The 72,089-nt window shown below is 40.2% G+C and overlaps 1 protein-coding gene across 4 annotated transcripts; it reads right to left on the bottom strand.

The window, feature by feature from the left end:
- Nucleotides 1-20,139: 20,139 nt before the first annotated feature.
- Nucleotides 20,140-58,362, bottom strand: LOC139361494 (lysine-specific demethylase PHF2-like). Of its 4 annotated transcripts, none has more exons than XR_011619042.1 (4): nt 57,797-58,362; nt 56,611-56,750; nt 54,641-54,933; nt 20,140-20,256 (listed from the first exon to the last, which is right to left on the bottom strand). XR_011619042.1 is itself a non-coding variant. In XM_071090081.1 (3 exons), exons 1-3 carry the CDS (start codon nt 58,110-58,112, stop codon nt 54,787-54,789), a joined length of 603 nt encoding a protein of 200 aa, XP_070946182.1. In that variant the 5' UTR covers nt 58,113-58,362; the 3' UTR covers nt 54,574-54,786. The 4 variants fall into 4 exon arrangements, 2 of the variants coding, with proteins under 2 accessions (XP_070946182.1, XP_070946183.1); XR_011619043.1 differs by having other exon boundaries at nt 56,611-56,649; XM_071090081.1 differs by lacking the exon at nt 20,140-20,256 and having other exon boundaries at nt 54,574-54,933.
- Between the last annotated feature and the right edge of the window lie 13,727 nt (nt 58,363-72,089).

The following is a 72,089-nucleotide window of genomic DNA, read 5'->3' as shown; positions in this document are numbered from 1 at the left end:
TAATTAAAGATTCAGGCTACAATACAGTTCTTCATAAAACATTAAAATATTTTGATTGTCGATATTTTTCTGTTGCTTTGTCTCATGAAAACACGATTTGCCTTTGTGAAACCTGAAGTTTCCTATTCTATCAATGAGAAGGTATATCAAGTGGATAGTCCATCCAGTGTATCCAACATCAGCTACAAAATGTCTCCCTTTTCCCTAATTTTGCCTTTTTTTCCCTTTGTCATTCTTGAGTCTCTGTTAGTGCACCAAGGAAGTGAAGATGTGTACTTAAAGAAATGCCAACATCTGCTGAAGATTAGATTCCATATTTTGTATTTTAGTTGATGTAATGATGACTTTAGTTGATGTAATGATTCTAATGAACGGGAAAGATTTTGTTTCCCATTTTAAAAGACACCATTAAATCATGCTGAATATTTTAAAATTTATTATGGATGTGTATTCAAGGGGTTGCCATTTACCTGCTTCAGTCTTCCCTCTAAACCAATCCTAAGAAATACCTAGGCTGAATTCATATCACATGAAAATTCATCACATGATGTCCTACTTAGGTCAAAAAGTATAAAAACTGACATTATGGAGAAAGATTTCATTGTAACCAGGACAGAAAGACACTAAGGCACACAGTGCTCAGAGCGGCGTGCTGACAAGATCTCTGGTGTGAGGCCATTGCCTGGACACCTGCTGGGCTTTGTCCTGGACACCATTCATTCACTTGAGCATGTTTGGTACCCAGGGTTCCTTCAGGTACATCGGTATTCAGTGGTGTGCCCAGAAGTCACATGACTCTCATGTTGGGGGTGCAAAGTCAGACTTGACTTGCTTTGGGAAGTTTTTCGGCTGCAGGCTGTGTCAGGAAGCTTCATGGAAGGGAAAAATCAACAGCATCAGCTAGGATGGAAGTACGTAAACTGATGATGACCTTGCACACGTGGCTTCATTAGCAATGCATCTGCCAGTCTCCAAAACAGTGCAGATTCAATGCAATCCAGGAGGAAATTGACTCACGTGAGCAGGGAAAATGCAACTAACAATTCATGGTGCTTTTTGGTTGTGGAGACCTTTCTCTGTGCTACTGTTTTCCAAAGGAAGGCTGTGTCTTCAGAAACAAATAAACTGATCAAGATATACTTTCAAATGTTTCATGTAGAATTGTTTCTAATCTTCTAGCTACAGGATACTTTGTGACCCAGAGAATGCGCCACTCTCCTGCCTGTGCGTGGGGCTCATCCACTCCCAAGCCATTCAGGGTCTCTCAGTGCTATAATTCAGAGGATCTTTGAGAGAGCACAAGAGAGACTGTTGATATGAATGATTTGCTCTGTTGGCTACAACTGTCTTACATGTGTCATTCAATACCTTTATATATTACACTTCCGGACATTCCAGGTCTCATGCAAATCTCGCAGAGGAAATTTTCCAAGGGTTTTAGACCCTCCTCTCCCATTTGGGAGGTTTTGTTGATTTCTAACTTCAGAATGAGGTGTTGGGACATGCCATGTTCTGGTTTCCATGGCCATGACAGAGTTGGACGACAGGGATGACCACAGAGGCACAGTCCTGAAAGCACTGCACAATAAGAATGCAGAGCATCTACTCAGGGTAGAGGATGGCTACAGAAACACGCTCAATTTGTCATGGCGGGTACAGTGGGCATGGGAAGTGGGCACAGGAAGCACAGCTGGTGTCTTCAGGGGCACCCCCAACCTCTGCCATGATACCAAAGGAAGATGTAACTGACCACAGGGAGGAGGATGCCACATGGTCCTGCTCTGTCCTCTTCAATCTGCTTGGTGCTTTTGCTGTTGCAGAGCTCCTGTGAGGCAGGGTGCTGTGCAGCAGCAGCACTGAGGATGGCGTCCACAGTAACAGCCTCTCAGATGTGTGTGACACACACGTGCAAAGTCAATGGCAGGCCCGGTGCTATTACATGAGCAACTACTTTTTACAATTATTTTAAAACAATATACGGCAACATTGGGAAGCTGCTTTCCTTTAAAATGGTTCAATGTTTTTAGTTTGGACAAGACTTGACTACATTAATTTTCACATGATTGTGCTCAGGCACAAGCTCATGCATGAGGCATGACCAAAAATAGTTCTGGAAAGATAAGGCTAGTCTACAAGCCAAGGGCACGCACATGACAGGGGGCACCTTTCGATGGTGGGGACACAGGAGGAGCATGCTGAGAAACCCTGTGAGCCGACCTTCCCGCCGCCAAGGTTGCAGCCTCCACCACTGCAGCTCTGACTCACAGTTTATATTGCTGAAGTCGAATAAAATATAGAGATAAATCTCTAAACGTAACACTGATTATTTAGGAGGCAAGAATGGCAATGTGGGGCATACTCACAGATCAGATGGTCTTCAGTATGTTCCAAGAACAAAGATAAAGTTGAGAGTTTTTATTTTAAAATTCATGTAGAACCAAAAAGAGCCCACATAGCTAATGGGCAATTCTAAGCAGAAAGAACAAAGCTGGAGGCATCACGCTACCTGACTTCAAACTGTATTACAGGGCTACAGTAATCAAAACGGCATGGTACTGGAACAAAAAGAGGCACATAGACCAATGGAACAGAATAGAGAACTCAGAAATGAGGCCGTATACCTACGAGCATCTGATCTTTGACAAACCTGACAAAAACAAGCATTGGGAAAGGATTCTCTGTTCAATAAATGGTGCTGGGATACTGGACCCCTTCCTCTCTCCATATACAAAAATCAACTCAAGATGGATTAAAGCAGAGGTCCCCAATCCCTGGGCAATGGACTGGTACCAGTCTGTGTCTTGTTAGGAACCAGGCCGCACAGCAGGAGGTGAGTGGCTGGTGAGCAAGCATTACCACCTGAGTTCCACTTCCTGTCAGATCAGCAGCGGCATTAGATTCTCATAAGGGTGCAAACACTGTTGTGAACTGCACGTGTGAGGGATCTAGGTTGTGAACTCCTTTTGAGAATCTAACTAATACCCGATGACCTGAAGTGGAACAGTTTCATCCCGAAACCATCCCACTGCCGACTGCTTTCTGTGGGAACATTGTCTTCCACAGAATCAGTCCCTGGTACCAAAAAGGTTGTGGACTGCTGGATTAAAGATTTAAATGTAAAACCCAAAACTGTAAAAACCCTGGAAGACAACCTAGGAAATACCATCTTGGACATAGAAACGGACAAAGACTTCATGAGGAAGACACCAAAAGCAATTGCAACAAAAGCAAAAATTGACAGATGGAATCTAATTAAACTTAAGAGCTTCTGCAGAGCAAAAGAAACTGTCAACAAAGTAAACAGAAAACCTACAGAATGGGAGAAAATATTTGCAAACTATGCATCTGACAAAGGCCTAATATTCAGCATCTCTAAGGAATTTAAAGAAATGTACAAGAAAAAAACAACCCCATTAAAAAGTGGGCAAAGACATGAAGAGACACTTTTCAAAAGAAGACAAACATGTGGCCAATAAGCATATGAAAAAAAACCTCAGTATCACTGATCATTAGAGAAACACAAATCAAAACCATAGTGCGATACCTTCTCACACCAGTCAGAATGTCAGAATGCCAATTATTAAAAAGTCACAAAATAACAGATGCTGGAGAAAAGGGAACACTTGTACACTGTTGGTGGGAGTGTAAATTAGTTCAACCATTGTGGAAAGCAGTGTGGCAATTCCTCAAAGAGCTAAAAACAGAACTACCATTTGACTCGGCAATCCCATTTGGGATTTACATACCCAGAGGAATATACATTGTACTGTAAAAACACATGCACACAAATATTCATTGCAGCACTATTCACAATAGCAAAGACATGGAATCAACTTAAATGACCATCAATGACAGATTAAAGAACATGTGGCATATAAACACCATGGAATACTATGCAGACATAAAAAATGAGATTATGTCTTTTTCAGGAACATGGATGGAGCGGGAGGCCATTATCCTTAGCAAACCAAGGCAGAAACAGAAAACGAGATACCACATATTCTCACTTATAAGTGGGAGCTAAATGATGACAACACATGGACACATAGAGGGGAACAGACACTGGGGCTTACTTGAGGGTGGAGGGTTGGAGGAGGGAGAAGGGCAAAAAAGATAACTAATGGGTACTGGGTTTAATACCTGGGTGATGAAAAAATCTGTACAACCAACGCCCATGACAGAGTTCACCTATGTAAACTGATAACAAACCTGCACATGCACCTTCAAACCTAAAATAAAAGTTTTTTTTTTTTTTAAAGAAAGGTGACAGTTTTATTAGAGAAATGTTAGGTACAGCTTGGAAAGAAAGTATATTGGCTCTGGCGAAGCTTCTGAGAGCTGGTGAGCTCTGACTGGTGAGTGACAGCCGGAGGAAAGGTTGGTCTTCGAGTCAGGGCAGTGTGTTTGAGGAAATACGAGCTTAAACTGGTCCTTGGGTTGCAGCAGGCCTTTTCAGCAACTAGCCTTGTGGAAAAATCAATTCTCAGAAGAGGTCCTCTTGGTATGACCAGTGCTCTCGTCCTGCAAGCCTGTCCCCATGCCATGAGCACCCAGTAGACAGTCTCTCAGGGCCCGGGACCATGGGGCTTCTGCGTCACCGTGGGCAGCAAGGACTTCAAGCATCCTCTCCATTTCCGGGTCACCCCCGGAAGCAAGGCTGCCGTAGCTAATTTGTGTATCGGAGATGTAATCACAGCCATGGCCCAGGGAAATACCAGCCATAGGGCACTCTGGGACACTCAGAACAAAATCAAACAAAATCAAAATTTGCTCTAGGGACCCTCACAGTCCTGTTGCTTTGTGATAGCTTTATGCCTAGCAATAGAAAGGCTTTCTTTGCACCCTCTTTGCACTTCTTTTCTTTGAATATTTGGTGAAAGAATCATTCCAATGACTGCTTTGTAGTCAGTGTGATGTTTGAAAGGGTGCTGTAGATCCAGGAAACCCTGATAGTGAGGCTGTGGCAGTGTACTTAATTTGCATTCAACTTTCTTTTCATTCCATTCCTTTGAGAGAAACAGTCTAAAATGGATCTGTGATATTAAAGCCTGTGGATGGGCCATCAGGTGCAACTGAGGCATATGCAGCGGACTGTGCCCACAGGAAATGTTTCCTAGGAACTTGCACTGTATTCCCTGTTTGATGTTCTAATTATATGCTAAATTGTGTGCCTCTGAGCAGCAGGAACCCTTGGAAGGTCAAGCACCTTCTCTGGGGCAGCAGCACCTCTGCCTGAAGACCCAGAGGCAGAATCTGAGGGCAGAGGCAGCAGCAGGAGCAGGATTGAGGCCGAGGCTGCTTACCTAACCCCATCATGACAGTAGGAAGAAAACGCCCTAGGAATCTCTCAAACCCACTGTTCATTATGACTCTCCCTCCGAAGCTCAGGCATTCCACCCTCCTCGGCCTCCCAAAGTGCTGGGATTACAGGCCTGAGTCACCATGCCTGGCCTAAATACATAATTTTAGAAATATGTGAGACCTTGAGATGAGCAGAGACTGCAACATCCTTCATTTCTGAATGCATTTGTTGAGTCTATAGGAATAATTGGGTGGAAAAGTAAGACCATTATAAGCAAAGCAGCATTAATGCCAAAGGGAGAGGCAAGTTGAGATTTTTACCAGTGCAAATTGGCTGACAGGGCTGCTAATGAAATTCTCCACATAAGGAATCTGGGTGACTAAGCAGTGGTTCTGAAAAACTGATGGCAGGCAGGTTGAAAATAAAGAGACGTTGCTTAAGCCCTGATGGAGGGTGGGGCCTGATCCCATTTTGGAAGCTTCTAGGGACAGAACCCAAGTCATCTAAACTACTGATTAAATTGAGGACATAACCCTCTAGCTCCATAACAAAGGAACAAAGCACGTTCTTTCTGTAAGAACTTACCAGCTTGGGTGTCTGCTGCTATTTTGTATTTAAATTGTGGCACACAATAGAAAACTAGAAGACATGAAAAGTTTTAAGACAATGTGATTCCTGATAAAAAAAATTAAAAAGCCTAATTCTGTGAAGAAAGTTAATGGTAGCTTGAGGATAGCATTGAATCTATAAATTGGCCATTTTCACGATATTGATTCTTCCTATCCAGGAGCATGGAATGTTCTTCCATTTGTTTGTGTCTTCTCTTATTCCCTTGAGCAGTGGTTTGTAGTTCTCCTTGAAGAGGTCCTTTGCATTCCTTGTAAGTTGTATTCCTCGGTATTTTATTCTGTTTGTAGTAATTGTGAATGGGAGTTCACTCATGATTTGACTCTCTGTCTATTACTGGTGTATAGGAATGCTTGTGATTTTTGCACATTGATTTTTTATCCTGAGACTTTGCTGAAGTTCCTTATTGGCTCAAGGAGATTTGGGGCCGAGATGATGGGGTTTTCTAAACACACAAGCATGTCATCTGCAAAGAGACAATTTGACTTGCTCTCTTTCTATTTGAATACCTTTATTTCTTTCTCTTGCCTGACTGCCCTGACCAGAACTTCCAATATTATGTTGAATAGGAGTGGTGAGAGAGGGCTACTGCTGTCAAAACACTTTCAAGGCAATACAATTAGATGAAAGTATTTTTAAAAAAGTTAAAAAGTCAAAAGAAGTAGAACTATAGATGATACAAATACAGAAATCAGTAGATGAAAAAAATTAAAGTAATTTAGAAGAAAAAATGGATGAATTGGTATACAAATGAAGAATTTCAGCAGAGAAAAGGAAAACAAAAAGAAAATTCTAGGACTGAGAATTGTAATGTTGGACGTGAACAATTAATCTGATTATCTTAAAGTAGAATGGACACAGAAAAAAAAAGTTATTGACTTCAAATAAAGTCATTTGAAATTCTCTAAACTGAAGCACAGAGAGGAAAAAGAAATAATAATTTTTAAATTGATAATCAGAGCCCTGTAGGAGAATTTTCAAATGGTATCATATTGGTATAGTACATCAAAATTGGAAAATAAAATGGGGAAATAATACCACTTACAATAGTGGTTAAAAAAACACAAAACCATAAAATACTGAATAATAATCGTAAAGAACCACGTGTAAGACCTGTACATTGAAAATTATTGAAATAAAAAACTAAATAGAGAAATAATGTCGTAAATTAGAAGTCAAAATGTTAAGAGGCCATTTGTCCTGATATGTATATACTCATAGCCATCATAGTCATATCATTTCAAATTCTAGCATGTTTTTAAATTCTAGAACTGAAAATGTTTATTCCGTATTTTATTAAAAAATGCAGAAGAGTCAAGGCAATTCTTAAAAAAAAAAAAGGAGGACTTACCATATTTCCAGGCAGAATAAAACTACATTAATTAAGCCAATGAGTGTTAGTACACAGACAAATATATCAATAGGCCTAAAGAGTGTATACAATGACTTGATTTTGACAAATGCACCAATGCAGTTCAATAGGATAACGGAGCGCTCTCTCTCTTTCTCTCTCTCTTGCTCTCTCTCTCTCCCTCTGGTTTTGCTCTATTGCCCAAGCTGGAGTATAGGGACATGATCATAGCTTAATATAACCTTAAACTCCTGGGCTTAAGTGATTCTCCCTCCTTAGGCTCCTGAGTAGCTAGAACTAGTTTTTGTAGAGATAGTGTCTCACTATGTTGCCCAAGCAGTGTTCTTCAATTTAAAATACAAATATTTCTGGGGAAAAATATATCAAAATGTAAAAAACGGTTTAAAAAATCAGTTAACATTGACCATCTACATTATTTCTTATACTAAAATTAATTCAACGTAAACATAAATGTCAAAAACTAAAAACTTTAAAGCTTTTAGAAGGAAACATGCACAAATTTCCTGGTGTAGCAAGTGTTTGTTTAGGGCAAATAAGGCCTATCCATTTTAAAAAGTTGAAAAATTAGGTTTGAAATTAAGATATTTTGCTCACACAAAGATAAACTTAAGGAAATAAAAAGATGATCCACAGATTCAGAAAAAATATTCATAAAGCATATAGCTGACAAAGAATGTGTATCCAGAACATATAAGCCCCACAAATCAACAATAACAAAATAATAAGCAACACACTTTTAAAAAATGACCAAAAGATTTGGACAGACACTTAGAAAATCAAATATCCATATAGCAATAAGCATATTAAAAGGTTCTCAATTGTCATGGCTAATGCAAATTGCATGTACAATCAGATTTTAAAATAAAAACAACTACATATACCAAACAGGCTCATATATGAAAAACCTGAAAAGCAAGGAATGATGAGAATGTAGAGCAACTGGAACTCTTAGGGTGAGAATCTAAAATTGTACTACCTCCTTGCAAAACTGCCAAGTAATCTCCAATAAAGTTAAAATACTTTGACCATATGAACCAGCAATTTCACTCCATGTATGATTGTGTATGTCTGCAATCAGCCATCAGGTAGCTAGCTGGTTTCCTTAGGAAATGGTGCCATTTAGGGCTCTATTTGTGTGTCTGTTATTAGCAGGTTTTGTACTCAATGATGGGGATCATTTGTTGAGCTCTGTATAACCTCCACACATGTCATTAGGGCCTTGTTGTACATGGCTCCATTGAGCAAAGAGAAGAGTGGTGGGGGAAAGAGATTGATTGACATCAGAGAGAGGATCTTGTCTGTTTAATTCTTAAGGTCCTAGGTTGTGGATACCCTCTGGTGGACGTTCATGTGGCACATGATCATCTTTATATGCTGCACCAAGGTATTCATCACCTTACTTCAGTCTCAGCCTTTGTTGTTGCCAGTTTGTCAGTGTTGTTCTTTCTCCATCCCTGAATAAGCAGCCAGCATATAGCATTGGCTATAAGCTGGTGTCAGTCTTTATCATTGGTCGTCTCTAAATCATGTAAAGTAAGCAACCAACCCACTGGGAGGATAGCCATTCACTGCTGTCTTTATCTTTCCTTTATTTTAACTCATGGCAGAACATTGTGCAGATTTATTTACCAGCCAGGTTGGTCTTGTTTCATTTTTCATTAACTGGTTTTAGAATACTTTCCACAAGGCTGTAAGTGGTGGAGTAAGAGGCAGTCATGGGAGTGGGCCCTGAAATCCAAAGCACTTTGTGCCGTTTACCCATGCACTCGGCACCTGCCAGTGCTGGATTCCATGCTATTCCCATCTTACAATGCAACAGCTGCTGAAAATGTTCCAATTTTATGATTTGGTAAATTACATAATACCAAGTACATAACAGGTAGTTTCTATTGTGTAGATACTTGGTGTCACATGGTTATGTATTCATAGAGCCCAGTAGCAAACCGGGGACTGCTTTTCAGACGGCATATAGTTGTCAGGGAAAGAGGGAAAGAGAACATGGCTTAACTCCAAAGCTCTCAGGGCCTGCACTGCAGTTCTTATATTGGGGCTTGCTAAAAGCTTTATTCAGCATCTCTCTACTACAGATCTTTCCAAAACAGTTACGATTGTGGGTCCTAAGTTTAAAGGGACAGGGCAGCTTGCACTGCAGCCTAAACTTGCTGCAGAGACTTTTTGCTCCCAAGTCCTGCTCAAAACCATGAGGTGTTCAATTAACTTAGTAAACACCTTGGCACAGTAAGGCTGAATAAGTTATAATTACCCCCAAATCTAGAGCATCACCACCTTTAATTTTTTTTAATTGATTGGCAGGGGTAAATATAGTGGTTGAATTTTACTTTATAAAAGAGATCCCAACATACCACGGATCAGAGGGTCCAGAAATTTCACCAATGTAGCAGGCCTCTGAGTTTCATGGGTATTATCACCCTCTCTTGGGTACACATGTATTTCTTCCTACTCACTAGGCACAATGAAGAAAATATCATCAATAAAATGAACTAGCAAAATACTTTGTAGGCCATCAGGAAAATTAAGCTCCCTTTAGAATATATTATGGACAGAGAACGGGAGGGCTGATGAGTGACAAGGGCATAATGGTATACTGTTTTTCCTAATATAGAAAGACAAATTGCTTCTAACTAATTTTGCTGGTAGCAATAATGAAAAAAATTGTCAAGTCATTATCCGTATACTAGGTGCCAAGGGCTGTGATGCTTTGCTCTCTAAAAAACACTACATCTAAAAAGATGCAATTAGAATTGCATGAGTGTAACTGGCCAATAATTTTTATGTTTTTATAAGTTGTACAATCTTTACTTGTTGTGATGTCAAGGATATGCTAACCCAATTCAATGAATTGGAAAGTACTGGCTCTTTTACAAATTCTATGTAAAAGTTGGTGAATCCTTAGAATTACTTTTTGAGTGTTTGCTGGAATGTATAAGCAAAGCCATTTGGACCAATTATATCTTGTATATAACTGTATTTTATTATCATTGAATTTCTTTAATATTAAGAAGTCCATTCAGTTCATCTTTTGAGTTTTTCTCTGAAGAAATTTTATGTAAGCTAATCTTATTTTCATAAAACTCATCATGTTATTCCTATTACATTTCATTCTCTCTACCATGCAATATGTCCCTTTTTTACATTCCAGATATTATTTGTAACTTTTATCTCGATCGACATTTCCAGAAAATTATCTGCTTTTCAGTATTTTCAAACAACCAAATTAGCCTTTAATTTTTTTTCTGAAAATTTCCAACTTTATGTGACATTGCAGTTATCTTTGTAATTTACTTAAAATTGTTGTCAACTGTTTTATCTATGTATGAAGTTAATGTATATTCCTCAGTTGGTGGCTACAATGCTGATTAAAAATTGTACTTACAATTTTATCTTTTATCTAAGTGACCATTTACTAAAGAGATATGTTAAAAATCCAGTATGTCAGTGAATTCTTATGGTACTTCATTTTTTTATTGCATATTTGAGGCTTTATTAATATATTCTAGTTAATAATTTTTATAGTGTTTTATAACTTTTTATTCTTATGTAATCCCACCCTCCCCTTTTTTAGCCTAGAATCAAACCATACAAAGGTGGAATATGGTTTCTTCGGACATGGAAAGATTCAAACCATTAGGATGTTCTTCAGCAAAATAATGGGGTAATCCATGAGAAAGAAAGCCATGGAATCTAAAAAGCAATGGAACAACCCAATTAAACAATGAAGGCAAGTCCCAGAATGAGATCTCTGTAATATAATAAATCTAAACTATAACCAGTTTGGACTGAGAAAGACAATGAAAGACTGGAAGTTTGGTAGCTGGAGAACAAGAAAAAAGGCTTTATAGCATATAATCTATATTTATGAAGTTAAACATTAATATAATGAAAACAAGTAATAATATATAGGGGAAAAATCAACTAGACACTCAAAAAGGGGGAAAACTGGATGAGAAAAATGGTTCCCAGATAGGAAATAAAATGAAAAAGAGCACACTTTTAAGCACTACGTAAAAGACAGCGTCTTTCAGACTGGATGCCTAGTGAAGGAAATTTATATTCCAATATGCTACTTGGATTAGTAGAGTGCTATATTTATTTGGTCATTAAAAATGCCTGTGGCATAAGGGTGACGGGAAAAGAGACAAATGTTAATATTATTATTGTAAAAAATAAGCAGTCAAAAGATTATTGAATATATGGATGTTTGTATATATTTTTGAATTTAAATTATAAATGATAGGATATTTAAAATTATGTAAATATAAAAAATTAGAAAGAAAAAACTATTTGCAATCTCAATGCTCATGATTCATATTGAAATCAATTACTATTTTTTAAAGTTAATAAATCAATAAATACAGGTAGAAGTATATTTTCTGCAATTATGACAATACACATTTACCTATGTAAAACTGATGAAATTACTCAAGATATTCCATGTGTTTGTGGTCAGCTACTACATCTCACATTGAAGATAAGACTTGGACATTTGTACTCTACAAATAAAACTGTGAGTCACTTTGAAACTTCACCGCATCACCTGTGTTTTCTTTCTAAGACACATACACTTGTTAGAAACTTCACTCATCAAAGAAAGACTTGAGTGGGCTAACTGAATGCTGGTTGTGAGGGAACCAGTATGGTCATACCACTGTGAAAAAGAGTAGTTAGTTTGTTGTCAACTCCAGCCTAGAGTGTTTGATTGATATCTGGGTGACATATACCAACTCTTGGACCAAGATGGACAATAAATTAAAAACAAAACAAATAACCTCAACATTTAGAAACTGAATCTTTAACCAAACAAAAGATAAGTAGGAAGCTAGTGAGTATGTTCTGGGATCACTGCCTGAGTCCAGAGGGTTTTTGACCAACTGTCTATCAGACAGTCACTGCTTGCCTGTGTATTCTTCTGGCATGAAAGTATAGCACCAATTGAGACATGCTAGCTTTTTATCTCTTAATCTGTAAGCCCATGGTTTGCTAGTGAGTAGAATGGTGATAGGGTCTGAAGACGGTTTTCAGCTAACCTGGAAAAGCTAATTATTTATGGTAATGTAAACCTATCAACCATTGAGTGAGTAGAGCTGTGACAGCCTACAACCAGGTGAAGTAATTTTTACTGTCTTGGTGACCATCAGCATGACACAACATTAGATGGAAACCGTATTACTATTAAATTAAGGCATCCAAATTTATTTTTAGAGCATGGTTTTCTCTTAAGTACGTTATTATAAGTCACTTTACAGCATCTAGCAATCCACTATCCTGCCCTATTGCTCCTGTATTTCACAAGTGAATGTCTTCCTTAAAATAGCCATAATACTTTCTTTGCTCCCAGCCCCCAGGGAACAGCGTGTTTTAATTAACATATACGTTACACAAATATCTGCTCATCTTAGTTTTCTGCATAAAAGGGACAGAAATTTGTTCCACCAAAGAAGTAAAGTCAACACGTTCAGAGGGTGTGTTGCAGGTATATTAGCATTTCAGAGGCACAAGTGTCATGACTGGCTTAACTAAACAAAGCTATAATGTACATTTCAGAAAACTGCCAGGGAGAAAAATCAATTCTGTATTTGAGTTGAATTCAAATTGATCCAGCACTATGTATCTGCATTCTGCATATCCCTGCTGGGATTTCTACAAACTATTTGCAATGAAAGGCTTATTTAACTTTGTTTAGAGAGAGTCATATATTTGCCATTTTTCTTCAACTGAAAGGTCTGTTCTTAGAAACTTACGGAAATAAGTTGTATCCTCAAAAGTGACTACTGTTGACCTATTTTTCAATTTTTATATAGGTATAATTATTAAAATTTTAAGATTTGATTATAAATTTATTCATTGTAGGAGATGGACTAAGTAAATTGGTACTGGCATATATAATCTAATGTCAGATTAAGCAATGGTAGTGAATATTATGCCATGTATATATTTAGTGTTTCTATAATTGATAAAAGATTGGTTTGTAAGGTAAATCTGATAAGTAAAGGAATTTGTATGACATTTAGTACTTATTATTTTTTTAATCTTTTCCAAATCTTAGGATGAGGCAAGATGGTGTTGTGTTGTCATTGTATTTGAAATAACAATGCATATGAAAAGTCAATAAATTAAAATTTTATACTTAAAGTCATTTTCAGTTTAAATAATTGAATCAACAAAATATAGTTTTTTGAGTAAAAAATAAATTTATAGAATTTGACCTTTGTTTTAAGCTACTGTTTATTTGCTGCTCCAGTTTCAGTGTAAAACATTCCTATTCATTATTTAAAATATAAAGTGTGATAAATTCATCTTACAAAATTAAAAAAAGTTCAAGCAGTTACTCCACATTATCAAACTAACTATGTAGACCATCAAGGCTGTAGCATCACAGAGCTCCTGTTGGAATCATTCACATAGAGGAAACTGAGAATGGAAACCCCTGTTGTGCAATAAGGAACATAAATGGAGGTTCATGGTTCTGGGAAAGCCCTGCAGCCTTCATGAGGACTGTGAATGCTTTTCTTTTCCTTCGTGTCAATTACACAAAAAGGAGGACTTGAAACTTCACCTGCTTTCTAATGTGCTCAGAACTTTCCCCCTTCTCTCTCTAATTGACAGCACTTTGAGCAGCCTGAGTAAGTACTTCATACTGAGTATCTACCAAAGGTGATTCGCCTTATTGTCCGACCTGTCTAGTTATCCTGTCCAAAGTAAGATACAGTACAGAGCCATTAAAAGGAACTACCCTCTTATTCTGTTAAAATGAAAGATGGGAACAATAACAAAGAATTCTTCAATGGCCCTGCATGGAACATGACCATATGTCCACATTTGCCATTATGACCAGATCTGTAAGATCTTAGTTTGCAATGTGGCACACAGTCATTTTTCATCTTGGTTAGGCTACAAGATGGGAGCCACAGCCTGTCTATTGGTTAAAAGATTAATCACCCAAGTAGTTTCAGGCCTATTCTAATTGATTTGTTACAATTTACTGAGGAAATCATCTTCCAAAGTACCTAACCATATCTTTAAAATAAGAATAATTATTTTTTGCCTAATGTAGTGAGATGGAACTTATTAACTCATAGTGGTCTTAGATCTTTTCTTGTTAATCTTGAATTTAGTTCCCCTGAAGAAATACACACACACACCTGTGTTTATATATATATATATACACACATACACATATATATAATCACAGAAATATTAGTCACAAATAAAACTTTTATAAATTGCTTTTTGTGACAATGGCCTTGGATCCTTCCAACTCTGATATAATAATCACCAGCTGAAGATGTCTCTACATCCTTTAATTTCTTCAATTTCTCTACAACTTCTTGCCATGTTCTATCTATTGTTCCAACTGCATGTTTCCTTGTTACTTTTTTGTTAATTATCAATATGCTTATGTCAAAAAGGTGTCAATGAACAGTGTTTGGGTAAAGACTCTGATAATAGAAAACTTGGTGAGAAGAGGGCATAATACTCTATTGTAAGGAAATTTCCCATAAAATTATATCTATACAGAATAGATTTATGACGGGTGAGTAGCCATACTCATGGAAAAGCCCTTTGATTGTGCCCTTCGTGCTTTTAAACATGCAGCAAATCAGTAATTCTTGATAGAGAGAGATTTGGAGATTTGAGAAATAAGTTGAAGCTGCAGTTTTGGGAAGCAAAACAACAAAATGAGACTCATGCAGTTTTTCATCTCTGAAATGAAAAATAAGCTCATGGGAAAAAATTGACATTGACATCTAAAACGCTGGCCATTTAGAGACACAACTCTCATTGGCTCTGTATCAAAGATCTCTTTGACATTACATCGATCAGATTTTAAATTTATGAGAAAAACACAGCAAAATGTAGCTTCCATCAGACATGATATGAACTACTAGCTTGAAGTAGTTCATATTTCATCACACTACATTTCTGTCAATGATGTCACATCTTTGTTAACCTAGGTTTTCATTTATTGCTCCGATAAAAAGTGCACAGAAATCAATATGAAATTGGAAATGAAGGTGATAGCATCCAAACAGATTCCAAAATTTGAAAAGTTCAAGGAACATAAATCGACTCAGACTCCTAATGACTTGGTAATTGCGGTAATTTAAAAATAAAATAAAAATATTTTTTCATTTATGCCTATATTTTTCCTAAAGGCTACTAAATTCTTAAGACATAAATTGTTTGGACCTAACTCTTCATAAGCAGAATAGTTAAACATTGTTTTTGGCCAATTACTGAAACACAAACGGTTTGTGGATCAAGGAAGTTTGGGAATCTCTGAATCACACAATTTTGTTGTTTGACATTGTTCAATCATTTGACTGTTGATTTTGCTTTAACAATAATCATAAAAGGCCAAGTAACATTCTAGGAAGTTTTTTGTTTTTTGATTTGTGTGTGTGTGTGTGTGTGTGTAATTCCTATACTCTGTGACAAAATAGTCCCCAGTTCCCCAGTCTCTGCCTATAAGTGAATTGAGGCAGGGTTTTCTTAATTAGGTAGTTGAGCAGCATATACTGCTTTCCACAGCTCCTCCTGGAGTGAGACTGGTGAGGCTGCTCCATGGTGGACATGGGATAAAAACTCTTTGGTAGGAAGACTGACAATAATATGGAACATGAGGTGTTAGTGAAAAACCATTTCACGCTGTTTGATGAAAACAATGAAACAACTGTTGGTATCTCATCCCTAGATCAATCTAAGAATGTTAAAATGTCCTCACCCTGGTTCTTATCACAAAGAATGTGGACATTCACTTGAATCTTTGGGGCAATATTGTCAGCCAATTATCAGGCCCTGGCCCTCTATCCTTGTCAAAAAGTCTTTACTCTCCAATGTGCATCTCAAATTCCTATTCCTCCTAAGCCCTGCTTTAATCCCCTAGATGCAATTAGTGAAGACCTCTTTTCTGCACCCATCCATAGCATTGTTTCTTGTTGTTTATATATGCTTTCCCTAGTTTGTAAATTATTTAAAATAGGAATATTCTCAGGAAACCTTTTTCAAGTTGTTCTAATAGGCCTTCTGCTTTTATGAATAACTACAAATTTAATTATTTTTCTTGTCTTTTGGAAAATAAATATCATTAATAAATTATGATCGTTGCCCATTGCAGGAACTTAATCTTATGGAATGCATAGAAAATGACAGTAATTCTATAATATCTGAGGGTAAATGGATGAGGCCATGACTGACTAAGATACTGACTGGCTTTGGTCACCCCCATGGTGAAGAGAAATCACTATTCCAGCACACCTGAAACCCACTTGTAGCACACTATGTACTCAGCATTATTAGTTGATAAGGTGAGTTTTATCACGCTTTGGTTACACTAACATCATTGCATAAATTTCACAGAAGAAAACTCACAAGCATTATAACAAATGTAATACATAAGCTTGTAAAATTCCCGTAAGATCTCTCTATCCCAAAATAATTGAGCTAGATGTTTAATGTTGTTATTAAAGAACTATGCAGAGCTTGGCATTAAAACCATTTCTCCCTGGGGCCTCTGCCCACAGGGGAATCTTCTGAGGTGAAGTGATTGAATGCTAGTCTTTTGAGATTCCATTACTATGATCATTTCTTATTCATGCAGTATTTGCTGGACTAACATGTAGCACAGACCAAGCATACAGGTAAATGGACCCGCCATATAATCCAGGGTAAGCAGTGTAGGAAGTCATGAAACTGTGGTGCCATGGATCATATCATGTTTAAAATACTCTTGTAGCTGCCCGTAACATTCAGAATTAAACATTAGCTCCTCACCATGGCTTCCTTGGTTGCATGTTGTATACTAATTCCTCTAACCTCATTCAATCACTCTGCAGATATTCATTGAGTATTCCAGATATTTGGGATAGATATGTGAGCAAAATTAAGATCTTTGCCCTCATGGTGTTAACATTGAAATCCAAAGAGAAAACAGACAAACTATAAATATGTAGAGTAAATAGAACGTTAGAGGCAATCAGGCAATGGAAAAAAAGAAGAAACTGGGAAGAAGAAACTGGATTGAGAAAACCAGCAGGAAAAGGGTAAGCAGTTCTTTTCTGTAGAGAATCAGATAATGTTTTAGGCTTTGCAGGCCATACAATTTCTATTGCAACTACTCAACCCTGTATTGTGAGGACAGCTATAGACAATACATTAATGCATGGGTATGGCTGTGCACCAGTAAAACTTTATTTGCGAAAATGGGCAGTTGGCATGATCTGGGCCAAGAGCTGTAATTTGTGAACTCTGGGATTAGAGTGTTGAATCCTCACTGGGGAATGTTTCAATGAGAAAGTAGATTTGAGAAAGGACTTAAAAAGACTTTTTACATTTCTAGCATACACTTAGCACCGAGAGTAGTACCTGGCACACAGTAGATATTAAATAATTATTTGTTAAATGAATTAAGTGGACACTCAAGGCATATTTGTTTAATCAATGAGTGAATGTCATTTCTAAAGAGTGCACTTAACATTTAGTTCCAGCAAATTGCCATGAAAGATTGAAGTATTTGTTACCAGATTGTATAAGTTTTCAAGAGAACCTAGAACTCCAAATTTTTATGTAAAAGCTCTCAATTTTAAATAACTGTAATTCAAAAATAAAAGCCCTTTGCATATGAAACTGAATCTTTCTGCAAGCTAGTTTTCTGGGACCTCTACTGTATACATTCACAGGGTAAACCAGTTGGTGTTTGTGAGTCTGTTTTCTACACTGCAGTGTGGAAACTGACTTAGGTGACTTGTTAAAGTCAATGGCTAGTTAGTAGTAGCACAAGGCACAAATTCACTTCTTCTGACCTCCTACTTTTATTCTCTGCCTATAAGCACTAAACATGTTAAAACCGTTTGTCCGGTAGACGCAATATGCTCTCCTAAGGAAGTGTTCATAGACTTCATGTACAAATTTTGAAACCTATAGCAGTTTATGGAATACACATTTTTTTTTTACTCATATCTTTTTACCTGGCTTTCCTCCCAAGGAGTAATCGTCCCAAATCTTTGAGTTTGTCTGGCATAATTTTCAAGTAAAGTAAAAGTCAGAAGGGAGCACATTTCATTCAACAGTGTGCCTCTGAGTGTGAGCACCATATCTAACCAATGGTAGATGTTTAGCATATATGATTTGCTTAAATGAATGAAAGAAATATGTAGTGATTAAAATATTTGGGAACTGGATGTAACTGAAATATTATTTCAGGCATGTATTATTGGAAAAGCAATTTTACTCAAGCCATGAGTACTAAAACTCTAGTATTATTGACATCAATTAAATATATGGATAATTGTTGAATCTGTAATGAATGAAAAACTTGAATGACCTAAGGCTCCCAACTCTGAATATGCAATATAATACTAATTGTGGATAATGTTTATTGCACTTTTGATTTGTCGTGAATATTAAGCATTTTCTATTTTTTATTAGTGTCTAACTTTAGAGGGACATAATTTCATTATCTTCCATTTCGTGGGTCAAACAACTGAGGCACAGAGAAGTTATATTCCTGGTGCAGGGTCACATAGGCAAGAAAGGGCCTAGTCATGGTTTCATCTCCAAAGCAGCCTTTCTTCAACTACTAAGGCGGCTTTGATGATTTAGCTAAAGTGAACTTTTCAAAGCAGAACTCTGGGAATTGTTTCCTCAATTACACTATTCAAATAAACTATTCTCTTTTCACTCACTTTTTTATTTTAAAATTATGGTACCATTATTTTAAAATGACACAGTCAGCTAGTTGGAGGACTTACCTAGATGTTAAATGGTTAATAGAGGTCACAGTATAAATGAAAACATCCTTTAATCTGGTCGTTGTGTCACATTTCTAACATTTCCATTTTCTTCCTTCTCTCATATCATTTATATATCAGTGTTTGATAATTACAGTGGTTTGTTCTAATATTATTTGAGTTCTAAATGTTCCCTAAAAGCTACTCTATGTCATCGTTAACTGGCAATGTTTCCTAGTATGCCTGATGGTGTGGAGGGATAATATTCCCTTTTTTTCTGTCAGTGATAGCAGCTGTCAACCCCTAAAACACTGAAAAACTGATATTAACAGTTTTTGTCAAAGCAAGGGCAAGAGACTTCAGAGGTGAATAAATCTAGAACAGCCAACACTGCAGTCTCTTGAGCAGTTTGTTTGTTATAAATACAAATCAATACCACAAGTGGCACCTTTTTGCTTTCAACACCTATGATTACAAACAATTATCTTCATAAAATGGTCTCAGCTTTTTAATGTGTTGTTTTAGATATTATTGAAACCTTATAAAAGCAACACTTTCTACAAACAGGATCAGTGTTTGATGTGTATTAAATGAGGTCAGATAGTTAAATTTGAAAAAATAATTTATAAATATTCAGATAAGAAAATTAAAATTACAAAAGCAGAGTTTGTCATCATTAAGCTGAATTACAACTGTGTGTAGTTAATGCTATATCTACATGGCTACGTTTTGGTTAAAACAGTTTTAGTAATCAAATCATCTACCTCATTCTCCAATTTAACCACCTATTTCATCTGTACACTCTAACATTCAGTACACATTCCCTTCAGAAATGACCTAGCTTTCATCCAGTTCAGCAATTAGGGTAGCTGCAACCCATGATGTGCTATCATCCCCCAGCTACAAAACAACATACAATATTTAAAGGTTAAAAACTCATTGAGAATTTATGAAATGGTAATCCATTCTGTGTTCATGAAAATAGGCAATCCTATTTGAAAATCTTTAAACCAATGTAAACTCTAGAAAATTCAGTGTTGAAGTATGGGAAGAATAAAGACTTTGCACTACTATGGTGTGTAACAACGCAGTGTCAGACTCGTCATTTACAGTAAATGCCTTGATTGGACTTTCCTCTGGACTGTCATTATGCTGCTGAAGATCAAATTTGCTCAAGTCTGTGGGAATTCCATCATATTTTCTTCCCCCTAGTTCCAAACAGGAAGAGAAGGGTTTTGAGGTCCCTTGGCAAAACCAAAAAGAAAACACTCACACTCACAAACAATGTGAAAACAAAATGGCAGACCTAATCCTTGACTCCATGTCCAAATGACGTTGAGGCAATATTACTTTTGCAACATTTGTATTCTGCCCAATATATCACATCATGAGATTCCTCAAAAAACTTGGAAGTCTGAGAGCTGCAAAACAGAAAGCAGTTAAGTTGATGTCTACATTTGGATTTCTTTTTCAGGTTACATGTCTAAGTGTCTATCGTAGGCTAAGGTTAGAGGCTTCTGTTGGGGAGCTGTGCTTTTGATGTGGTTTTGGCTTCTTACTGCAAAGGGAAAAAAATTCCTCAGATAAAGTTAAGTTCACAGAGCTCTGTTTCATCCGCCAAAGACAATTTTGAGTTATAGAAATTCAAGCGGTAAAATGACAAAAAGATTCATTTCTCTGGATGCGGTTTTCTTTTGTGAATATTGAATACTTTCACCCTCTGTTAGGGAAAGCAATCATTTCACACAATCTTAAAATTGGGTTTAGTGGAATGAAGGAACTTAGTAGAAGGGCTGTTTTCCTTTTATATTCTTGTTGATACACAACAGGGATGTCTTTCCTCACTAATTTTTAAGCTACTGTGACCTTCACATCACAGATGCTCAACATCTAAGTGGCTGGAGCAGCCAGGCCTCACCCTGGTCTTGTTTTTGAGTAAACATGCTTCTGTTCTGACCTGGAACTTGACATTTAGGGGCCAAGATGCCAGAGTGTGTCAGGAAAATTTCACCAATTCTACTCCTTGCAAAGTCATTCTCACCTGGCTGTGAGATATATTGTGAGATATTGGGCAGAACACAAATTCTGCAAAAGTAATATTGTCTCAACTTCATTCTCACCTGGCCTTTGCTTTACCTGAAGTCCATTAACTTTACCAGGTCAGAGAAGGCTGCTTTTCCTTCTCATGGAGAGAAAAGCTTAAGTTGATCAACATTCCCAAAGCACAGAGTGATGCCTCAGATGTAGGGCAAAATACTGTTCAGCACACTTCTTGTTTCTTAGTATGGGCAGATCTCAACTTGTATTTATAAATGCTTGTAACCTTTAATTCTGGTACTCACTTCTCTCACCTCCACCACACTCACCCTCCTTCCTCAGGGCATTTGCTTTGCCATGCTACACAGCCTGACTTCATGTCTCTCCCTGTGTCCAACCTTTCATGCTTTCATTTTATATTAGCATCTGTTGCTTATTGGATGCATACTAAGTGCCAAGCTGTTCTGCACATTTTAGACAAAATCTCTCAAAACATCCCAGAACCACCCTGCAAGGGAGGCATTAGGATTATTGCTACTTTACAGAGAAGGACTACTGAGGTTGTTTACCTTCCCTCAGGTCACTGAGTGGCAGAGCCTGCGTTCTAGGCAAATCTAACAAATTGAACTGTGCTTTTAACCTTTTTACTACTCTCTCCAATATCTCCATATATATATATATGTATATATATATGGTATTCATTTGGCCCTTGGTAGAAATGACTTTGTCTACACATATGAATTAAAATTTATATTCTGAGTGAATCTAATTTGAAAACAAATTTTAATCTGTAGAATTCAGTGGCATGTGGCACAGTCACAGCACATGTACCATCACCATTATCTAGCTCCAGAACATTTTTATCATGCCAAAGTTTCTCATTTTCTCCTCCTCCACCCTGGTTTTAGAAAAGGTATGATCACCTCCCTCACTCACTCAATCAGGACCCATAAATGCCTGGTACATAGGCCACCAAGACCACCAGTCATCCTGTGCCCAGGTGGGCATCTCGAATCCATCACTCTAATCTCTCCTGTTGAGCTGAGGTGTGGCCCCATCATTCTTCCTAATGGAGCACTCTTGACAACCATAGCCACTTTTAGAGTTGGCACAAAGCATAAAATTTTGCAATCTTGGCTGAGAGAGATCACTGGCAGACACATTTTAAAGTGACCTCTTTTAGGGTCATTTGCATTTTAGCAAAAGACAAAAATGCAGTAAGCCAGAAAAGTGAGCTCATTGTGGACTGACAAGCCTCTGGCATTTCTCAGCAAGGACTCATTCTCAGGCCAGGATAGGTAACTAGTTTGATAAAAGCAGCAAAAATCTTTCGTTTTGGCAGCCACTTGTGAGAAGTAAGCCTTTAGAGGTGCAAGCACCACTCTCAAACTTGGGAAGAATGAGAGTGCATTACAGAACTGTGCTGGGCAAGGCAGAATGGACATCATTATCTGGTGTAACTTCCAGTTGCTACATCTAGGATAACAGCAAACTCATCCACTGGTCATCCCCATTAAATTATCTCATGGATATTTACTGCCAGGGGAGAAGGGGCATCAATAATATTTCTGAAACTCCAGACACTAACGGTAGATGTTCAAAGGCTAGTATCTGAACGAAGTAGTCTTTAGAAGACTATTTTTTGACATTTTCTCAGAAGCATTTTCAAATTTTATTATAAATTGCTTTCATCTGAAGTATACACCAAAGACTTGGCATATTATAGCAGTTCTCTTGTCCTAAGGCTTCTATTTTTATAAAAATGCAACATCTCTAAAACTGTCATACCCTAACTCTTCTGCAATCCATTTAATAGAATTAGATGCTGTGAAATATCCATCTGGGTTTCTTTAGGCGGCTCATATGTAACAGTAAATCGTACATGTTTTTGTATCAATAGATCTGTACCAGGTCTACAGCTTACTTTACCTGTGAAACAAGGAGTCTCTAGGAAATTTTGAAGCTATAGACATTATGTTGAGCCTTAAGAGTTTTGGGGATTACTCAAGGGAAAGAAACCATGAAGGCTCAAAGACCAGTAGAAAGAGCATGCACTCTAGGGATAGGCAAATCTGGGATTGATTTTATCATGCTGGTGACCTCAGAAAAGTTATGTAATTTCACTAAGGACAAATTACTCTTTAAAACAAGGATGGCAGTAGCAACACCTCCTTGGATTACTATGATTGAATACGGCAATGTATGTAATATTTGACACATCAATATTTTTTCCCTAGACTCTTTTTCTAAAAATCATGAGCAATAAATTAGTTTTTACCAATATACTCATTTATTCATCCATTTATTTGCTCAATAAATCTTTCTCAAATTCATGCTTTAAAACAATCCATAAAGTATAGTCATTACCTCTCCCTACCCAAACTCCCTGGGGTTTGATAGAGGAAGAGGATGTTTATATGAATAACTACAATATTAGCATAGGAAAATTGTTGGTATTTGAGTTTTATAGGGATGAATGAACAGGTAGAGCACCAATAGCTAACAATGGGATACAAGAAGTAAGCCACAGAAGCAGAAACTTCCTTGGGAAATCAGAAGGGCAGTACCCTAAGGGCCTGACACGGTTAGGCTTTCTCTACCCAAATCTCTTCTTGAATTGTAATCTCCATAAACCCCATAATCCCCACGTCAAGGGAAAAACTACGTGGAGGTAACTGAATCATTGCTTCCCCCATGCTGTTCTCATGATAGCAAGTGAGTTCTCACAGGATTTGATGGTTTTATAAGGGGCTCTTCCCCCTACCCTCAGCGCTCAATCCATCCTGCCACCCTGTGAAGAAGGTGCCTGCTTCTCCTTTGCCTTTGGCTATGATTATAACTTTCCTGAGGCCTCCCCAGCCATGCAGAACCGAGTCAATTAAATCTTTTTCCTTTATAAATTACCCAGTCTTGGCTATTTCTTCATAGTAGTATGACAATGGACTAATATAGTGCCCTAATGTAAAATTACTCCTCCTAAAAATGTATCTTTCAGAAAGAGGCTATAGTCTTATATTCAGTGACTATAAAATCTTTTATATAATGAGGGGCTACATTTGTTACACAAAAGCTTTTTTTTAAAGAAATGGAAATCATAAATATACACGCAGGGCAAATAAAACGGCCATCTTCCCTAATATATGCAGACAGGTACTTAGACGTTAGGATAAAACTTCTGAAACAGCAGCACAAAGAGATCCAAAGATGTGCCATACCTCAAACAACTTGGTAGAAATAAATATACTAAACCTGATACTGAAGTGAACTGTGGAAATAATAACTAAAACAGTGACAAGAGTGACTTATCTGAAAGATAGATGAAGATATTGAATAAAATTGTTATGAATATGAAATTAGAGAAAATGAGCATATTATATAATACTGTATTTATATATAAGATAATAAATGGAACTGTCTAATTTAGCACATTGATTAAATATTAGCCTAGACAATTTACTCTTTTATCTAAATCAAACAGTTTATTTAAAAAGTCATTTTTTTTTCTTTTGGTTTTTCTATTTTCCTTAGTCAGAACATGATGACTTAAATGTATTTGGACCTATACAACACACCAGCCTGTACAGGGTGCAGGGAATTAGGAGAAGGTAAATTTGAAAGAGTTGTTGGGCTCCAGTTGTGGAAGATTTTAGTCAACTGGTGAGGCAGCCAAAGCATGACTTTAGTTTTCCTGTTGGTGGGAAGCCAGAGCTCATGTGTGAGTAGGAGAGAGCTGATCCCTGGAGCTAAGCTTCAGAAAGATGAATCTGGCTGTAGACTGCAGATGGAAACATGTGTAATAGGTCCAAATAAGAGTGCTACTTCAACAGGGACATTATTAAAGGCAGACACTGGGGATGAATAAAAATAGTTGTGAGAAGTAACATGCATAAATATTTATATAATTTGGCTACTGAAAAGTAAAGAGAAATTTCATTGATATTTTATATATAAAAATGTACCACGAAGCAATATATTGCTGTAGCAAAACTGCACTTGTAGCCCATAAATATATCTTTAAAAATTCTCTAGAAAATAGTTTATTAACAGAATTCACTGATGTACCTAATTAATTCCCAGAGCCTAGAGTCATGCAGTAAGGGGCCTTAATAAATATTTGTTTTCGAAGGAATAGATTATGGTTAACACATTTTTAGACTGAAGGGAATGGAGAAAAATAAAAAGGCAAAATGTATGTGTTACTACATGTTAATTTTTAATCTTTTAAATATTTAAGGGAAAAGGGAACCATAGAATCTGGATTTGGGGATGTGGCCACAGTTAAAATTCATCTAAGCTTTTATAGACCAATAGACTAATTACCTTACACTTTGTTGGCCTGTTGGTTGCTATAAAAGCACTTTCCTATTGGCCAAACCTTCATGTCCTTTGCTGCAATTTAAGAAATTGCCCCCTTGTTTTAATATTTTCTGGTGGTGAATGCTTCCTATCCCTCTAAACCTCATACAAAGCTTTCAAATTTGCTTTTGCTCATTAAGAGTAGATCTAAGCCATACTAGCCAAACCAATCAATTTGAATACAAATATCTGTAAAAAAAAAATGGATTCTAGGATGAATGACCAACTGAAGATGATACTTTTCACAGCAACAAGGAAAAGTTAGTTGGATAGAAATCTAATTTCTAGGGATTCAATTTCTATCACTAGAGGTGGCAGAAAGAATTAAAGTCATCTTATTTTCTTCACCAACTTCCACTGACCAAGAGCAAAGATTTAAAAACCTGTGTAGCCTTGGAAACAGAATTTGAAGTTAACTAGACAATGGCTGAATTTGAATCAAGATTAAAACTTGGGTAAAAATTCTCAGGAAAATAGTCTCTGAGACAGAAGATGAATATAAATATCTTTATTAGGAGAAAAAATGAAATAACACTTTGATCTCATGAAAATAAAAAAAATCCATTGAAACTTCTGCTCAAAAAGCTGATAAAATATTCTTAGCACACTTGAAAACATTAAAATCTATAGCTGACTCTTGAACAACAGTGGTTTGAACTGCATTAACTTACATGCAGATTTTCTTCTGCCTCTGCCATCCCTGAGACAATAAGGCCAACCCGTCTCTCTTCCTCCTCCTCCTCAGCCTAGTTGGTATAAAGATGGTGAGGATGAAGGCCTTCATGATAATCCACAACTACTTAGTGAATAGTAAATATATTTTATGTTCCTTATGATTTTCTTAATTACATTTTCTTTTCTCTAGCTTACTTTACTGTAAAAATACAATATATAATTCATATAACATAAAAAATATGTGTTATTTGACTATGTTATTGGTAAGGCTATTGGTCAAAGGTGGGTCATTAGTAGTCAGGTTTTGGGGGAGTCAGAAATTATACTTGAATTTTCGACTGTGGGGGGAGCAGGCACCCCAATCCTCACATTGTTCAAGAATCAGTTGAATTTACTTCTGTCTTGTTTTCAAGAGCAGTTCATCAACTAAAATATATTCTGCATGATAAACTAGTTATTACGTTCTGAGAATAATAAATTCTCAGGAACTAGTCACTTTACAAAATAGCTTTTTTTGGAATTGACCATCAGTTAAATTTTATCTCACAGCTCGTCAACAGAGAAAAACAACTTGCTCTACTATTTAAAATGTGCTTACAGGTTGTTTGAACCAACTGGTCAGTTTAACCTAGCTGTTCAAAATTTAAGAACAAAATTTAAGAACTAAAATTACCTATAGTAATTTTCTTAGTCTTGACCACAGATTAGATTACCTGAGAAGCTTTTAAACACCCAGATAACCTGGCCACACACAAGACTAATTAAACTAGAATCTCTGGGGACTGGGATCAAGCATGATTCCCCAGGAGACATCAATGTATTGTCAAGGCTGAAAACTACCGATCAAAATCAAAACATCCAAATGGGAAAGTTCTGACTAGTGATTTTCATATTATTCAAATACCAAAATTTAAAAATGTTATCTCAAATGAAAACAAAAAAATGATTCCTCCTTTCAACTATTCAGCCATTCTACTGTTGAAGATTATTTGTGGCCTCAAGAATCCTGTTATAATGGCCAATGATCCTGACAGACTTTTTTTAAGTATAACATGAAATCCATAAAAATGTGGAATATAAACGTTTTACTAATTAGTACTTATCAAACAAAGTAGGAAGTAAACATTAGGAAAATCACGAGAAGAAAAGCGCCACCTGAAACACCATAAACCCAAATGTTTACTCAGCCATCCGTTTAAAATAGAGATAACATAAGAAGCTTAGCATACAGAAGTCTGCAGCATTTGAGAGACAGGGTAACACTAGATCTCACAACCTCTAGCTGATCATTAGTTCTGCACTTGAACACCAGCACCTTAGCCAGCTGTGCACTCAACTGCAGAAGTTAGGGCAATGTTCTAGCATACTCTGTCAATTGGCAGGTATAATCAGGAGTTAAAACGATTCTCTCTTAGAACATCACAGGAATATAGATTTCCTATTAGAGATGTCTATGAAAAAAACCTTAGAATGTTATTACATGGTACCATTTTTTTTGGTTGAATAAAATCCAGTATTTTTTATTTATCAAACTCCAATTTCATTTCACAAATGTAAGTTATCATCAGCTCCCCATCCACTTTCCCCCATCTTCTTATCTCTTTCCCACCCTACACTTTCTCTCCCCCACAACCCGGGCTCCAAAAAGAAAAAAAAAAATCCCTCAGCTATTTCATCTTAATAACACTGCAAAAATCAAAACCAGTGTCTCCTGCCCCCAGAACAGTGGGTATCCCCACCTGGCTGCCTCCTGTAGCTCATGCAAAATTCAACCTACAATTATAGATGCATTCTCAGTTTATGCTGCACTTGAGATTCAATAGTGACTACTGTCAAGATGGAGAGATTTGTGAATAAAAATACATTTCAACAGCAAATATAAATTAGTTTTGTCTTATTTGCCATTGACATGGGTAATGTACAGATAGTCCCTGATATATGATGGTTCAACTTACAATTTTTTGACTTTACAATGGTGCAAAAGTGATATGAGTTCAGTAGAAATCATACTTGAGTACTCATACGACCATTCTGTTTTTCATTTTCAGTACAGTAGTCAATAACTCACGAGATATTCAATACTTCATTTTAAAGTAGGCTTTGTGTTACATGATTTTGTCTAACTATAGACTAATGTAAATGTTCTGAGCATGTTTAAGGTAGTGCAACTTGAGCCATAATGTGTGGTAGGTTACAGGTTTTTTTTTTTTTAACACCCAAGAAGATCAATTTTATTTATTATCTGGAATTAACAGGCATTTTCTTCTTTTTTAAATTATACTTTAAGTTCTAGGATACATGTGCACAACGTGCAGGTTTGTTACATATGTATACATGTGCCAAGTTGGTATGCTGCATCCATTAACTCGTCATTTACATTAGGTATATCTCCTAATGCTATCCCTCCCCTCTACAACCTCCCCACAATAGGACCCGGTGTGTGATGATCCCCTTCCTGTGTCCAAGTGATTTCATTGTTCAATTCCTACCTGAGTGAGAACATGTGGTATTTGGTTTTCTGTTCTTGCGATAGTATGCTGAGAATGATGGTTTCCAGCTGCATCCATGTCCCTACAAAGCACACAGACTCATCCTTTTTATGACTGCATAGTATTCCATGGTGTGTATGCCACATTTTCTTAATCCAGTCTGTCACTGATGGACATTTGGGTTGATTCCAAGTCTTTGCTATTGTGAATAGTGCTGCAATAAACATACGTGTGCATGTGTCTTTATAGCAGCATGACTTATAATCCTTTGGGTATATACCCAGTAATGGGATGGCTGGGTCAAATGGTATTTCTAGTTCTAGACCCTTGAGGAATCACCACACTGTTTTCCATAATGGTTGAACTAGTTTACAGTCCCAACAACAGTGTTCCTATTTCTTCACATCCTCTCCAGCACCTGTTGTTTCCTGATTTTTTAATAATTGCCATTCTAACTGATGTGAGATGGTATCTCATTGTGGTTTTGATTTGCATTTCTCTGATGACGAGTGATGATGAGCATTTTTTCATGTGTCTGTTGGCTGTATGAATGTCTTCTTTTGAGAAGTGTCTGTTCATATCCTTATGCCCACTTTTTGATGGGGTTGTTTGTTTTTTTCTAAACCCAAGAGACTACTACTGGAAATAAGTAACAAGAGAAACGTTAAAAACTACACAAATACATGGAAATTAAACAACATGCTCCTGAATAACCAATGAATGAATTAAAAAATTAAGAAAATGTAAAAATTCCTTAAAACAAAGAAAATGGAGATATCACAAACCAAAATCTATGAGATACAGAAAAAGCAGTATTAAGAGGGAAGTTTACAGCAATAAATGTTTACATTGAAAAAGTAGAAAGAATTCAAATAAAGAAATCATAAATAAAATTTCATGATGTACTTAAAGGAACCAGAAATACAAGAACAAACCAAACCTCAAATTAGTAGAAAGACAAAATCAAATATACCAGGGTAGTCATAAGTGAAAGTGGTCTCACAATACAGAAGATTAAATGATCAAATCGTTTTTTAAAAAAATAAACAAAACTGACAAACCTTTAGCTAGACTAAGAAAAAAGAGAGACCCCAATAAATAATATCAGAACCCAAAAAGGAGACATAAAAACTGAGATTGCAGAAATACAAATACTCATTACAGTATATTATGAGCAACTACATGCCAACAATTTCAAAAACTCAGACTAAATTGATAAATTCCTGGACATATACAACCTACCAAGATTGAACCATGAAGAAATAGAAAACGTCAACAAACAAACAACAAGAAAACTGAAGCTGTACTTAAAATTGTCTCCCATGAAAAAAAAATCCCAGACCCTGATGGCTTCATTAATCAATTCTACCAAACATTTAATGTAGAACTAGTACTAGTTCTACTCAAATTATTCAAATAAAATTGAAGAGGGGGGAATACTTCATAAATTTTTCCATGAAGCTAGCTTCCCTGATCCAAGACCAGAAAACGGCATAGCAAAAGTAGAAAACTATAGGCCAGTATCACTGGTGAAAATAAATGTAAAAATCCTGAACAAAATATTAGCAAACCAAATTCAACAATGCATTAAAAAGATCATTCACCGTGATCAAGTGGGATTCATTTCAGGAATGTAAGTATGGTACACCATATGCAGGAATAATATGTAACATCCACAGAAGCAAGAACAAAAACCATATGATCATTTCAATAGATGCTGAAAAGCGTCTGAGAAAATTCAACATCACTTTATGATAGAAACTCTTGACAAATTAGATATAGAAGGAAAAACAACTCAAAATAGTAAAGATTTCATAGGACAAACCCACAGCTAACATTGTGTTGAATGGAGAAAAATGGAAAGTCTTTGCTCTAAGGTCCGGAACAAAGCATGGATGCCTACTTTTACCACTTTTATTCAACATAATATGGGAAGTCTTAGCCATAGCAATTAGGCAAGAGAAGGAAATAAAGGACATCTAAATTGGAAAGGAAAAAGTCAAATTAGCCTTGTTTGCAGATGATATAATCTTATACTTACAAAAACCTAAAGGCTCCACCAAAAAACTCTTGTAACTGATAAACGAATTAAGTAAAGTTGCAGGATACAAAATCAACATACAAAAATCAGTAGCATTTATATACACCAACAGTGAACAACCTGAAAAATAAATCATTTGCAATAACTATAAAGAATATAAAATACCTACAAGTCAATTTAACAAAAAAAAAAAAAAAAAAAGAGAGAAAGACCTATACAAGGAAAAGTATAAAATGCTAATTGAAGATGATATATGAAAATAGAAAGATATTCTAAGCACACGGATTGGAAGAACTAGTATTATTAAAATGATACTTCCCAAAGCAATTTAAAGATTTAGTGCAATCCCCATCAAAATACCAAAGGCATTCTTCACATACGTAGAAAAACTCGTAAAATGTATGTGGAACTCAAAATATCAATGGAGTGGCATAGTCAGGGCTCACTAAGGCCTCAACCTCTCAGGCTCAAGCCATCTTCCAACCTCAGCCCCCCGAGTATTCTGGGATTAGAGGCATCCACCACCACACCTGGCTAACTTATATTTGAATTTCAGTAGAGATGAGGTCTCACTATGTTACCCAAGCTGGTCTCAAACTTCTGAGCTCAAGAGATTCTCCCACCTGAGCCTCCCCAGGTGCTGGGATTACAGGTGTGAGCCACTGTGCCTAGCTGGAACTCAAAATATCTTCAATAGTCAAAGCAACCCTAAGCAAAAAGGACAACGCTGAAGGCATCACACTACCTGACTTTCTAAACACAAGGGAATACCTGTGTTCAGACTTCAAAATATACTATAAACCTATAGTAGGCAAATCAGCATGGCACTGGCATAAAAACAGACACCTACATAAATGAAACAAAATAAAAATTTAAAAAATGAAAAAAATTAAAAAATACAAAACTGAAAATAAAAAAATGAAACAAAATAAAAAACTCAGACTTACATACATGATAAAACCCCCAAATTTATATGCAGATGTATATTCAGGCTATCACCCTGACTATACATGTCTAAAATGTCTAGTAGAGATGAGGTCTAGAGGTCTCATCTCTACTAAAGATCTTTGCTACTGAGTTAAAAAAAAAACATGTTTCTGAATTATCCAAACAGTTGCTTTGTTTTTCCTATGGCAGAATGAACCTTAGATTGAACTTTCATACTTATCTTGAGTTGTTACAATATCATTTAATCTTATGCACTCAGGTTTCATTATTCAATATTCAGTTATTTATTCTGAGATATTCTAGTAGATATCTTCATTAGGTCAGCATTTCAATAGTAATAGTTTTTCAAGGAAAGACGAGTCTTTTAATGGAACTGGGGAGTCTTTGAACTCCATGCATAAACAGTGGGGGTGTCTTGAAACATCTGGTTTTGTTACTTTTTCCTGTTTTGTCAGGGATTACATATTGCTATAGTCCTTTCTCATCCTATATTTCTTCTAAGCTGCATTCCTTTTGATGTAGAACATTTTATCTTTATCTTTTCCTGCAGGATTTATATAGTTTCAATATGCTCCTCATTGATTCCAGATTACACTATCGCCTGCCCTCATGAGATGTGTTTATCCTCAAGAATTCCTGATAGCCCTCCGGTGTGTATGTGTGTACACTCATGTATTTGGCTTTCAGCTACAGTCACCATATGGTATATCTCAGTCTGTCCTCTTCTGCTCCAGTTCATGTTCCCCATTGTTGATAGTTCTGCTCACGAAGCCAACTGAAGGAGCTCCAGTATTGTCACGGCTCATATCCATTGATAAGCATTGGTGAGAACTTAAGCAATTCAATGCTTTTTAGATACAAAGATTCAGATGAATCTTATGAAAACCTTTCAGGGTTGAAAGGCTAGTACTCTTTGCCATAGATGCCAAGAGATCAAAAGTAGATGAAATGGATCCTCCACAGCAAAATTGGGAGTAGGTGCAAAATTAGAGGAATGGGAACATAATGAAATGTGGCAATGGGGAAATTATTTTGTTATTGTTGCTTATGCAAGCATTGCTTTGAAGGTATTAGGGCTTTAACCAGGCTGAAAGTATCCATACACTTTTTTAAAAGTACCAAGATCTACTTAAAATTTCTCAGAATTCTACAGGTTAAACAAGTCCCTGCAATATATTATTTCATATTTACAATGAACCACTGAGACTAAAAGAGGAACTGGACACTGTCATAGAATAGATAGAAGTAATAAATGTCCTCTGTACACCACTACATATAATTGGTCACATTTCATCAATAATTGAGATTTTTTTTATCTTGTTTCATCTACTCACAGGAGACTACCACACTTACCTTTCTCCTGCAACAGGCACACAGGCTACTCCAAGTTTCCTGGTGGTTCTGAAGAGGGGTCCACAGATGCTTGTGAGCCAGGCTCTCTATCATGATTATATATGGGAGATCCAGTACCTCCTTGCCCACCTCCTGAGGGAGCCTCAGTATTGCCCCTGCTAGTAGTCCTGGTGACAATGCCTATATCCATGCCAAGGGAGCAACCTGGCTCTTATCTTCCAAAGATGTCAGTGGGATTCCTGAAAGACCTGGGGAGATATTCCTTTCTTCAGCATGAGGCAGCTCACTCTCACTTGGGCCTCTGCTCTCTCAGGGTTGTGCATGGACTACCATGAAGATAATGTTGCCAGCATATAGTAGCTCTCTCCCCTCTTATAATTAGTTCAAAAGACCAATTCCTACCCCTTCTCCTTTTCTCTTTTTTTTATTACACTTTAAGTTCTAGGGTACATGTGCACAATGTGCAGGTGTGTTACATATGAATAGTGTCATATTGGTGTGCTGCACCCATTAACTCGTCATTTACACTAGGTATATCTCCTAATGCTATCCCTCCCCCCTCCCCCACCCCACAACAGGCCCTGATGTGTGATGTTCCCCTTCCTGTGTCCAAGTGTTCTCATTGCTCAATTTCCCGCTATGAGTGAGAACATGCCGTGTTTGGTTTCCTGTTCTTGCGATAGTTTGCTGAGAACGATGGTTTCCAGCTGCATCCATGTCCCTACAAAGGACATGAACTCATCCTTTTTTGTGGCTGCACAGTATTCCATGGTGTGTATGTGCCACATTTTCCTAATCCAGTCTGTCATTGATGGACATCTGGGTTGGTTCCAAGTCTTTGCTATTGTGATTAGTGCTGCAACAAACATACACATGCATGTGTCTTTATAGCAGCATGGCTTATAATCCTTTGGGTATATACCCAGTAATGGGATGGCTGGGTCAAATGGTATTTCTAGTTCTAGATCCTTGAGGAATCACCACACTGTCTTCCACAATGGTTGAACTAGTTTACAGTCCCACCAACAGGGTAAAAGTGTTCCTATTTCTCCACATCCTCTCCAGCACCTGTTTCCTGACGTTTTAATGATCGCCATTCTAACTCGTGTCAGATGGTATCTCATTGTGGTTTTGATTTGCATTTCTGTGATGGCCAGTGATGATGAGCATTTTTTCATGTGTCTGTTGGCTATATAAATGTTTTCTTTTGAGAAGTGTCTGTTCACATCCTTTGCCCACTTTTTGATGGGGATGTTTTTTTCTTGTAAATTTGTTTTGAGTTTTTCGTAGATTCTGGATATTAGCCCTTTGTCAGATGAGTAAATTGCAAAATTTTTTTCCCATTCTGTAGGTTGCCTGTTCACTCTGATGGTAGTTTCTTTTACTGTGCAGAAGCTCTTTAGTTTAATTAGATCCCATTTGTCAATTTTGACTTTTGTTGCCGTTGCTTTTGGTGTTTTAGACACGAAGTCCTTGCCCATGCCTATGTCCTGAATCGTATTGCCTAGGTGTTCTTCTAGGGTTTTTATGGTTTTAGGTCTAACTTAAGTCTTTAATCCATCTTGAATTAATTTTTGTGTAAGGTGTAAGTAAGGGATCCAGTTTCAGCTTTCTACAATATATGGCTAGCAAATTTTCCCAGCACCATTTATTAAATAGGGAATCCTTTCCCCATTTCTTGTTTTTCTCAGGGTTGTCAAAGATCAGATGGTTGTAGATGTGTGCAGACGACATGACTGTATATCTAGAAAACCCCATCGTCTCAGCCCAAAATTTCCTTAAGCTGATAAGCAACTTCAGCAAAGTCTCAGGATACAAAATCAACGTACAAAAATCACAAGCATTCTTATACACCAATAACAGAGAAACAGAGAGCCAAATAATGAGTGAACTCTCGTTCACAATTGCTTCAAAGAGAATAAAATGCCTAGGAATCCAACTTACAAGGAATGTGAAGGACCTCTTCAAGGAGAACTACAAACCACTGCTCAACAAAAAAAAAAAAAGAGGACACAAATAAATGCAAGAACATTCCATGCTCATGGATAGGAAGAATCAATATCTTGAAAATGACCATACTACCCAAGGTAATTTATAGATTCAATGCCATCCCCATCAAGCTACCAATGACTTTCTTCACAGAAGTGGAAAAAACTAAAGTTCATATGTAACCAAAAAAGAGCCCACATTGCCAAGTCAATCCTAAGCCAAAAAAACAAAGCTGGAGGCATCATGCTACCTGACTTCAAACTATCCTATAAGGCTACAGTAATGAAAACAGCATGGTACTGGTACCAAAACAGAGATATAGACCAAAGGAACAGAGCAGAGCCCTCAGAAATGAGTATGATTTTTGATACTGTGTATTAATATACCAGCATAACCCAATGGACCAATATTTTCCAATGACCAACATATGATGTCACAAAATAATGCATGGATTAAAGAATAATCCAAAGTGCCTGAGATCTCAATGTACTCTGAAGTAACGGAACATAAAAAGTGCATTGTTATGATTCCACACTGCAACTAGCCTTTCAAAACCAATCATTTCTCAAGTTTTGGTGTAGTGCCAGAGACTGACTAAAACTACCTAAAAACGTCTACTATAATGCTTCTCCTTTTTCCACCTAATATTATCCGTGTAAGGCTGAAGGTTCTTCATAACCTTTACTAAAACCACCTATTGTAAAAGACTGATGCAAAAATACACATGAGAATTCAACTTTCTGTGAAGTCAGATATCAAAGACATTTGCAAAAGTGTAAAACAATCAATGCCACATAATTTTTTTGTTTTGAAAGTTATTTTCATAAATAGAATTAAGTTTTAATTTGAATACACTAATACATACTTTTTCTATTTCTCATTTTAAATTTTGATTATAGTAAATGTAGACATAAGCCATATAAGTAAATGCTCTTTTAGATTCTCAATAATTTTTAAGAGTGATAGGATCCTGAAAGCAGAAAGAGAATCACTATTTTAAGGGCATTTTCTTAAAAGGCTCTTTAGATGAAACTTTGCTAATTTCCTTCTTCTTTCAATTGAAATAATTTAATGAGTTTTCCATAAAACTCATACTCTGGCATTAAGACAAACAATTTTCATGAACGGCTACTATGTAACATAAACACAGCACTGCAATATGAACAGGAGGAAGATGGCTAACCAAAGGCCTTAAACTCCAACACCTGCACATCCTAGGCATGTGACATAAATGGGTAAAATAATCTCCAAGAACTAAGCCCTTTCTGCTTTCTTAAAACCCATCACATTATTTTTCATGTCATCATTTTTTATAGAAACTTGAATTTCAAGAATAACATTTTCATCTTGAGGCAACCATAAGAAAACAATGGAACACATTTCATGAATGGTCATCCACAGTACTGCCTTTTGGCTTTCATCCTGAGCACAGAACAACACTTTCTGGCCCTCCTCCAGCTCCGCCTCTCCCCACCGTGAAGAAGCTGCAGAGTCCAGGGGACATGCCATTGGGAGCCTGCTCCAAAACCCCATTTCACAAGCCCTGAACCCCAAAGTTCTCCCCCAAATGGGTTTGAATTGCTTCAATGACTTGTGTGAGCCTCTTTTCTAGATTTATCCTCCTAATGTTGGAGACTGCACCCTCTTCCCACATGATGACCCCCAGACCTGAGGAGCAGGCATGGGGTCCTTCATGGCAATGGACAGAACTTGTAGTACAAGTAGACTGGGGTTTCTGGGAGAGAGCAGGGATGAACAAGCAGGAGTGAAAACCACAGTGTGAAGATGGTCTCCTCCTCTGGCACCATGTGCCACCCCAGAACTTTGAGAATCACAAATTTGAACTTAGCCTTCTGGGCAATTATGAAGATGTATTTGTCAAGGTAGAAGGATAAAATATATTTTATATAACAGCTTGTTGGCTTGGTTTATAACTTAAATATTTAAATATATAAAATGTGGATGTGTATTTGAATTCCATCTCCAAATCACAAATATTAAAGGATTAGCCTGGCTTTTGATGTTTGGCTTAGAAATGGGAAGAGCTGGCCACGTGCACTGGCTCATGCCTGTAATCACAGCACTTTGGGAGGCCAAGGTGGGTGGATCACCTGAGGTCAGGAGTTTGAGACAACCCTGGACAACACGGCAAAACCCTGTCTCTACTAAAAATAAAAAATAAAAAAATTAGCCAGGCTTGGTGGCAGGCATCTGTAATCCCAGCTACTTGCGAGACTGAGACAGGAGAATCACTTGAACCCGGGAGGCAGAGGTTGCAGCGAGCCGAGATTGTGCCACTGCACTCCAGCCTGGATGACGAAGAGAGCCTATGTCTCAAAAAAAAAAAAAAAAAAAAGGAAAGAAATAAAAAGGGCTGAGGGAAGATGGGAAGATGGCCATTATGCTGGTATATTCTGTCTAAAGACTAAACACTATAGACATTCTCAGATTCAGCTGAAGTGTGCCAGACGTTCTGATTTTTAAAGGAATATTAGGAATCCAAATTTTAATGCAGAAAATTGCAATTTTAAAATCTTGACAACTAATTTTAAAAATTAACACCTGGTAGCAAACACTGACTAGTCTAAATAATGTATTCTGGAGCTGAGAGCTGGACAGAGGCCCACTAGCTTATAATGGTTTGGGCTTGAGGAAAATTTGTAACATCATGGAGTTTCCAATGCTTTTCTTTCAGTATCCTTCCCGGCATCGTGATTAATAAAAATGGCTACCTATCATTACATGCCAGACTTTATATTAAGATTTTTGAACATGCTATTTCAACAGCATTCATACTTCCCTATGCTTTAGGTTTGTTTGATTTCATCCATGGGAAAGCTTAGGAGCTCAATCATCCCTTTTCACTTGTCCAGTCTCTTTTATAATAATTTGTAACAAGAAATCTGTTTATTCTTTTGCTCAGTAAATACATAAGGATAAAGTATATGGTCATAGATTAGAAGATTTACCTGGTCTGTGAAGAGATTAAGCCTTGGTGCCAATTGTTGTAATTTAGTTAATCTGCTTCCCATATTGATTCTAAGTCTGTGATTCAATAATAGGTTCTGGGCAAGTGTAACTTGAACCTCCTGAGCAATATGGGCATTGGGTGTAAAACTCTTCTGCTTCTTTGCCAATGAAGTGTCATCTCTTGATTACAACTTATTTCATAGCTTTTCCATAACTCCTTCAAATGGCCTTCCAGATGGGCTATAAAGTAATCAGAGTAAATTAAAATTTGTACTTAGTGCCAAAATGTAAATTTATTACATGCTTTCCCCCAAATCTAACCATTTGAAACATCTGGTATGGATATTTTAGTGCTTCATTAACTCTAATGGTGATAATTTTAGCAAGCTGTTAAAACTACCTCTCACTTCCCCATCACAGTAGTCCAAAGGATGCAGCTAATGTTTCAGCATCGAAGCATCTCTTGCAAACTCATTAGAGAAACAACCGGTTCTCTTTGGTTCATCATAAATTAAAGTAGAGCAGAACATTATCATCTGTCCACTGCCCACCAGACAATGAAATCACTGGCCTTACTGTGAAAAAAGTTTAAAGTTTTCAAGAATCAAGGGCATTAAGTACAGAAAATTAATCTTTTCTCTGCCAAGCTTTACACTTTTGCGTATCAGTTTCCCCCAGCTGTGATAGTTTCTTTTACAACATCTGCTGGAGAGAAGGGATGCAATGTGATTGTATTTAAGTACACCAATACATTTTTGATGATTAAAGCCAACATAATTATGGGAATTTTGTGACGTGTAAATGATATAAATTATATAAAAACTATAAAAATGCTCATTACTTTTAAATAAGAAATACGTCAGGAAAGATTTTTCCGACATTCTGAATAATGTGTATTACAAATGACAGATAATAATTTATGCAAAGAGGATCATATATTGAATTCAGACTGTTCATATTTCACTTACAGGTGTGATGGATAACACTGAGTGCCACCTAGATTGAAGGGTACAAAGTATTGTTCCTGGGTGTGTCTGTGAGGGTATCACCAAAGGAGATTAATAGTTGAATCAGTGAACTGGGAGATGCAGACCCACCCTCACTCTGGGTGGGTGCCCTCTAATCAGCTGCCAGTGCAGCGAGGATAAAAGCAGGCAGAGGAACACAGCAAGGCTAGACTGGCTAAGTCTTCTGGCCTCCACCTTTCTCCTGTGCTGGTTGCCTCCTGCCTTCAAACATCAAACTTTAAAATTCTTTTAGCTTTTGGACTCTTGGACATACACCAGGGGTTTGCCAGGAGCTCTCAGGCCTTTGGCCACAGACTGAAGGCTGCACTGCTGGCTTCCCTACTTTTGGGATTTGGGGACTCAGATTGGCTTTCTTGCCCCTCCGCTTGCAGACAGCCCATCAGGGAACTCAACCTTGTGATTGTGTGAGTCAATACTCTTTAATAACTCATTTTATATATACATTTATTCTGTTAGTCCTGTCCCTCTAGAAAATCCTGACTAATACAACAGGACACAGGACCTAGTCACAGTAAGGGAGTGGACATTATTTAAAAGCAAAGACAGTTCACCTATATGAAAACGAAAGATAACAGAATGTAGGTATAGATATATGAAGGTGAGCAGATGTAGCAACTGGAGATTTTGAAGTTCTTGTCAAATTATCACTTTTTTTTACAAGTGGAATAGAAAAGTCATCAGCAAAGAGTGAAAATGGGAAGGAGAGAAAATAAATATGAACTGTTACTCTGGGAAAGGATGAGAGTGAATGGAGCAGGAATTACTATTTTTTTCTGGGAAATATAAAGACATGAGCTTTGAGATCATGAATTTCAGTTGAAACAAATCAACCTGATTCCCTCTTAGTTACTGCATTTTAAATTTGAATTTTATTTAAAATCTCAATATAATAATCATAATTATAGTATTATACAGAAGAGTTTCATTGCCCTAGAATTCCTCTGTGCTCCAGCTGCTCATCCCTCTGTCCCCTGTAACTCCTGGCAACTACTGACTTTTTTTAACTGTCTCCAGAGTTTTGTCTTTCCCAGAAAGTCATGTAGCTGAAGTCATACAGTATGTAGCATTTTCTGATTGGTTTCACTCAGAAATATGCATTTAAAATTCCTTTAATGTCTTTTTATGGCTTGAGAGGTTATTTCTTTTTAATGCTGAATAGTATCTCATTATTTGGATGTATTACAGTTTATCCATTTACCTAATGAAGGACATTTTGGTTGCTTCCAAGTTTGGCAATTATTAACTAAGCTGCTATAAACATTCTTGTACAGGTTTTTGTGTGGACATGTTTTCAATTCCTTTGCGTAAATACTAAGGAGCATGATTGCTAGATTATATGAAAAGAGATTGCTTACTTTCCTAAAAAGTTGATGAACTTGTCTTCCTAAGCAGTGTAACATTTGCATTCCTATCAGCATCATCAGCATTTGGTACTGTCTGCCTTTCACATTCATCAGGCTTCATCTTCATAATTTTTCTGCACTTACTTTCAAAATGAAAGTCTTCAGTTCATCCCCTGCTTTGTTTCTTAAACAATCTTGAATGAGTTCTTTAAAGTCTAAACATCTCCCAGAAAATAAAAGTGTTAACTATATACTGAGAGCTGAAGGTTACAAAGGAGTGACACTAAATTGGTGACAATATAAAACCTCAGCTGAAAAATTCTAAGTTAAAGAAGTGTTATGACATTTTCATATGTAGTTCCTTCTCTTTTACATGTGTAAACTTCAGATAGTCTGAAGTATTGTATACTTAGGAAAATCAGAGCTCTTCAAAAAATTGTTTATAATGTTTAGAAATTTAGGCCTAACATTTTCATTATATAGACTAGACTTAGCTAAACAGAACCATTTATTAGCCTGTTGTACATATTAAGACATATTTATTATATTATAAACTAAGACAGGAGAATAAAATAACTACTTTGAGAAGTTATCTAACAAAAATAAGGTTATTATGGGATTTCTATTATCCACACTCAATGTAGAATACTAATAGGGTCATGAAAATCACTGGTATGTATAACAACTCAGTGATAAGAAGCATAAAAATATAGGTAGCAAATTTCAGTAAAAACTATTAACATTCATTAATGAGCTCATACAATCAAATGCTTAAAACCAAAGACTTCGGTATCTTGAAGTGTGTTTTAAAAGGTTTTTTTGTGTGTGCATTTTGTTTTGTTTCTTGCCAGCAGCCTTCTCCTTATTAAAACAAAAGCAAGAGGCCAATGAAAATTCATACAAGTAATTTTATACATAGACATTTTATAGAGTTAATGTTTGTAATTTATTACTGTAAATTATTCACAAAAATAAAGAAAAAAGGTAAATTTGAAAGGATGGAAATATTAAGGGAAGTAGAGTAAGTAGAGTTTAAGTCATAAATTAGAAGAAAAATATTTGCAACCAGTAGGAGTTCCTCAGACATTTCCCAACAGGAACAAAATGGGTATATAATGTGGATAGTAAGTACTGTAGATAGGTTCAGGAGTTTGAGGTGACAGTGAGCTACGATGACACCACTGCACTCCAGCCTGGGTGACACAGAGAGACTCTGCCTGAATTAGAAAAAAAAAAATTAACCATGACAATATGTATATTCAACATTGTATCATTTGAACTAATATAATGCTTGTTGTACATGTATCACCTATATGCAACTTGTCATCTAATTTCTTCATTTGGAATTATTTCTGATTATCCTGTTACTGTAAGACCCTCTTTATAAAATTCTGAAAGATTTGGATAGAAATTTGGTTTTATTTCCAACAATTTATAGCACAAATTTGTCTTATAAATAAAATCTAACCACTAAAGACATAAAACAAGTTAAAATATTAGCTTTATTGTGAACAATAAAAATTTAATCTTAGTACATTTTGGATCATGAGCATTTTCTTTTGTTTTAATAACAATCCCTGGAGTTAAAAAGGATCATGCATAGATATGTCAGTTGTTTAAGTGACAAGAGAAGGGACATTTGTTGAAATCCTTTTTATATTTAACAATGTTTGCTACTACTTTTATTTAAAAATTACAAAAACTTATGTCTAAAATAACTTATTAGTTGCTTTAATTGTATTCTGGCAATAATTCCATAATTCATTTATCATGAATTGGAAAAAATACCACTTACAGAAAGTGATAATATCTATACATTGAAATATACATGAAATAAATAAGCAAATAAAACTATGCATTTTATTAAGACTCATTGAGATACTATTTTGCTTTGTAATATTAACATATTAAATATTAAACTTTCCAGTTTGTGTTATAATATTTAGAGCTGTATCAGAATCTACTTGTATGGTCTGAAATGTTCCATTTTGTAAAACAACAAAAAAATAACTCATTGAATAAATTCCCAGTATGATGCTAGACTGGAGAGGAAAATATGTTATCTGTATACTTAATTCTTCTGGCTTTCAGTGTGACTTTTGGCTGCTTCAACTATAACACCATTCAAAGAATGGCTTTCATTACAGCAGAGTTGACCTTTTCAAATATAACTCACACATTTTGGAATGATGCACTTCCAAGATTAAAACTATCTGTGACTTAAAAAAAAAAAAAATCCAGTATGTCTTTGGTGGCTAAAATCATTTAGATAAAGCAAAAGGTTTTGTCAAGGATGAGTCATTGATTTTCAGTGTGAATCAAAATCTAACAGTAAAAGTAAATATTTTAGTTTCTGAATATAGTTAAAAGTTCTTTGGAAGATAATTTCTGCAATATGTAATTTAGAAAAGTCTTTATAAAACATTTTAATGGACATTTTTTTTTTTAAAAAAAGGGCTACTTAGTATAATTTAACTTTGTTTGTTGTTTTTTTTTTTGAGACAGAGTTTCACTCTTGTTGCCCAGGCTGGAGTGCAATGGCATGATCTCGGCTCACCACCACCTCTGCCTCCTGGGTTCAAGCGATTCTCCGGACTCAGCCACCGGAGTACCTGGCATTACAGGCATGTGCCACCACACCTGGCTAATTTTGTATTTTTAGAAAAGACGGGGTTTCTCCATGTTGGTCAGACTTGTCTTGAAGTCCTGACCTCAGGTGATCTGCCCACCTCGGCCTCCCAAAGTGCTGGGATTACAGGCCTGAGCCACCCACTGTGCCCGGTGCTAATTTATCTTTTTTATTTTTATTTTTTTGAGATGGAATTTCACTCGTTTTCCAGGCTGAAGTGCAATGGCGTGATCTCAGCTCACTGCAACCTCTGCCTCCCGGGTTCAAGTGATTCTCCTGTCTCAGCCTCCCAAGTAGCTGGGATTACAGGCATGGGCCACCATGCCCAGATAATTTTGTATTAGTAGAGACAGTATTTCTACATGTTGGTCAGGCTGGTCTCAAACTCCCAACCTCAGGGGATCCGCCCGCCTTGGCTTCCCAAAATGCTGAGATTACAGGCGTGAGCCACTGCACCCAGCCCTCTTTCATATTCTTGAAATTAATTCAGAGTTCTCTATAATGTAAAACTGTGACTAAACATTGAAAAACAATTATCATGACTATTCCTGCAAAATGTACTTCTGATATTAATCAAATAGGTTTAAGAATTTTCTAGGATTACTGTGTGAAAACACAAGCTTATGTGTGTGTTCATGTGTATTTGTGTGTTTCTATAGATTTAGAAGTACATAAACCAAAACTGCCTCTTAATCATCTACATGAATTTTTAAGATTTTAAAAAATGATTCAGAAGTTTCAATGTTTGCATATACACGAGCTAGATTTGATATGATCATGCAAATCAAAAGGATTTTATCTTTTTCATGTATTCAGCAGAGTATCTTTAGTACTTCAGTTTTTAGTGCAAAAATTGGTTTGTTTATTTAGATAATGTTCAGTTGTGTTGTTGCAAGTCACTCTTCCAGGTTGCAGGCAGCCCTTCATAAATAGAAAGATTCTATTCCTTTCAACAAGGGATTTCTTATTTCCTCCGTAACTTTCTCCAATTCCCTTCTGCCCCAGAATGATTTACTAAAAATTTGGCAATGAAAACCAGTACCAATGGGAGTTTACTTAAATATATCATTTTTCACAGAAGCTATTTTTACTTCTGTTGAAATATAGTAAGATCAGTCGGTTCTAATCATTTGTGAATTTTCACCAAATGTTTTCGCTATATGTAGTTGACAATACTGAATCGAAATTGGTATTATTTTACTTTTAGGTAGAAATATTTGTTGAAATCTTAATTCATTTTTTTTTCATATTATATGTACTTTTTTGTCTAAGTTTTATTCTAGGGTTGATGATTAAAATTAATATTTTAATTAAGATATCACATGTGTATAATGTGATAATAAAATTAAAGAACTTTAAGCAGAATGCAATAGCAGATGGAGAAGAAAGGGCTTTTTTATTCTTATACATAAAAATAAATTTTGAAAAGTTATAATTTTAAGCTATTTTATCTTAGTAAAATATAATTTTATCAATTTCTATGATATTACATAGAGTACTTCATAAAACATTGTAATATATTTAGCATGAGAACATAATTAGCATGGAAACAAGTGTGAGTTTTATTATAGATTTTAATTCACTGCAAATGATCTCTTGAATGCCCAGTGACCCAGTTACTCATTTATTTTAACTGAGCATTTCCCCTAGGTATCATTCAGAATTAGCAAGACCCATGAAATGGAAAATACGATTTATATTTCATAAAGACTCTTTGATTACCACTTCCCCATCAATTAACACCAACTGGATCTTGCAGTTCTTGAAATACTGAAGATGATGATGGGGGCAACTTTTGTGGTTTAGAGTGATGGGATTATTTAGCATCAATAATATCACTCCTTTTGTTTTTACAATGAAAACTATACATTTTTATAAAGAGTTATTTATAGATACAATGTTAGTTTTCAAACTATTATACGTACAAAAACACATTTTTATAGAATAAGGTTTGCATGTATGTCAGGCCAGGTGCCTCACGCCTGTAATCCCAGCACTTTGGGAGGCTGAGCGGATCACTTCAGGTGAGGAGTTTGAGACCAGCCTGGCCAACATGGCGAAACCCATCTCTACTAAAAATATAAAAACGAGCCGGGCGTGGTAGCACACACCTGTAATCCCAACTACTCAAGAGGCTGAGGCAGGAGAATCACTTGAATGAGGGATGTGGCAGTGAGCCAAGATCACACCACTGCACTCTAGCCTGGGCAACAGACAGAAACTGTCTCAAAAAAAAAAAAAAAAAAAGATAAAAATAAGGTAACATGTCTATAAGAATATTTAAATACTGATATATTCCTTCTCCCAGTTAAACAGGACATTACATTCTGCCCTTTGAGATGAGTATAACAGAAGATGGTCCTTGCAATATGGAGAAAGATTTGTCACTGCACGCTAAAATGTCAACACTGAGTTTTCTTGTAATGATATCCCAGTACATGGTTAGAAAAATTATGACGAAACAAGTCTGGATCATTCCATGTGTTAAAAAATATCACTTTCTGCTCACGCCTGGAGTCCCAGCACTTTGGGAGGCTGAGGCCGGTGGATCACCTGAGGTCAGGAGTTCTTTGTATATGAAGAGTCACTTGTCTTCTGGCTTAGAATACTCTGTCTTTCAAAAGTTTGTTAGAAGATGTCTTGATGTGAGAACATTTTACTTTATCATATTTGGAGCTACTGAGCTCCTTGGATCCTTATATTCATAATTTTCAATAAATTTGAAAATTTGGGTTCATTATTTATTTAAATATTCTTTCAGTCCACTTCTATCTCTCTTCATCTGGGACCCTCACAGTGCACATATTGCTCCGCTTTATGGTTTCCCACAAGGTCAATCAAATTTTGTTCACTTATCCTCCATCTTTTTTCTTTCTATTCCTCAGACTCAATAATTTTCATTGTCCTCTCTTCTAGTTTGCTGATTCTTTATTGTGCCTACTCAAGGCTGCTTTTAAAACCTTCTAATTTTTTTATTCCAGTTACTGTACTTTTTAGCTTCAAAATATTTTTGTATTTTTAGGATTCTATCATTTTATTTTTTCATTTTGTTTATACATATTTTCTTGATTTTTTCCATGTCTTCCTTTAGTTCTCTAAGCATCTTTAAGACCGTTGTTTTAAAATCTTTGTCTAGTGAATCTGCTATCAGAACATTTTCAAGAACAGTTTCTGTTCATTTTATTTGTGCTTTTGAACAGGCCATATATTTCTGTGGTCTTTGTATCCCTTGAGATTTTTCTTGAACATTGAACGTTTGAATGTAACAATATGAAACTCTGGAAATTGATTTCCCTGATTCCTCAGGGTTTACTGATTCTGTTTTTATTATTTTTTATTCTTGTATCTTAAAAAGATAGTCAGAGGTGTAACCTTAAAATGTTTTCTGAAGTCACCTCTCAACCTGTGACTTCTCCTGGGCATGCATGATAACTTTCTAAATGTTAGCCTTTACTACCTGGCTTCTAAAAGTTGAAAAAAAAAAAAGTGGGGTGGGGGGAGAGAGAAAAAGAAGAGCAGTGGGGCACTGGCCCTTTTAATTTCATAAAGCTCACTTCAGCCAGTAGGGCGGAGCTTTCAACAATGGGGGGCTAATGTTTCTACCAAAAAATAAAATAATACCAATTTTGATCCAGCCCTGTCAACTACATAGGTTTGAGTGAAAATATTTCGAATATAGCGAAAACATTTGGTGAAAATTCACAAAGGAATAGAACTGACTGATCTTTTTATATTTCAACAGCAGTAAAAATACCTTCTATGAAAAATAGTATCTTTAGGTAATCTCCCATTGGTACTGGTTTTCATTGCCAAATTTTGAATGAATCATTCCTGGGGAGAAGGGCATTGGGGAAAGTTACAGAAGAAATAAAAAGTCCCTTGTTGAAAGGTATAGAATCTTTCTATTAATGACGGGTTGCCTGCAACCTGAAGAGTGACTTGCAACAGCACAATTGAACATTCTCTAAATAAACAAACCAATTTTTCCACTCAAAACTGAAGTACTAAAGATACTCTCTCCTGAACACATGAAAAATAAAATCCTTTTGATTTGCATGATCATACCAAATTTACCTCCTGCATATGCAAACATCCAAACTTCTGAACCAGTTTTAAAAATCATGTAGATGATTAAGATGCAGTTTTGGTCTATGTAATTCTAAGTCTCCAGAAACATACACGCACATACACATAAACACACATATAAGCTCTTACGTTCACAGAGAAATTGATGCTAGAAATTAATTAACTTTTAAACCTATTTGATTAATATCAGTGTATTTTACAGTAGGTCATCAAAATTATTCCTCAATGTTTACTCATGGCTTTATAGAGAGCTCTATGAGTTAATTTCAAAAATAAAAAAGATAAATTATACTAGGTAGCCCTTTATAAAATTAAAATGTGTCCATTAAAATGTTTTTTAAGACTTTTCTAAATTACATATTGCAGACATTTTCCAAAGAACTTTCAAAATGTATTCAGAAATTAAAATACTTACATTTACTGTTAGATTTTGACAATTACTTGTCCTTGATATATAAAAAAACCTTTTATTATATCCAAATGATTTTAGCCACCAAAGACACACTGGATTTTTTTTAAGTCACAGACAGCTTTAACCTTGCAAGTGCATTATTCCAAAATATGTGAGTTAAATGTGAAAAGGCCAAATCTGCTGTAATGAAAGCCATTCTTTGGATGTCTTTATAGCTGAAGCAGCCAAAAGTCTATACTGAATGACAGAAGAATGAAGGATTCAGATACATATTTTTCCTCTCTCTTATCTAGCATAAAACTGGGATTTATTCAATGAGTTATTCTGTTGTTTCACAAAATTGCACATTTCAAACCAGACAAGTAGATTGATACAGCTCTAAACATTGTAACACAAACTGAAAATTTTAATATTTAACATGATAGTATTAAAAAGTAAAATAATTATATTCCAACAAGCCTAATGAAGATGTATAGTTTTTTTGCTTTTTTATTCCATGTATCTTTCAATGTCTAAATATTATCACCTTCTGTAAGTGGTATGATTTCCAATTCATGATAAAAGAATTGCAGGATTTCTGCCAGAATACAATTAAAGCAACTAATAAGTAACTGTAAACATAATTTTTTATATAATAGTAGCAAACATTATTAAATATAAAAAGGGTTTTAACAAAGTCCCTTCTCTTGTCAGTTAAACAACTGACATATCCATGCATGATTCTTTTTAATTCCAGTGATTGTTATTGAAAGACAAGAAAATGCACATTATTCAAAATACTACTGATTAAATTTTCATTGTCAGTTTACAATAAAGCTAATATTTTAACTTGTTTTATGTCTTTACTGATTGGATTTTCTTTATAAGACAAATTTGTGCTAATAAGTTATTGGAAATGAAACCAAATTTCTATCCAAATCTTTCATAATCTTATAATGAGGGTCTTACAGCTAGAGAATAATCAGAAATAATTTAAAATTAAGGAATTATATGACAAGTTCCCTAGAGGTGATATATGCACAACCAACATTATATTAGTTTAAATTTTACAATGTTGAACGTATATTATTCAACATATTATGTTAAATTATGTCACGGGTAATTTTTTAAAATTCAGAGTCTCCCTGTGTTGCCCAGGCTGCAGTGCAGTGGTGTCATCATAGCTCACTGTCACCTCAAACTCCTGAACTCAAGATACCCTCCCAACTTCAGCCTCCTGAGTAGCTGGGACTACAGGTGTGCACCACCATACCCCGCTGTGTGTGTGCACGTGTTTTGTGTTTTTTGGTTTTTTTTGGTAGAGACAGCATCTCATCATGTTACCCTGGCTAATCTTTGCTCCTGGCCACAAGCAAGTTTTCTACTTCAGCCTTCCAAAGTGTTGGAATTATAGGTGTGAGCCTCTGTGCTGACCTAAGGGTTAATTTCATGTGTCAACTTGACTGGGTTAAGGAATGCCCAGATAGCTGGGGAAACACCCTTTCTGGGAGTGTCTGTGAGGATGTTTCTGTATTAGCATTTGAACCTGTAGTAAACAATCAGGAGAAAAAAAGGTCCACTCTCACCACTGTTGGTGGACATCATCCAATTCATTAGAGACTGCCCCAATAGAACAAAAAGCAGAGGATGGGTTCTCCAGCTCACAGACAGAACACTGGACTTGTGGGCCTCCACAGTAATAAATGTGAGCTGATTCCCATCACACATCTCTCCTTATATATTTCTGTGTGTCCTATTGATATATATGTGTGTGTGTGTATAGAGTTTATTATAATAATAAAGTTTAAAATAACTACTTATTAATTTAAGTGAGCTAATAATTTTTAAAAGCCCACAACGATGCCGATTTTCTCTAACCCTTGAGAGAACATCCACTTATCTATGGCCAATGGTCAATCAGAGTTTAATAAGATAGTATGTCTCATTTATTGAGCATTTTCTATGTTTCAAACCCTGCCCAAGTCCCATTATGCATGCTAATACCCTGATCCTTACCACTTGGTGAGAGAGTTATTAATATTCAAACTTTCAGATGAGAGGATGAAGCTGGACAAGTTCAGTTAGCTGCTGGAGTCTTGTACAGTTAAATGATGAAATAACTAAAATCCAGTAGTGTGACTTCTACATATATACTTTTTGCTTTGTGCTTCATTATCTTGGAAATTCAGTTCCCACACTTCTCTATGCACTTTTAGAAAGAGATAGACATTCACAGGCTCTAAACTGAAGTACTACATTCCCAGTATTGTGCTTTCCAAAAGGTACACAAGCAGGCAGTAACCATTCTTACTATCCACACTGTATAGCCATTTTGTCCCTGTTGGGAAATGTCCGAGGAAATCCTACTGATTGCAAATATTTTTAATCTAAGTTATGACTTAGGTAAACTTTACTTATTCTACTTCCCTTAATATTTCCTTCTTTTCAAATTTACCCTTTTTAAATTTTTCATTTTTGGTGAACAATTTACAATAATAAATTAGGAACATCAATATTTAACTCTATAAAATGTCTGTTTATAAAATTATTCATATGAATTTTCACTGGCCTTTTACTCTCATATTAATAAGGAGAAGGCTACTGGCAAGAAACAAAGCAAAACAAAATGCACACAAAAAAAATCCTTTAAAATTTTGGGATACTGAAGTATTCTGGTTTTAAGCATTTGATCTTATGAACTTGTTAATGAATGTTAATATTCTTCACTGAAATCTCCTACCTATATTTTTATGCTTCTTAGCAAGTTGAGTTTACCGATCAATGATGTATATTACCCTATTATTATTCTAAATTGAGTATAGGTAGTAGAAAGGCCACAAATAGCTTATTTTCTTAGATACTTTCTCAAAGTAGTTTCATATTCTTTTATTCTCCTTCGGTATTTTATTATCTAATATATATGTCTAAAACAATATGTACAACAGGCCAATAAATGGCTCTGTTTAGCTAAGTTTACTCTAGTTGAATTACCATGAAAATGTTAGGTCTAAATTTCTAAACATTATGAACAATAATTTTTTTGAAGAGCTCTGATTTTCCCAAGAACACAATACTCCAGATTATCTTAAGTTTACACATGTAAAAGAGAAAGAAATATGTATGAAAATATCATAACTCTTCTTTAGCTATTAGAATTTTTCAACTGAGGTTTTAAATAATCACCAATTTGGTATCACTCCTTTGCAGTCTTTAGCTCTCAATATACAGTTGACACTTTCAATTTCTGGGGATTTCTGACTTTAAGGTACTCATTAAAGGATGTTTAAGAAATGAAGCAGGGAATGAAATGACTTTTATTTTAAAAGTAAGTGCAAAAAAAATTATGAAGATGGAGCCTGAAGAATATGAAAGGCAGACAGTACCAAATGCTGGTGATGCTGGTAGGAATGCAAATGTTACACCACTTTGGAAGACAGTTCGTCTAACTTTTCACAAAACAAAGCAAAACTCTTATCATAAAATCTAGCAATCATGCTCCTTGGTATTTACCCAAAGAAGGTGACAGCACATCCACCCAAAAACCTTCACAAGAATGTTTATAGCAACTTAATTAAAAATTGCCAAACTTGGGAGTAACCAAGGTATCCTTAATTAGGTAAATGGATAAACTGTAATATATCCAAATAATGAAATAGTATTCAGCATTAAAAAGTAATGACCCATCAAGTCATAAATCAGGTTGATTTGTTTCAACTGAAATTCATGATCTCAAAGCTCATGTCTTTATATTTCCCAGAAAAAAATAATATTCCCTGCTCCATTCACTCTCATCCTTTCCCAGAGTAACAGTTCATGTTTATTTTTTCCGCTTTCATTTTTACTTTGTTGATGACTTTATTTTCTATTTCACTTGTAAAAAAGTAATAATTTGACAAAAACTTCAAAATCTCCAGTCGCTACAGCTGCTCACCTTCATATATCCATACCTACATTCTGTTACATCTCATTTCCATATGGGCGAACTGTCTTTGCTTCTAAATAATGTTCACTCCTTACTGTGACTAAGGCTTGCCCACTTGTTTTATTAGTCAGGATTCTCTAGAAGGACAGGACTAATAGTATAAATAAATATATAAATATATATTATATATATTATATTATATACATATATATTGTGTGTATATATATATGAGTTTTAAAGAGTATTGACTCACACAATCACAAAGTGAAGTTCCAAGATAGGTCATCTGCAAGAGCCAGTCCAAGTCCCAAAACCTCAAAAGTAGGGAAGCCAACAGTGCAGCCTTCAGTCTGTGGCCCAAGACCCAAGAGCCCCTGGCAAACCACTGAGGAAGGTTCAAGAGTCCAAACGCTGAAGAACTTGGAGTTTGATGTTGGAGGGCAGGAAGCATCCAGCATGGGAGAAGGATGGAGGCCAGAAGACTTAGCCAGTCTAGCCCTTCCATGTTCCTCTGCCTTTTATCCTAGCTGTGCTGGCAGCTGATTAGAGGGTGCCCGCACAGACTGACGGTGGGTCTGCATCTCCCAATTCACTGACTCAACTGTTAACCTCCCTTCGTGACACCCTCACAGACACATCCAGGAATGATACTTTGCATCCTTCAACCTAATCAAGGTGACACTCAGTATTAACCATCACACCTGTTATCTACTCATGCCTATCATTCCAACAATACTCTTCTTCTGCATCTGAAATTGTGTAATTCCTCTACCAAGTTCTTCACATAAAAAAACAAGAAAATAAAATTATGTCATTTAATGTGAAAAAAAAAAAACAACTTTATCCCAGTTGGCCTCCATCTGGAACCCGATTTCCCCTCTTTTTTAGCAGTTTATGTCTAATCTTTGTGTTCAATTACTCTACTCCCATTCGCTCTTGAACCTATTTCATTCAGGCGTATTTTCTTCTGCTTCTACACTGGGACAGTTATGAAGGTGATGAATACAAGTAACTACTTATACATTGGCCATATATTTATATATAAACAAAGAATACAGTTCTAAGTGTAAGGTATCCTGCTATATTATACTTAGCAACAGTGTCTTCAATCTACTCCTTTGACATCATGATCACTGTTCCTTGAAATATTTTTTTCTTCAGACACCATATTCTCTTAGTTTTTCTCCAGCCTCCCTAGATAATTCTTGTCCTCCTTATCGTCCTTACCTCCTCCCAAAATTTGAAGTTTCCCAGATTTCTCTACTATTTGAATTACCCTTTGCTACACACCAGCATTTCTTAAATCCAGTTTCATGATTTAGGTATGCTTATAACTGCCACACAATTCTTCATATTCAATTTGGATAGTTACTCAATGTTTGTGTTGAATCATTCTCATCATCCTGACTTAAGTAACAGGGCTTGGGGCTTGAAATTTTTACCTTTAAAGAAAGTTACACTTATTTCACATAATACACAGAAATAAATGTCCTGAATATTAAAAACATTATAAAGAAAACACGATTTATTACATCACAATTATATTCCTCTACATTTATGTCAAGACTGTTAAAGTTTCAAAGTTCACATATGTCTTTAATATTTACAATGAATTCCGATGACACAAGTTTAGCTCTCACCTTCTTGTTCTTTTAGAATTGTTCTTTGATATTTATCAGGATATACGATTATCCAACTAAAAACTAGGTTTCCTATCAGTCCTTCTGTCATCCTAGTTTAGGATTTTTCCCAGAATTTTTCATGTTTAACTACCTTATTAATGGTTGCATTAAGGTAGGCCCTGAAGGTTTCTGTGCTTCCAGATTCTCCCCTGATTTCCTCTCACAGTACATGAGACATCTGTGTGGGCACAGCAAGAAGGGTTCTCACTGTGACAGAAGCTTGTATCTAAATGATGTCCAGTAATATAACCAGTCTCTCCATTCTTAACTCTCTCTGGATGCACACAACGCAGCCAACAGTTTCCTTTTCTATGGCAGTAGGCATACGAAAATAAGCTATTTTTAAAACTATTTTATAATTTTCTTCAGAACAATTTTTTAGATCTGCCGATACAATAAAAATAAATTGCTGATAATAAATATTTCAGAAAGTATGTAAGTATGTTTAGCACTCCCCTTCTCCCCTCAAAGTTGCTCGGGTTTGGACAATAAATTCTATAGCCACACTACTATTTAGTCACCATTTTAAAGATCAAATTTGCCTACACTTCCTCGCCCCTTTGAAGTTGCCTGGAAAATAACACCGTTGCAGTTCCCATGGAACCAGGAATAGAGACCTTATGTTGAGCATGCATGGGAGTAAGAGCCACTAAAGATGGGTGTCTAGGAGAAGACATGGAACAGAGACTCCCACCGGCCCTGGATCCCTCAACTGCACACTGTTACTCAAGAGAGAAATAAAGTGCTTCTTAAGACATTATATTTTGGTGTCTTGTTGCTACAGGAGTTTAGTCAGTCTCCAAAGTAGTATATTCCCTAAATAACAAAGATTGAACCTTATTTGTACTGCTCCACATTTAGGGAGCAATAAGAAAATCTTACTGAAACCTGGCAAGCCATGACTAATGACCATTTTTCCTTCTCAAACTAGGGCCAGAATGCAAAGGATTCTGGATAAAAGAGCTCTTGGCTGCTATCAGAACCAAAAAAGAGTAACTAAGAGCAACTTCCGGTGAAGGGCACACTGAGAAAGGAAATCACACATAAATGCAAATCCTCCTGCAGGCTCCCTCATGCTGCTGGGCAGAGTCTGGAGACCTGAACAGGGTAGTGGCTGCCAAGAGTCATCTGCTCTCATCTCTGAGGGTGTGGCCAGGCAGGACCTGCAATAGAAGGGGCGGCCCAGAGATGCCACAGTGCCTCCACAGAGGACCGGGAGCGAGCCACAAGCCTGCCTCACAGTCCAGCTGCCACAGCCCTGAGGGATCCTAAGTGGACCCAGAGCCCACTCACACCCTCTCCTCAGCTGGCGACAGAGCCAGGGCCCCGCCTTCCCAATCGAGGCAAGAATGGAGGGTGGAGCAGCTGTGATCAATACCTGCACCAAGGCCATGCACACTCACCACTCTCAACCAACAACCCAGTGTTTTCTAAAACAAGGGACAGTCCAATCAGGAGAGGCCCAGCCTGCTCAATCTGGTCCTGCATTATATAGATGGAGAAACTGAGGCCCAGAAGGTTGAGGGCCAAGGAGACCGACTCAGGCCACACGAAGGCGGCACTCACACCCAGACAATCAGCCCTGAGCTAGGTCTGGCCGCCCCCACAGTCAAGAGCCCCAGGCTTGGACGCCCACCCTGGAGTGACCAGTACCTTTGAACGCCTCCAGCAGGTGCTTTTCCATATACCAGCAGGCAGTTTTGAAGTTGGGAAACTGAGTCAGACTGCCCAGTTTCAACATCCGTTACACTTCATATGCTCTGGAAGCCACCAAATAGCCGCTTTCAGTGCACTGACCATCAAGCAGGTGATGCTGGGGGTGGATCCAGGTCCCAGGCACGCCAGCTCAGGCTTCCCCATTGGGCCCTGCATAGCTGAGGTGGACGAGGCGACAATTGCCCCTGGGTGGCTGCAGGCCTTGGGGCCCATGAGAGCTCTGTCAGTGCCTGAGAAGAGAAAGAGCAGCCTTTTAAGCAACCCCAACCCCACCAAGGGCAACTATGACGGTCCAGCAGCCAGATGACTCGAGGAGCCGGCCTGCACGACCCCAGAGCCCACCTCCTCCTTCCCTCCACATCACGAAGAGGCCCATCAAGGCTGACGGTCATGTCCAGGTCACCCACAGGGGGGGTGAGCCAGTACTCAGCCCGAGGTGTCCGGCACCGACCCAGCTAGAGGGAGGACCCTATCCTACGGAGCCTGAGGGCAGACAGCACACAAGGCACTACCTCCTCTGCATCTCCACGTTCAGGCTGTGGAGAAAATGTCCTGTGAGGGCCAGGCAGTCCACAGGGGTGAGTGTGACATAGATCCTGTCTGGGAGAGAGAGAGGAGTGGCTGGCACCTCACCTGGCTCCCATGAAGGGGCTTCTCATGGCTCCAGATCAGGGAGCAGCAGAGACCAGCACAGGCCTTTCCAGGCCCAGCTCAGGCTCCAGCTCCTGCCCGCCTGTGCCTTGGTGCCCTGTCCACCGCTGCAGCTTCACCAGCAGCCTGGGGCCTCCCTGGGAGCAGCTCTCTGGTCCTAGCCCCACCCCAGGCTCCATGGAAGGGAGTTGGGGAGAGACTGCATCTCAGGCAGCACAGACTAGTCAGTCCAGCCCTGCACCACACAGACAGGGAAACCGAGGTCCAGAGCTGAGGGCACTCGCTCAGGCCACATGAGGGCAGTACTCAGACAGAGAGAGGAAGCTCCACCCTATGTCCAGCTCCCCCGGCCTCCCAACCACACTCAGGGCCAGGAGACAAGGCCGGGGCAGCTACATCACCACCAGAGTTGGGACTGGATCCCAGGTTATCCTTGGAGACAGCTTGGGCCAGACCCTGGGAAATCCACAGCTCTTTCCTAAATAGCTGTGACTGTGAGGAAACTGATGGAAGGAGGAGGGACTCATAGATGACAGAAGATTCTGAAGCTTATAAATCATTAAAGTGTGAGGGCCTCAGTTTGATACTTACTTAAAATGAGAAAAAAAAAACCCTATAAAACAATGTGAAAATCTGAACACCAATTGGCTATTTGATGATACTAGGGAATTGCTGTTAATTGTTCATTTTTTCAAGATGTGGGAACAGTATTGTAGCTATGTTATTTTAGAAGGAAAGGAAGTCCTTCAGAAATAGTGGAATATTTATTGAAACGGCAGAATATCTGGGATTTGTTCTAACATCATCTAGGGGCACAAAGTGGCTCATGACGGGCTTTCTCCTTCAGCACGGACTCAAAATGTCCCCTAATATTGACTTAATGAGCAGCTAGCACCCTCTTCCCTCGCTGGTTCTGATGTCGTGGCTGCTGTTCCCACACAAGGCTCTCTGAGCTGGGTCTCCAGCCGTGGGCTCAGTCACAGTGAGCCCAGCCAGGCTGTGAAGGGGCCTGACTGGCTGTGCAGCTCCAAGGTGTCCTCAGTGGTGATGACTGCCCATGCTGAGCAGACAGCACAAGCCCCACTGCTGGCCCCTCTGCAGGGACTGGGCTGGGATGGCATTAAGTTCTGGACAAGGGAGCAGGCATGCCAGGGATGCCAAGAGACCCCATGGTGGGGACACAGCCTGAGAGGCCAGTAACCTTGATGAGGGCCTGCAAGCCCTAGGACACAGTCCCCAAAGCTGCCAGCACTCACCTGAGGGAATGAAGAGGGTCTGGCCCTGCATTTGTCGACCTGGTGGGCAAAGAACATCTCGCTGTGGTTAGAGGCAGACCGCCAGCACTCACACAGATGTTGGCTGAGGCTGGCCTGATGAGACAGAAGGTTCTCTCCCCCTGCCAAGAGAGCCTGTTGGCAGAGCCGCCCATGCCAGTACAAAGGGTGGGGGTGCAAGTGATAGGTCCTAATGTGAAAAGTACCCTGTTCAGGTCCACGACTCCCGTCTGCACCACTGAGGACACAGGGGCTTCGCAATTCAGAAGTGTGCGTGTTAGGAAGATTCTGGGTATCTGGGCCCCCAGCATAATCAAGGGCTAAAGCCCATAATCCCACATTACATTGTTTTGAGGCACTACAAATGGCGTGGATGCCTAGGTTGTAAATAAAGCTGCAATTGGCTGTCAAAAGAATTCCAGGTAGCTCCACTCTTGAGAACCACTTGGATCCCAGGCTGGGTCAAATGATGCCACTGTGTTCCAGGTGGTCTTATGCCTGGCCCCAGGAGGGGTTCTGCACCGGGAGCAGAGAGACCCCTGTCCTACGGCAGTGGAGCCAAGGCAGGTTCTGAGGGTGCCCCAGTGACTTCCTCAAGGCCTCCCAGAGGTGGGATAAGCACACCCACCCGCCCCCAGCTACAGCCCCAGCCGGTCTGGAGAAGCTCAGTGAGCAGCTAGGGGAGCCCGCAGCTTAAGGTTTCCTTTGTTTCTTTTGCTATTTTTCATTTTTCTTCTGGCTTTTCTGGCTTCCCTCTCTCGGCCTCGATGGTGAGGCTCCTAGCCATCCCCGTCTGCTCAGATGCCCTCATCCTGCCCGCTAGGTCCTGTGCGGGGCCCTGGCTATGGCTCACCCCTCTTTCAGGATGTCCTCACAACACCCCCCTTTCTCCTCTAAGTGCACAGTCACCCAGCGGCCTCATCCAATGGTTATTGAGCCTGAATCCCATTAGAAAAATGAGACATTTGTGCGCTTATCTGATCCCACATGCACCCCCGCCCCTCCATCCAGGGATGTCTCCATGGCCTCCTGTCCCAGGGATGGATGATCCGAGGGCCCTCTGGGGAGTGGCATCTTGGCCACAGTCAGGGCTCGTGGGACTGCAGACAATCTTGCAGATGGGTCATGGCCACAGCACAGCTGAGGTGTTCCAAGGGGCGTGGCTTACTTTGAACACGCGGTATCAGGCAGAGGTGCCCCGAGTCGATGTGGAAGTTGGTGTAGCTTTCCTTCATGCAGATCAGGTAGTACTGGGTCACTTTGGGCTTGGCCAGCAATATATCGTCTAGCCAGTAGTTTTCTACCCAGGGCAGTTTCTTCATGATGTTAGGTGGCTCCACGAAGCTGGGCATCCTGGGGGTGGGAGAGGAAGGTAGAGAGGGAACCTGAGACTCCCTTTCTGATGTCCCCTGGAGTGGGAAACATGCTCTGTGAGGTGCGTCCCACACTCTCACCACCTGCAGGCCACGCGTCACAGCTGTCATTTCACAGAGGAGCAAACAGGATTACAGAGGGCGGAATGAGCCCAGGCACTGGCTGTGGCCCTGGCGGGAGACTGGGTCTGATGCTGGCCTCCACTCCCAGAAGACAATGAGAAGGCCCCAAAACCATCCACCCCTGAGAAGGAGCCTCCTTTCCTGCAAACTGGAAAGTGAGTCCGGATTGGCCATGTGCATGTGACTGTGGCAAGCAGAGCTGCAGCGTAGATATCATTTCTCACACTCAGTCCAGGCACCTCTGGTGTCACCTGGATAACAGCCACTGCTCCTCAGAGCTGACAATAGGGCACCTGCGACCCCTAGCCTTGTCAGATCACAGTCAAATCCAGCCGACTCATATCCAGGGAAGAGAGGGAAATGCAAAGCCTTCGATTCAATGAAGTGTAAACTGTCCTGGATAAAATGCACTACATTTTATCAAAAACATCAAACTAGGCCAGGCACGGTGACTCACACCTGTAGTATCAGCACTTTGGGAGGCTGCAGTGGACAGATCACAACGTCAGGAGTTCGAAACCAGCCTGGCCAACATGGTGAAACCCTGTCCCTACTAAAGATACAAAAACTAGCTGGGCATGGTGGCGTGCCTGTAATCCCAGGTACTCGGGAGGCTGAGGCAGGAGAATCACTTGAATCCAGGAGGCAGAGGTTGCTGTGAGCTGAGATCACCCTATCGCCCTCCAGCCTGGGTGACAGAGTGAGCCTCCACCTCAAAAAAAAAAAAAAAGTCATCACCTTTACATCTCCAGCAGGTTCCAAACTAGCACCCTTTTCCATCCTCCAGGAGTCCTCATTGCCCCCATGCCTGCCCACTGCCAACTTCTGAACACTCAGCAATCTGGGCACCTTGCTGCCCACAAGAGAGGGTTCCCTGCCACAAGGGCCCTTGCAACCCACCTCCAGCTGGGTCTTTCAAACACCACACACGATGGGGGCCAGGCTGTCCCTGCCTCCCACTACACCCTCAAATGTCCTTCTTTTCCTTGCTTGGCTTGCTTAGGTACAGGCCACACCTTTCTCTGAGTTGGTGGGGGGTGGTCCTAAAGCCCCCATGGACACGCAAGGTCACCATGAGCAAGAGTCCAGATGTGACATGTGTCTGAATGACCAGCAGTGGGCACATCACTTTAGACCTGCCACACAGCAGGCATCTGTCTGGTCTAGGGGTACATTGGTCATTGCGGGCCCCCGTGAGGCAGCAGGCCCCAAGAGCTACCCCAGACAACCCATGGGGTCAGGCCTGACCTTACCTACTTGGCCAACATTCTAGGAGACAGACTTAATGATGAAGCAGAGCCCACTCCATGGCCCTGACCCAAGCTCATGTGAAGGCTCTGATAGGTCAGTGACCAATAAAAGTTGCAAACAACCTTCTAATGGTCCACGGACTGGGCCAGTGGACACAGGAGGCAAAGGGATGGCCCTGAAAGGCCCAATGGAAAACCACAGGCCAAAGTACCCTCTCTCCCCCTAGCTCCATCATCCCGACATCTGAGAACCCCCTCAGTTCTCAGATGACTTAAGAAAATTAAGTTGATGGAGACATGACTCAGTTATGTTTTTTGGTACCAAGCAATACATACTGCTTTCCCTGTTACCGTAACGCACTCCATTTCCCTTTTTGCCTTTGCTGTTAGGAAGCTCAAACCATACTGAATGCTCATTACCTTTTTTTAAAAAAAAAAATTAAAGACAGGTGCCCAGGCTGGTTGCAAACTCCTGGCCTCAAGTGATCCTCCTGCCTTAGCCTCCCAAAGTGCTGGGATTATAGGCATGAGCCACCATGCACAGCCATATTACCTTTTTGTGGCTCTTGGCACAGTGTTGTATTATCTTTCTCAGTGTGGTTTTAGATAATTCTTTTGTTTATTCCTACCTGCCCCTTTGCATGTGTTATGTGCTTTCAGGAAGTAGGGATGATGGAAATGATGCAGACTGAAGCCATCCTTAGCCACCCATGCCTTACACTGAGTGAGTGTTCTGGATCTTTTCCAGGGGCCAGCTGGATGGCAGCAGATTTGATGGAGAGGGGGTGAGGGGTGGATCCAGGGCCGGCACCGACCACCCCTAGGCTGGCAGCCCTGGGGGAGAACAAGGTCAGAGCCACAAAGTACGGGGCCAGCAGCTCTGCCACTGGGAAGCCAGGCTGGTGTAGATCAGCCATGACAGAGGATGCCCCACCCAGTGACCGCAGGGCTGATGACAACCAGCACCAGAAACTCAGGGGGATGGGGCCAACCAAAACACATCTGTGGGGAGTCCACTTTGCCTGGAAGGCAGGGAGGTGAGTCACAACAGCCCCCCCTACAGAATCTCATGTGTGAGTGCAGGCCTTTCCATGGGTGTGTGCAGGTGTTGGTAACTGTGCCAGGGATGTGGATGTTAGGAGTGTGAGTGTGCCAGTGAGTCAGTGTCTCAGTCTTTCAAGAATGTGTCATAAGCGTGTCATGAGTCCCTTTGTGTTTGTGTCAGTGCCTGTGTATCAGGAAGGTGTCCACGGTGTGTCCGTGAATGTCCATGAGTGAGTGCATCACAAGTCCATGTCATGCGAGCGAGTCGGTGTGTTGTGAACGTGTCATGAGCGTGTTGGTGTGTCCATGAGTGTTTGCACCCTGTGTTGCTGAATGCTGAGTGTCATGAGTGTGTCCATGTGTCTGATAGTGTGTCGTATCTATGAATGTGGCATGAGTACGTCCATGGGTGAGTGTTGGTGTGTTGTCAATGGGTCAGGAGTGTGTTGGTGTGTCCATGAGTGTGAGTTCACCACGCGTTGGTGTCTGTGAGTAGGTATGAGTGTGTCATGACTGCGAGTGTGACATCTATGAGTAAGTGTGTCCATAAGCGAATGTGAGGGTCCGTGTGTCATGAATGTGTCAACGTGTTCAAGTGTCCATGAATCAGTGTGTCATGAGCATGTCCATGAGTTGGTGTCATGACTGTTGAGTGTGTCCATGAGTGTGAATGTTGTGTGTCCATAAGTGGGTGTGTCATTGATGTGTCTGAGTGTGTGATGAAGTGTGTGCATTCTGGAAAAAACTACACACCATTACCAATGTTCTCTCTGAGGACTAGGATGGGATTGGCCAAGGTCAGAAGAGGCTTTGCCTTTTTGCTCCTTATTTTTGAATTGTTCACAATGTTCAAACCTTGTGTTGAATTCAAACCTTGTGTTGAAACCTTGTGTTGAATGTTGAATTGCTCACAATTGTTCAAACCTTCACACTTTGAAAGAGAAACAGCTGTGGGCCAACCTTAAAAAAAAAGGAAGGAAAAAGGGAAAAAATTTAAAAGAGCGAGAGAAACAGGAAAAATCCATGTGTGCCATGTGCAGTATTCCAGACTGAGACCTTCGAACTGTGCTTCTCAGGCGACTGCCAAGGACGGCACAGCACCCCTGCCCCAACCCCAGCCCCAGGGTGGCGGCACTCACTGGGTATCAGAGAACTCTAGGTTAGTGGTGTTGAGGACCCGCTTGCAGCTGGTGCTGTAGTAACACTCCACAAATTCCTTCAGCTTCATCTTGCAGTCCTTCTGCTTGGTGACATCTGTCACATCCACACTCTGCTCCAGCCGTGGGGAGTTGCTGGGAGGAGCTCGAGCACCCTGGGAAGTTGGCACAGCCTCCCTGAGGCCAGGATGTGCAGAGTGGACACATACCCTTGGCTGCCGTCACACACAGCAGAGTTGCCAGCGGCTGGATGCTAAGGCTCTGGGTGCCAACGTCCAGCTTCATCCACGTGCTTTTCCTCTGGCTCAGCAAAGCACCCTGACCACTCTCCCTCTGACCTGGTGATAACTGCAAGGCAGCCAGGTGACAGGCCTCAGTGAGGGTGGCCAGATTAGCGAATGAAAACACAGGACACCTGGCCCACCTGAATTTCAGATGAACAACAAATACATTTCAGTGTATGTTCCAAGTAATTCATGAGACATACCTACTTTTTAAAAATTAAGCTATCAAATCCCCCACGTTTGTACAGCACCAATTCATGACTCTGGTAATTGGCAAACTGATAAAGGGAAAAGCCTTCTCTGTAGCTGACAAAGAAAAGTTCAGGATAGCCAGACGAGCTGAGAAGGCAAATTTCTTTATAAAAGACTCATGACTGAAAGAGGCAGAAGAAAGCACAGAATTGCCAGCAGCCCTTTACAGTAGTTCTCCATGGCTGCTCTGTCCACAAAGTGCAAGGCCATGGGGTTAGTGTGGACAGATGAGATGTGTGCCGTGGCCACTGGCCTTGTTGGCATCACTGCAGGAGTGCGGCCAGGCACGATAGGCCTCCCCACGGATGGAAGCACATGCACCCAGAGGGAGTCCTGCCAAAAACCTGAAGGCAAGTCAAGCAAGCCTCTAACCACGAGTTCATAGGAAACACCTGGGACAAAAGGATCTGCTCAATGACACCACTGGGGACGCTGGCAACAAAATCCTGGATGTCGGACATTCTGCAAGACCAACCATGGCCTCCTCTCCAACAAACCAATGAGATGGAAGGAAATGTCGCTGTCAGAAGAAAAGAGACTCCAGGGACATAAAAAGCAAATGCAATGTGGGGGCCTCATTTGGATTCCACTGCCAAACGTAAAGAGGCATTTTTGAGGCAACTGGGAAGAATTAAACTGAGTCTTACATGCCTCCGAGGAATTACTGTTAATATTATCAAGTGTAATGGTGGAACTGTGAGCAATGTACTGGAATTTTTATGGGTGAAATGGTGTATGTAAAAAGATTTTTTTTTTTGAGATGGACTCTTGTTCTGTCACCCAGGCTAGAGTGCAGTGGTGCAATCTTGGCTCACTGCAACCTCCACCTCCTGGGTTCAAGCAATTCTCCTGCCTCAGCCTCCCGAGGAGTCGGGACTACGGGTGCCACCACTACAACCGGCTAATTTCTTTATTTTGAGAAGGGGCAGGGTTTTGCCTTGCTGGCCAGACTAGTCTCGAACTCCTGGCCTCAAGAAATTCAGCCACCTCAGCCTCCTAAAGTGCTGGAATTAAAGGCATGAGCTACCATGCCTGGCCAGAATTTCTTTTAAAATACTACAAGAAAACAAACGTATGGAGGCAGAAAATTGGCTGAAGGCTGCTGGTTTTTGTTTCCAGTGCTAGCTGCATGAGGGCTTATTGTTTCTTTAATTTTGTGTGTGTTTAAAGTTTCATCATAAAAAAAAAAAATTAAGAGGAAAAAGACAGACGTGGGCCCGCAACACCAGGGCCTCTTGGGCATGGTGGTGTGATGTAGCACCCACAAAAATGCAATTCATAGCTGCCGGAATCAAAGGGCCTCCCAGACCAGCCCCCACTTTGCAGCCAGAATATCGGGGAGGGCAAGGGACCTGCCAGTTCATATGTCATCTCAATGGGACACAGGGTCTAAGAGCACCAGGAACAGAGTACAGTGAGCCTGGAGCCTCCCCTGCTCACGGCACACAAGGGACACAGCCAGGGCCAGGGAAACAGCATGCACAGTGACGAGTGCCCCAGCACTCCCAGCTCAAGCTCCAGAGCACTGTGAAGCAGATGGTACTTATCCACGTATTTCTCAATGTCACTTACATAGAATGTAGGGGCCCAGTCAGCCAGGCCCAGCCCACCTTTCTTAGGGATGAGGATAGGTTCCGTGAAGCCATGCTTCTCCATGTGGCCCAGTGTGAGCTGACTGCCCAGCACACAGACCACCACGTCTCCAGCACTGCAGAGAAACACAGGTCAGAGGCCACGTCGGGTCCGAGGCCTTCTGCACCAGAACAGGTGTGGACAGGGCCTACGGCGCTGGAGAGGCGAGTCTAGGTCTGGCCACCTATCTCTCACAGCCACAGGAGGAGGCCTGGCCGTCGTGCCACATCTGGGACTATAGGGCAGCCAGGGCAGATGCAGTGCTGACTCTGGAACCCCACTGTTTGGGGGAGTGGGGACATGGGCTCCCACATGTGTCAGATGGAAATGTCGAGAGGTGACAAGGGCCCGTCCTTCATAACTATCTGGGCCTGTCCACCCCACCTACTTCCTCGCACTGCCCAGGTCACACCACCTCCCAGGGCACCAGGTACGCACACGTTGGACTTTGTACATGTGCACATATCGATAGTGAATATGTTCCCATGCAACAATGCAGGCACACGCATGTACACACGTGCAAGGCTGGGGACACTGGAGCAGGTGTCGCCCAAGTGACAGATGTTTGGAAGTCCCTGCTTCTTAAGAGCTGAGATGGGCAGGGGGCCAAGGCAGGCCCTAGAGGTGTGTGTGTTGAGATGTTCAGCCCAGAGGTTAAAGGAGTTGGAGAAAAGATACTCCCAGACAACCCAGACCCTCCTAACCCCCCAACAACCTTAAACCTCGGCGACTGTGAATACCATCACCCTCTGATGGGCCTGCTGCTACCCAGGGAGGTGTGGATATCGAGGGAGCAAAGGGTTTCAGAGTTCACAAAGTGCCTTCTCTGCCTCAGAGGGCCTTGTGGAAATGGATGCAGTTGCGTGCACTCCATGGAGGAGCCAAGTGGGACCCAGGGAGGAAACTTCCAGAGCTGAGCTTTCTGCACCAAGCAGAGCTCCCTGCCTGCCCTTAGATCATCACCTGCGAGGAGCACCAAGTGTGGACAGGGCTCCAAGGAGGGGCTGCAATGAAGGCCCAGGACGGCATCGATTCAGACAGGAGCACAAGGCAGCCCTGCGGTCACGTGGCAGCAGTGACACTGCAGCTGGGAGAGGCCTCAGGGCTGGCTGAGGAGACCAAGGAAAAGGAGGCAGCCCACAGAGACAGGGGGCCATGGTGGGAAGCCCGCAGGGGCCCAGCACGGCCGGCAGCATGGGGGCGTCCTCCCCATCACCTGTCTGCGTGGTCATTATTTCACCTGTCTGCGTGGTCATTATTTCATCAATCGCACTCCTGTACGTGAACACTCACTGAGGCCAGGGGCCCCCCGGCTATACCTGTGTACCTCCTCTCTCATGGGACGGGGTCCTCACACGGATGAAGCAACTGAACCCAGAGAAGTGGCGCCATGCCAAGGTCGCTAACGAAGGTACACAGAGGAGCAAGGAGGCTGACTGCCCCTCCTGCTGCATGGGCACAGGGAACCCTGTCCCAGAACCACATGGGGAGCATGATGACGGCGTCCCTGTGACAACATACCCACGGAGACGGCCGCTGAACAGTCACCTCAACCCCACAGGGCAGGACAGGAAGAGAAAAGTCGGTTCAATAAGATAAGTAATTGTGTCTAAGTCAGGAGTTGATATTCAGGGCTGCTTATAACCACTATGCGGCTTTCTCATCAGATGGGGACACCTTCCCGAGTTCCTGGCCAGGTACCCTGGGCCACCCTGTACCAAATATCTGTGTCAGTCGGGTAAACCTGTGGGCCTGTGGCCCCTGCCCACAGGCCACAGCCAAAATCAGCTCAAGAGACAGGTTAGAAAAGCACAGGGAGGGACCCTGCAATCCTTACCACGGTGGCTTTCAAAAAGAGGGGGTGAAGTGTGAGGACCAGGCCTCAGGCACCGCTAACTCTGGGAACCCTGAGCAGTCCCCATCCCCACCCGCAGGCCAGGGTGGCAGGGGCAGGACAAGTGGAGGCAGGCTCGAGTCCTCCAGAGGTTCCCAGCACTGGCTTAGAGCTTCTCCAGGGACATGGAGAGGCCCCTCTTGTCTCTAAGGTGCCTTTGTGTGCAAGGCGTGGACAGAGTCATTGCAAAGACCAACTGGGGCATCACAGGCTCTGGGCACAGTGCACATTCACTTCAAATTTGAACATGCACACTGGTGGAAGGTGCTCGAACCGTGTACCTCTGTCCCTGACAGAGCACACATCCCTCAATAATCACCGAAAATCTGCCTCACAGAATTTATATAGCACATTCAGCCCATAGACACATGCATGCAGACACACGCTCATGCACACACATACGCACGCACACAGCTAGGGACTGAATATCTGTCCCATCAAAATTTATCTGACCCCAAAGGTCACAGTTCTAGGAGATGGGGTGTTTGGGACGTAATGAGGTCTTGAAGGTGAAGTCCTCATGAGTGTGATTACTGTCCTTATAAAAGGTACCCCAAAGAGCTGCCTTCTTCCTTCCACCATGTGAGGACACGTCAAGACGGCATTGTCTATGAACCAGAAGCAGGCCCTCACCACACACTGAATTAGCCAGCACCTTTATCTTGGACTTCCAGCCTCCAGAACTGTGGGAAATAAATTTTCTATTACTTAAGCCCTCCAGTCTGTAGTATTGTGTTACAGGATCCTGAACAGAGCATGACATACAAGCACAAGCATGCATACATACACATGCACAAATATGTAAGCACACACATACACGCACATGCACATGTGTACAGCCAGGCAGGGGCTGGGAGTCCCATCGCCTGCAACCTCAGCACTGTCCGCTGGTCTAGAATGTCCCTCCCCAGGCGGTTGGCCATAGGACATGGGAAGAGGAGCCTACACTGTGGTTTTAGCTGCAATCAAGGGCAGGCTGGGCCACCAGGCCTCTGCCTAAACTCCCTGCAGGCACAGGGGCAGGGTCTGGGTGAGGCAGGCACACAGGACTCCCATGGCAGGTGGGCTGTTTCTGGGGATGCCTGGGGACATTAGAGAAATTGAAACTGAGTGCTCACCAATGTGCAAAACCTGCCCAGCCCCAGCACCACATCACTGCTCTACCCCAGCTCCAACTCATGCAAGAGACCCCAAGCAAGGACCCTTTGAAACGTAAGCTATGAGAAGAGGCCACTGGCCCAGGGGTTTCTGACACTTTCTTCCCTACCAGTCTGAAAGCGTCTTCTCCAGTGATGCACACGTGTATCTGCTGCACGAAGCACACAAGAGCAGCGCCACCCCAGCATCCTCCCAAGACCCCACTCGGGGGCCCTCAGTGGGTCCTGCCCCCCAGAAAAGCACCTCCTGGGGTGTCCTGGCTGCAACCCTGTTCTGCCCTGACACCCGCCCCCCAGGCCTCCACTCAAAACTCAGCCCTGTTGATGTCATTCCTGTCACAAAGACAGCTCGGCTCTTAGCTTTCTGGGTAGGCTCAATAACTTGGCAACAGCATGAGACTGTCCCGTCCTGTCAGGCTGATCCTTCCTACCCTTTATCTGTTTTTGAGCAGTAATCAGATGATGGGTTAATGAGCTTGCCACAGGGATAATGAGCTTGCCACAGGCAGATGCATTCCGAGCATAAATGCAGCCAACTAGTGGGGACCAGGGGTAAGAAGGCAATTTAGGAATCCCAGAACCTCCCCGCAGGCAAGCCATCAGCTTGAAAGTTCAGGAAGAACTGCTAGCTTCTCCTCATCACCCTCTTGCATATTTGGTGGTGGTTGTCTGGGTGTTGAGGCTGTGCTGGGGATCCAGTCGAGATCTGTTCTCGACACATGCAGCCCCCACCGTTGTCCAGCAATGGACAAGTACAAAGCACTCACGCCTTGGGAGAGGCCGAGAAAGAGCAGCCAGGTCCACAGAGTAGTGATACCCCAACCTGGGCCAGTCCCCAGGATCACCAGCTGCCAGGACAGGCCTCCAAGGCTCCCTCCACCTGGCCTTAGCCCACAGAACAGCGGTGCTGGGGCTCCTTCCACCCATTGCCTGCATCCTCCCTTTGCCCCCACTGGTTCCACAGAATCCGTCCCACAGGGATCTGGGGGTCTGGTGCTTCAGCTTGCAACTGGACACTGGCAAGGGGCTCCCTTTGAAGGGGAGTGACTCGGACTGGCTGTGACCTGGAGCCAGATGCATTCCCTGCCCCACCTTGTCCAGGGCTCAGGTCAGCAAGGATGTGATCAGCTGACCCATCCAGAGCCCATGTTCAGTGAGTGCAGCTTCTGTGAGCACCCAGAACCCTCCAATGAAGTGGAACCCAGAGGCCACATTAACACACCCCCCCACATCCATGTCATCTGTCCTGTCTACAGGCCACACCCCTCCCGACCCCTTGAAGACCACCACACAGCTCTCCCTCTGCAACCAGGGCTGAGGCTTGGAGCTCAAGGCTAACATAACCTCCAGCTCACCTGGATGAACCTGCATAGTGTGAGGCAAGCCTGCACTCCAGGACCCACCACACCTGAGAGGGCCGAGAAGAAAACAGAGCCTCAGCTCTTAGGATATGCAAACAGCAGGTTGGGTGGGAAAGGCACAGAACCTCCAAGCCTCTCTGCAGAGGAGGTGGTGGGTGGGATGAGGCAGGGCTGAAAAAGGAAAAGAGGACCAAGTCCACCAACAATGCACGTGCCCAGAAAACACAGGCTAGGCCCCCCGTGTGGCAGTCGCTGGCTGGGCAGGGCTAGGCTGGGGGCCCCTGGAAAACCCCTGCATCACCATTTATCCACGTCCCCAAGTCCGTGTCTCCCTCACTCAGGCTGGCCCGGCCTCTCCCCAGGCCTGAGAAAGCCCTTTGGGTCTTGGCACAGCTGCCTCTGCCAGCAGGAGCTGATCAGGAGGTGCTACAGTGGGTCTAGTGAGGCTACAGGGGACAGCAAGCTAGGCTGGCAGAGTCCCCAGGCCTAGACACTACTCAGAGAGTTTTGCCCCCAGCAACCCAGAGCCCATACCCAGGAGACCTTGCCCTCCACGCAGTGCAGGCAGGGAGCATGTTGCTCTCATCAGCAAGAGGTGGCTGCTTGGGCTGCAGTACTTACAGGTGGACTTCACATGAGTTTTCTCATAGTTTGGGCAGTGGTGTATGTCGATGTCAGGCACATCCTCCTCTTCCACTCCCAACACAGCTGAAACGACATGAAACAGACCGTTCCCTAGGCACTCAGCACCCACTCAAGCACTTTCCATCTGCCAAGCTCTAGGGAGAACCCCTGCTCATCATCTGGGAACCTGGGCCAGATGGAGCACAGCTGTGTAGGGACAGCGTTCCACCAGGAAAGCAAGGTGGAGGGAAAGAGCTGGAGAGATGTCATCCTGGAAAGGCATCTGCAGCTTGCAATGAGATGCAGCATCCTGATATGCCCCACCATGAGGACCCAAATGAATGGGCATCCAGCAGGCCTGCCTTGGTGAAGATCACCAATGTCCTCTCACCAAAGGACAGGGAAGGAAGAGGGGTCTCACAGCCAGGCTGTCCCCATCACTTCACCAGGGTTAGCCTGAGAGGACAGAAAACACCAGAGGCAGCTTGGAGCCCCCTCCTGCAGGCCGCACCATAACCACCCATCCAGCTTGTCCTCATGAGGGCCAAAAAGAAGCCCAGACACAGGCCTAGCAGCCTGGCCTTGGAACATGCCCAGGACTCCAGACACCATGACCTCTTTTTCCTCATTCCCTTCCTGGTGTTCCTCCAGATGCCTTGTAAACCCGCTTGGGGACTTAGAACAAGAGAGAGCCACCTCCTATGCAGATGGCAGGGCTATAGGCCTTAAGCAAGCTAAGGAATGAAGACAAAGAGCATCAAAGGACACAACCTAAGACATCAATAAACTTCTCCAGAAGCAAACCCAGCAAAATGGAAATGCTTTATTTTGATACCTTCTACTTCTTTTTTTTTTCTTTTAGTTAAAAGTGACATGAGGCCAGGCACGGTGGCTCATGTCTGTAATCCCAGCACTTTGATAGGCCAAGGCGGGTAGATCACTTGAGGTCAGGAGTTCGAGAGAAGCCTGGCCAACATGGTGAAACCCTGTCTCTAATAAAAATACAAAAATAAAAATAAATTGGCTGGAGAATAGTGATGCACACCTGTAATCCCTGCTACTAGGGAGGCTGAGGTGGGACAATTATTTGAACCTAGGAGGCAGAGGATGCAGTGAGCCGAGATTGCACCACTGCACTCCAGCCTGGGCAACAGAGTGAGATTCTGTCTCAAAGAAAAGAAAAGTGACATGAGATTGGCCATCTGTAACATGTAAAGAGGCCCCAAGACTAAATAAGAACACAGTGGATAATAGGCAGGGCACAGGAGCAGACAACTCCCAGAAGAAGAATGCAGCAAACAAATTGGAAAATACTTCAACATCTTCCTCCAGTGAACAATGCATGTAAATAAAACTGACCAGCAAATTTAAAAATGGACATTCCCCCCAGGCAGCCCCAGAATGTTGCTACAGGAGGGAGTCAGGGTAGCAAGCTACCTGGAATGGAAGCTACAGATGTGCATGAAGCAGACTGTTTGCACTCAGAGCAAACAAACAAACAAACAATGAACATAAATACACTGCTGACCTTAAGGAAATAAAAAGGATTATAATGGAATACTATTAAAAATTACAGGTCAATAAATTAAGTAACCTGGATGAAATGGAGAAATTTCAGAAGCACCCAAAGTGCCAAAACTGACTCAAAATAAAACATTTGAACAGACCTATAACAAGAGATTAAATCCGTAATCAAAAAATGTCCCCCAAAAAGAAAATCCCACAACTACCACTAGTGAATTCTACCAAACATTTAAAGAAGAGTAACACCAATCCTTCTCAAACTTTTCCAGAAAACAGAAGAGGGGGAACGTTTCCTAACTCATTCTGTGAGGTCAGCATTACCCTGAATCCAAACCTAGACAGAGACACTATAAGAAAAGAAAACTACAGACCAGTATCTCTAATGAAAATTGATGTGAAAATCCTCAACAAAATGCCAGAAAATGAAGTCCAGGAGCACATTAATAGGACAACGCACCATGACCAAGTGGGATTTATCACAGGAATGCAAGGACAGTTCAGCACATGAAACTAAATCAGTGCTGCAACCCCTGAAGCATCACATCTGACTGCAAGAAGAAAAGAAAAGGTGCCCGTGGTGGCAGGTGCCTGTAGTCCCAGCTACTCAGGAGGCTGAGGCAGGAGAATGGCATGAACCTGGGAGACAAAGCTTGCAATGAGCTGAGATTATGCCACTGCACTCTGGCCTGGGCTGACAGAGCGAGACTCTGCCTCGGAAAAAAAAAAAAATTCAGAAGTTATAGGTGCAAAAACAACACACAAAAACCAGTTGAATTTCTATTACTGTCCCAGTGGCTCTGTCCTGGAGGCTGGGACAGCAGAAGTTGTGCTTCTCTTTCCTTCACCCAAGAGGACATATCTCATCAAGTGGGTAAAATACAAGCAGCAGCAGGGTTCACCTGGCTCTTTCTCCCCAGCTGGCACAGCCCTCTGCCTCATTCCTATGTTCCCATCTCTCCCAATCCTTCCCCAATTCATCATCCTTCCCAAGATACATTACACCATATTACCACAATAATAAAAAAATTCTACGTGACCATCTCAATTGATACAGAAAAAGCACTTAACAAAATCCTCTCATGATAAAAATACTCCACATACTAGGAATACAGGGGAACTTCTTCAATATGATGAAAGCCATCGATGAAAAATTCACAGCAAACATTGTATACAATGGTGAAAGGCTGAAAGTATTTCCGATGAGGAACAAAATAGGATGTCTATTGTTGCCACTTCTGTTTAACACAGCACTGGATGCTCTAGCCAGAGCAATTAGGCAAAAATAAATAAATAAATAAATAAATAAATAAATAAATAAAATAAAAAAAAATAAATCCTGACATAAAAGGAGTCCGAATTGGAAAGAAAGATATAAAATTATCTTTATTTGCATATGACATAACCCTATATATAGAAAACTTTAAGAATTCATACATAGAAAAACTTTCTACGGCCAATAAATAAATTCAGAAGGGCCAGGTGCAGTGGCTCACACCTGTAATCCCAGAACTTTGCAAGGCTGAGGTGGGCAGATCATGAGGTCAGGGGATCGAGACCATCCTGGCTAACATGGTGAAACCCTAAAATACAAAAATCTAGCTGCGCGTGGTGGTGGGCACCTGTAGTCCCAGCTACTCAGGAGGCTGAGGCAGGAGAATGGCATGAACCTGGGAGGCGGAGCTTGCAGTGAGCTGAGATCATGCCACCGCACTCCAGCCTGAGCTCACAGAGCGAGACTCCGTCTAAAAAAAAAAAATTCAGAAGTTATAGGTACAAAAACAACATA

Source organism: Macaca nemestrina, unplaced genomic scaffold (genome assembly GCF_043159975.1).
Source record: "Macaca nemestrina isolate mMacNem1 unplaced genomic scaffold, mMacNem.hap1 Scaffold_53, whole genome shotgun sequence".
NCBI lineage: Eukaryota > Metazoa > Chordata > Mammalia > Primates > Cercopithecidae > Macaca > Macaca nemestrina.
Note: the sequence above shows the minus strand (reverse complement) of the source record. Positions and strands in the feature narration are given on the sequence as shown.

Bases quoted from the DNA above. Each gene is read 5' to 3' on its own strand.
- LOC139361494 (XM_071090081.1), bottom strand. From the start codon at position 58,112: ATGACAGCTGTGACGCGTGGCCTGCAGGTGGTGAGAGTGTGGGACGCA. The intron at 56,751-57,796 runs GTAAGCCACGCC...CTCTCTTGGCAG, and splicing joins CCTGATACCGCGTGTTCAAA to GGGGAGAGAACCTTCTGTCT. The intron at 54,934-56,610 runs GTGAGTGCTGGC...TTCTCTTCTCAG, and splicing joins GACCCTCTTCATTCCCTCAG to GCACTGACAGAGCTCTCATG.